This window comes from Malus sylvestris, chromosome 14, assembly GCF_916048215.2.
Source record: "Malus sylvestris chromosome 14, drMalSylv7.2, whole genome shotgun sequence".
NCBI classification, from domain to species: Eukaryota; Viridiplantae; Streptophyta; class Magnoliopsida; order Rosales; family Rosaceae; genus Malus; species Malus sylvestris.
This window is the reverse complement of record NC_062273.1, coordinates 10518578-10589948: the sequence shown is the minus strand read 5'-3', so window position 1 is coordinate 10589948 and position 71371 is coordinate 10518578. Positions and strand designations below refer to the sequence as shown.

Genomic DNA, 71371 nt, shown 5'->3' with positions numbered 1-71371 from the left:
TCAAACCGAAGCTTTTCGTGATCAAGAGATGCGTAGATGCACTTTGAAGGAGCTTGAGGAGAAGACTTATCCATTCCCCGACTCTGATGTGGTTGCCATGCTAGATGATCTGTTGGACAAGAAGGTGATCAGTTTGCCTGAGTGCAGACGGCCGGAAGAGATGAATCGTACCGACAGTCCAAGATACTGTAAATTCCACCGCTTCATCAGTCATCCGACAGAAAAATGTTTCGTGCTGAAAGATCTCATCATGAAGCTGGCTCAGAAAGGAATCATCGAGCTAGATCTTGACGAAGTGGCGAAGTCAAACTATACCACCTTCACTTCTGGCTCTTCCGACTCAAAGTTTTCACCTCAATCGCTGGGGGCATCGTCCAAGACAAGCAAAATTGAAGGATGGACTCAAGTCACTCCTAAGAAATTGCACAAGAAGCATACGTCTCCTCCACAAGGCCGCCAATCGGAAAGGGGGCAAAGCAGCTCTTGTCAACCTTCAAAGCAACGTGAACGTGTTGAAGATGATGAAATTTTGACATATAGATCGTCCATCCCCATCACGATGCGTGATTTCTTGCCCGAAGACTTCTTCAATCACTCGGTCAAGGCTCCTTGCTATGAAGATTGTGAGGAACACCTCTCCAAAATTGCTTGACAAATTCACCATGCTCCTTGTTCGCACGAGCCTAAACTGCACGAACCAAGGCTCCTCGCCTGCACGAGCCTAAACCGCATGGCACAACGCTCCTGGTCTGCACGAGCATAAAAGGCAACACCAACGCTCCTTGCCTACACGAGCTGAAACTGCAACACGGCACCAAATGCTCCTTGTCTGCACAAGTTGAAACTACAAACGACACCAACACTCCTTGCCTGCATGAGTTAAAATTGCAAACGGCACAAAAAAAAGAAAATACCAAAAAAAAAAAAAAAGTATGTATTTGAACTACGTTACGACTTGATCTCTTCTTTGGAAGGGTACGTAGGCAGCTCGAGCATTCAATTTCGAGTTCAGTCACATCAAAATAAAGAATAAGAAATTTTATTAAAAGTTTGATGTTATTACAATTTCTTTGTACAAAAAAAAAGAAAAGAAAAAAACCACTACAGCTTTTAAAAAAAATATATATATATATATGCCTCAGAAGCAGATCAAATAACATCTGCAATTCCAACAGGCCCAAGCCTTCCTTCATTTCACAGCCGTCGGATCCCATGAAAAGGCCAAGTTTCTCTCTCAACTTGACAACCCATCTCTCCAAAACCAATGAGCCCAGCCACAAATCCAGGCCCAGGCTTCGACTTGTCTTCTTCTCCCAGCTATTCTCGGCCCACGGAGCTCAAATCCAGGCCCAACTCCCCAAGTTTCTCTCTCAACTCATTTATCCTCGGCCGACGTCGCAGACACCAGCAGCTCCACCACCACCAAGTTTTTGATATCTCAGTTGATGTTCCTCCACAAGGAGGCTCTAAGTACTTTGATGAAGATGGCCGTCTCAAACGAACGGGAACTGTTTGGACTTCAAGTGCTCACATAATTACTGCTGTGATTGGTTCTGGAGTTCTGTCCTTGGCTTGGGCCACAACTCAGCTTGGATGGGTTGCTGGCCCTTCTGTGATGCTCTTGTTCTCTTTCGTTACCTACTACACTTCGACTCTCCTGTCTGCATGCTATCGTTCCGGAGATTCGGTCACTGGGAAGAAAAACTATACTTACATGGATGCTGTTAGATCTAATCTTGGTGGAGCTAAGGTTAAAATTTGTGGATATGCTCAGTACTTGAACCTTTTTGGGGTTTCCATTGGTTACACAATTGCTTCATCCATAAGTATGATGGCAATAAAGAGGTCTAATTGCTTCCACAAGAGTGGTGAAAAAAATCCATGCCATATTAACAGCAACCCTTACATGATCGCTTTCGGTGTCACAGAGATCATATTTTCTCAGATTCCGGACTTTGATCAGCTGTGGTGGCTCTCCATTGTTGCTGCAGTCATGTATTTCACTTACTCAACCATTGGAATAGGCCTTGGAATTGCTCAAGTTGCAGAAAATGGAAAAGTCATGGGAAGCATGACCGGAATAAGCATTGGGACTGTGACTGCAACCGAAAAGATGTGGAAGAGCTTCCAAGCACTCGGTGACATAGCTTTCGCCTACTCATACTCTCTCATCCTAATCGAAATTCAGGACACAATTAGATCCCCCGCAATGCAACATCAGAGGCCGCTTACCAGACTCCATCGGAAACCTCGTCTCGCTGATGAACCTCGATTTATCAACGAATTTCCTATCCGGTCCGATTCCGGCAAGCATTGGTGGATTGAGGAGTGTGACGCAGATCGAGCTGTACGAAAATCACCTATTTGGCGAATTGCCTGAGAGTATTGGAAACCTGACCTCTCTGAACTTAGATCTGTCTCTGAACGCCTTCACCGGAAAAATCCCAGAAACAATTGCAGGACTGCAATTGGAGTCTTTGAATCTCAATGACAATCTCCTTTCCGGCGAGCTTCCTCCGATCTTGGCCTCCAATCCGAAACTGCGGCGGTTCAAGATCTTCAACAACAGCTTCTCCGGTTCCCTCCCGGAAAATCTCGGCCGATATTCTGATTTGGCAGAAGTCGACGTCTCGACGAACACGTTTTCCGGCGAGCTGCCGAAGTTCCTCTGTTACCAGAAAAAGCTCTGAAATTTCATCGTAAGGGCGAACCTGTTTTGTGTCCGGTGTGTTGGTCGGAAAGATCAGAACCGAATGGACTATGACCCAAATCAATCCAGTGTGAATTGTCTGATGACTCGACCTCACCAAAGATCCCCTGCTGCCAAACCCTTTTGTCCCTCTTCGGAATCTCCCTCCGTTTCGGTCCGATGCAGATGGGTAGTCGTCGGCAGCTCTCTCCGGCGAAGATAGCGGAGTCAACGATGGAGACCGTACATTGACATCCCCAAACGGCGTCGTATAACGCGTGACTGAGGGCTCCGGCAGTTTGGGCTCTTCTGATCTTCTGTTGGGACTCAAAATCACCGGAGGCGAGAGACTGATAGAGTGTGATCGAGGCGGTGAACCCAATTCGGAAGACGAGCAAGAACACGAGGTGGTTTCGCTGCTTCTTCGGTCAAATACGCCCCCGCCACAGGTCCCTCGACCACCATCGTTCCGCCACTTGCTCGCATCGACGAGTGCAGCGTCGTCACCGACGAGACCAGAAAGGTCTTCAAAAGCTTCTACTCCAACGATGATGACAAGATCTCCGTCAAAATCCGAGTCCCGACCTCCCCAAAGCCGAGCAATTTCGATGATGCGGTCTCCACTTCTTTGCCGCAACATCCTCAACAGCACCAGGACCTCCATCGCTGTCCTTGCCCTTCAATGGAAGCTCGGGCAGCCCCTCCTCCTTTGTCATCTCTCGAGCTCGGCCTGGGTTTTCACCCACAAACCCAGGCTTGCATAGCATCGTATATAAAGAAAAAAAAAAAATTTAAAAAATAATAAAATAATAAAATAAAAAAATAAAAAAATAATATATATATATATATAGGAATTGCTTAAGGGGAGGGATCCCCATTTTTTCAAAAAAAATGGGGACACGCTCCCCACCGTTGGATTTGACTTAAATGAAATCCTGTGGTTGAGATTCTATGGCCTGTGTTTTAATCTCAACCACACAATTTCATTAAAGTCAATCTAACGGTGGGGAGCGTGTCCCCATTTTTTTTGAAAAAATGGGGATCCCTCCCCTTAAGCTCCCTGTATATATATATCATGGTGAGTATAAGGGCCATCATTTCATTAGTGATGGTGGGTGTGAGCACTACCGAAAGCAGAAAAGAAGAAATATATATATATATATATATATATATATATATATATATATATATAATATATATAAAAAAAAAAAAATTATCTCTGGTGCGTCTGGCACCATGATTAAAGAAAAAAATGTTTGATGGATGGTGCATTTGGCACCATGTGTAAAAAAAAAAAAAAAAAAAATAAAAATTGAGAAGTCCATTTTATTTATTTAAATTTGCATGATACATACGTTAAAAAAAAAAATCAAATCAAATCAAATCAAATTTACAAGAAGGGATCTTCAAGGACGATTAAGTGGCACCTCACCACTCGGCAGAGCTCTAGGAAGAAGAGGCGCCGGAGGTTGACTGTTTGAAGCCTCATCACTCGGCGGGACCTTAGGAGGAGGAGGCACGGAAGGTTGATCATTTGAGGTTTCATTACGCGGTACAGCCCCAGAAGACGAAGGCAAATGCTGCTGGAACAAACCCACAAACCTCCGATGATCAAGTAAAATCTGACCATCAGATTCCTGCATCTGGTCAATCTTCCTCTTCATGTTTGTCGCATAGCTATGTGCGAGCTTATGCAACTGTTTATTCTCCTGCTTGAGCCCTCTAATCTCCTGTTTGAGACTCGTCACTTCAGCCGCCAATGATTCAACTTGACGGGTTCGAGCAAATAGGCGTTGGGCCATATTAGACACAGAACCTGCACACTGCACACTGAGAGCCAGAGAATCCTTAACAGCCAACTCATCAGACCGTTTGGAAAGTAGTCTGTTATCTCTGGGAGTGACAAGGTTTCGGGCCACCACCGCAGCGGTCATATCATTCTTCACCACCGAATCCCCAACGGTAAGAGGACCAGTAGGGGATATGAAGGATGGGCGCCATATGTTGTCTGGAGAAGGTGGGACTACCTCTTCATCAAGGTTCAAATCAAAACGACGATCGGAGGGTCCAGACATTTTCAAAGGTGTTGAAGAAAGAAGAGGTCGGACAAATCAAGACCTTAGAAATGCAAGAAGGGAGTTTCTACAAGCGAAAATTCAAGTGTGCTTTGAAACGAACAGCGTGCCTCTATAAAAAATCAGCACTCGACGGGATTTCAGAGATCGAAGAGGCGAGCTCAGAATTCGAAAGAGGCCATTCAAAGATCGAAGAGGCAAGCTCAGAAATCGGAGAAGCATCTTGCTTTTCCAGACGCGTCGGCACCTGTCACGCGCAAACTCATCTTTGCGAAAATCACGGGCAATTTGTCGAAGCGCCGATCCCAGATATCGAAGAGGCGCCAGTCTTTTTCAGCCACGTCAGCACCCATCACACGCAAACTCGGCTTTGCGGAAATCACGGGTAATTTGTCGAAGTGCCGATCCCAGTTATCGAAGAGGCGCCAGTCTTTTTCAGCCGCGTCATCACCTGTCACATGCACACTCAGCTTGGCGGAAATTACGGACAATTTGTCGAAGATTTCTGATAAAGAAGAAAGCACGTGAAGCCATATAGATCAATCACGCATTGGTTGCCGACACGAGTGAAAGAATAGTACCTCTACAGGTATCAAAGAACTTCCTATAATGGTCTACCTTCGCCTTCCATAGCAAGGCAGACATACAGAGCATTTCTTCATCTCCAAAAAATGCTTTCCCAACGAAGCCTCTCGAGTCATTCAATGTTCCTTATTCCTTGGGGTACCTCTGCAAGCCAATGACTCCAAAGCAAAAGTATCTCATATCACCAGGGTAGAAAGCAAGAGTATCTCATATCATGCGTTCTCCCTGTCCTTTCCTTTGTCCTTGTTCTTACCTACAAAGACAAGGATAAAGAAAACAATATGCCGGAACTTCCACTCAAACTCGGGTAAGGAACCGACTGCTTGGAACCCTTCCCTGATTGCCTACCTAGCACTGCTCTCGAGTACTCGTTTCCCACTGCTGCTGTACTTCCAAAGAAGCTGCCACATCTGCCTGGAGAACAGATAAAGCAAGTGAAAACGATACCTTGCAGCATGTGGAGACAAGGTGCAGAAGGAGCAAGTAGAGAAGAATGCAGTCTGCACAGTCAACTCAGCAGAAGGAGTCCGAGCTGAAGAACTCAAAAAGCTGCCATATCTGCCTGAAGAAACAAGCAGAGAAGAATGCAACATGCTCAGTCAACTCGGCAGAAAGAGTCTGAGATGAAAAAAAAACTCGTTTTGACCCTCAAATTCTTGGGTCGACTTACTAGGCGTTGTGGGCTGCACGTGCCGATTCACCACCCTTGAATCGAATCCTTAAAGATCAAGTCACCAACTGGAAGAAAAGCCCATCAATCTTGAAGATCATACCGTTGACCAAACTGCTCAGGCGCGAATTTAGAAAGATTGAACAAAGCAACAAGTCGTCACCTTCACCTCGTGCCTGCTTGCCTTGTGTTCGAGTCAACCTTCAAGAATCAAGCCTCAACGGCCCTTGAAGAAGTTTCCAGCCAAATTCAAGATCAAGCCTCGACGGCCTTTGAGGAAATCGCAAGTCCGATTCAAGATTAAGTGTCTACCACCCTTGAATCAAAACCTAGTTCAAGAATAAGTTATGGAAAATCAACAATTGGAGGAATCCAGAAAATCCTCCAACCCAGTTCAAGATCAAAGCTGTGGAAAGTCAACAAGTGCAACAAAATACGTGCCGATTCATCCATTACCAAAGCCAATGATCATCTACCACATGAAGCTCCTTGTGGTCCAATTTCAACCTTCAAGATCAAGCCTCAACGGCCCTTGAAGAAATTTCAAACAAAAGTTCAAGAACGAGCCTCAACGGCCCTTGAAGAAATTTCAAACAAAAATTCAAGAACAAGCCTCAACGGCCCTTGAAGAAATCTCAAGCCCAATTCAAGATCAAGCCTCAACGGCCCTTGAAGAAATCTTCAGCCGAATTCAAGATCAAGCCTCGACGGCCCTTGGATCGACATCTACAGTAAGGGACTTCAAAACGCATCTCCTACACGTGACAAGCACATGTATACGACGTGCCTTGAAGTGGGGGCATTTGTAGACATCGAAATTTCGGTAAATAAATGTTGACCGATAAATCAAAGTGTCAACGCTCATGTATTACATAAATTTTACACGTAGCGTGTGACTCAACGAAAATTGAAATGAGTTGGAAAAGTCATCAAATAGGACACGTGTCAACACCTAGCAGAAACGACTTATTTCATCTGGGATATTATATTCAAAATTAGGCCTTGGAAAATTCTATAAATACAAGCCTATTTCATTCATTCAGGGAGGACCAATTCATATTACACCTTGAAGCTCTGAAGCTCTGAAACTCCGAAGCTCTCAAGCATCCAGGTTCCCGAAGAATCAAGAAAGCGTTCTTCGTTCATCGTTCATCCTAAGACCAAGTCCCAACGGCCCTTTGGATCAACAATCATCCACCAATTCAAGATCAAGCCCCGACAGCCCTTGAAGAAAGCACCATCGTTCATCATCCGTTCATCCAAGATCAAGCCCCAACGGCCCTTTGGATCAACAACGTCGACAAATCCACACATCCAACCGTTCTTCAAGATCAAGCCCAAAAGCCCTTGAATATCCGTTCATCACTGTTCTTCAAGACCAAGCCCAAAAGCCCTTGGAGATCCGTTCGTCACTGTTATTCAAAGATCAAGCCCAAAAGCCCCTTTGAAGATCCGCTCAAATCCACCTTCAAAGATCAAGCCCACGGCCCCTTGAAGAAACTTCCAACAGTTCATCCAAGATCAAGCCTCGACGGCCCTTGGATCAAGGAAACATCCACAAATCAATACCTTACGGAGATCGAATCAGAGGATCAAAATAGAGAGAGATTGTAACCCAAAATCATCAAATACAAATATTTTGTTTGTGCACGTTGTTCTTGTCTCTTTCGTTTCAGGAATTTTCCGTGTTCACAGACATGACAGGTTATAATCCTACAATTTTCTATTCAAGTTTATGACTCAAACCAATACCACATTATAAAAGCAGGGAAGAAGGGGTGGGGTTAAACCTGACAGGTGCTTCTCTCAGAGCGATAAGCATAGGTGAGGAGGGAGATTGGGAAATTAAAGAAGGGCAAACCTGTTTATGGTAACAGGCTTCACTTGGCCGATGCGATGACAATGATCTTCTGCCTGTCGATCAATTTGCAGGTTGAAATCCATATCATGAATAACTACGGTATCAGCTCTAACCAAGTTCAAACCCTGGCCTCCAACTCTTGTGGACAGCAAGCAAGCAAATATAGAAGTGTCATTATTGAATGTATCAACCATCGTCTGCTCTTGTGGCCTCTAGCTCTTGCTGACATTCGGAAGATACGGGTTAACAGACAAGAAACACAACTTACAACATATGAGGTAACAATTCAATTAACCACAATCAACAAGTGGAACTGAGCAAGCCAGATTATAAAACAGATATACCATGTGGCAGGGCACATTTTCTTATGATAAGAACAATCTGTAAATGTGATAAAAGTACACCAGTACCTTCCATCAAGTCGTTTGTATGTAACACAAAGTCCACCCCAAAATATCAAGCATTGATGTCCACTGGCTGAAAATCAGAACACGATGCCCAGCTAGCTTCAGTGAAGGAAGAAGTTCAGTCAATCACTAATATCATTAACAAGAAAACTCTCCTCAGTTTTGAGCAAAGAGTATCATATGACAACTCTCTCCAAATTTTGACTCATACAAATTGGTTAGTGAAGTTATTAAAGTAGGCATTATACCTGAGATTTTGAAGAAAGCAATGCATATTTGTCTGGAAGCAATCCTTTCTTATCAGAGACACCAATATACAGCAAAAGCTGCAGAGAGAGAGAGAGCATACACAATATCAACATACAATATGTAATCTGCTACACAAGCACAGGCACCGAACACTGTACACCCCAGATAATCAAATCTTTCCAAAACATTGATAGTAATGCATCAAAATTTGAAAGACAAATTCATTTTCAAGAAGTTGAGAAAATACCCGGATGGATAAAGAAGTCACCATAATTCTTAAGTTCCCCAATTACTTTGTCTAATGCAACTTTCTGGCAAAACGAATAACATCCTCATCACTGTAAATACGCCTTACTAGTAAAGGATGATTTGCAATCTAGAGAATGAGAAAAGAAAAAAGGAACAATAAGCAAACATATATACAATCTGAACACAAAACTGGGATATCAAAAACATGAAAGTCGAGACAGACGCACCTTACGAAATTGAACAAAATAGTTGGAGATCTGCCGAGAAGAACCTTAAGAATACTGTTCGAGTTAACCTCTGAAGTTTTTGCAATACGAGCTTGTGAAGCTGCCCGATACTCTTGAATGGCTTCTTTATAGGCGTCGTCTTGTTCCTTGTCCATTATAACATACTCAACCTGCATTACATTTCTCAGCTTTTTTTTCTAAAACATAAAAGAATAATCAAAAGAGAATGAAAAACACAAGAACATGAAAAATCAAGAACCTAATCCTAAAATGACTAGGCATAAAGTCATAACATACTCGCTGTATTTTAGGAACAAGTTGTTGCATAACATCAGATTTTAAGCGTCTCGAAATAAAGGGTCCCACTGGAATCGTCAGCCCAAGGGTAAAATCCACGATCTTCTTCATGGAAGATGTATTATCTTCCACAGAAGTGTACTGTTTCCCATTAGAATCGCCATCTAATAAAGAACTTTTCCCAACCCTATTCTCTGCCAAAGTTGGACAATCTACAGATGGGAGGTGTAGAGTTGAAAAAGGCCTGCCCAGGAGGTCATTATTCCTCGATCGGTACGTTTTCACGAGGATGTAGAGAAGTTAGATTGGTTGGTATAGGTGGGAAACGATCCTTGTCAACTTAAGGCTCAAGGCCTTGTTTCTAGCGCTGCATGAGGTCAAAGGCAGCCCAACCACCAGACTTAGCTTCATCCCTTGACATCCGCCTAATGAACATATATAGAATATAAAACTGACCAAAAACAAAAATAAAGAATATAAGCAACAGTCATCACAAACCAAGTAACAGCATGATGTACAGGTTACTTTGCTAGTAGACAAGTCCGTAACTTGCACCAAACATACAAAGAAACTGGAGATATTAGATCCAAAACTAGCATGAAAGTGATTATAGAGCTCGAAATTTAACAACCTCAAATTCATGTTCATCTCACTATACAATCAAAATTCTGGAATACGAAGTATAAAACAAGTACTTGTATGAAAAAACCGCAAATGGTTGTCTAGAATTCCAAAAGTCCTATATAGAAAATAAGAATTTCAAGCGCGAAAGAAAACTAAAAAATAAGTTAACGGAGAGATGAAACCCATGAATTGGAACATCCAAAAAGTACCTTCCTTTATATATAAATATGAAATCCGAGAACTAGGTGTTATCTGGGAAAAGCACACCAGGCGTTAATCGATCTGACGGCTGATACTTTGAAAGGATTGCAGGAGATACGACGACTTTCTTGGCTGATTCCCGCGGCCCAATTTCGCATCTCATATCCATAACCTAACTGAGATTTGCAGAAATACAATCCCACAAGGATAGAGAGATTCTTCAAGCTGAAAATGCTTTTTTAGTCATCTTCTCTCAAAGCCATCGAAGAGAGAGAGATAGCCAAGGGGGTGGAAGCAGCGGAAGAATTATGAGAGGCACAAAGGAAGTTTCTTTTCAGATTTTAGTTTCCCCCGGCCGTTCGACTACAAAATCAATAGAAATCCAAGTAACTTATCAAGAAACATATGAAATTATTAATTGATTTCAATTCTTAGTTGTTTCTAGTTTCACCAATTGGACCGCCACAATTTTAAGAACTTGCGAGATCTAGGTATACATTCTGACGTAATATGAAATTACAGGAAATTTGTGCTTGGTTTTGGCAAAATCTGCCAACCACTTTACCATATGACTAAGAAGGATGGGTTATTGTGGACCACAGCAGCTGAAGTAGCTTTCCATAAGCTCAAGGATACTATGACCTCTCCACAGGTCCTTGCTTTGCCTAATTTTACCCTATCATTTGAGTTGGAATGTGATGCCTCTGATAATGGCATTGGTGCAATTCTACAGCAACAAGGGAGACCAATTGCATTTACTAGTCGAGCCTTGGGGCCTAAGAATCAATCTCTCTCCACCTATAAGCGAGAACTCATTGCAATTGTACATGCTGTCAAGAAATGGCAATCATATCTTCAGGGTAGGCATTTTATAATCAAGACTGATCACTACAGCTTGAAATATTTTCTAAACCAAAGGGCTCATACAACATTCCAACAGAAATGGGTTTCTAAATTGATGGGATTCGATTATGAAATTCAATTTAAGAAGGGTGCTGATAACACAGTTGATGATGCCTTCTCTAGAAGACAAGTCACAGATCATGACACTCAGTGTTCTAATGGGGTAAATCATTCATCCATGAGTTGTCAAGCTATCTCTTACCCCTATTTTGGGTGGTTGGATCAATTGAGAAGATACAATGAAGAAGATGCTTGGATCAAGCAGAAAAGGGCAGAGGTTACAAACTTTGGGAGTGGAATAGTCAGTGGTTCTAAGTTAGCCCATTATCATATTGATAATGGCTTACTCAAGTACAAGTCCAGGATAGTAATCAGCCCCAACTCCACTTAGAAGCTTAAGTTGTTGGCTGAGCATCATTCAACACTTGCAGTAGGGCACCAAGGTGTATTGAAGACCTATCATAGGCTAAAAAGGGGTTTTTATTGGCCAGGTATGAAGGGAGACATAAAGACCTATATCTCAGAGTGTAATACTTGCCAACAAAACAAGTATGAAACTCTATCTCCTCCTGGTTTACTTCAAACTTTGCCAATTCCTCAAAAAATTTGGACTGATATAAGCATGGATTTCATTGTGGGATTACCATCTTGCAAAGGCAAAACTATCATTTTTGTGGTAGTAGATAGGCTTACTAAGTATGCTCACTTCTTAGCTTTAGCTCATCCCTATATTGCCATGACTGTTGCTCAGTTGTTTGTTGATAACATATTCAAGATGCATGGAATGCCATCTACAATTGTGAGTGACAATGCCATCTACAATTGTGAGTGACAGAGATCCGTTGTTCCTAAGCTTTTTTTGGAAGGAGTTTTTTAAGTTGCAAGGATCACAACTTTGCATGAGCTCGGGGTACCATCCTCAGAGTGATGGATAAACTGAGGTGGTCAATAGGTGTGTTGAAACATATCTGAGGTGCTTTGTGGGAAACAAACCTAAGAATTGGGTTAAATGGTTACCATGGGCAGAGTGGAACTATAATACTTCCTATCATACTTCTTCAAAATTTACTCCATTGGAATTGGTATATGGGTAACCTCATCCTCATGTTACTTATTATGAGTTAGGTACTGCAAAAATGGACTTTGTGGAACAAGAATTGATTGAGAGGGATAAGTTGCTTGCCATACTCAGGTCTAACTTAGCAATGGCTCATAATTGAATGGCAATTCAGGCAAACAAGAAAATGACTGAGTGAGAGTTTTCTGTTAGTGACTTAGTCTATCTCAAGTTGCTGCCATATCAGTTGCAAACATTGGCTTCACATGCTTATCACAAGCTACACCCTTGATACTACGGTCCTTATGAGGTAGTGGAGAGAATAGGACATGTTGCTTACAAGCTCAAATTACCTGAGGGAACAAAAATACATCATGTTTTTCATGTTAGCTGCTTCAAAAAGCACATGGGAAATTTGGATCTACCCGTAACAGCTCTGCCAACACTGACAGATGAAGCTTAGATGCAGGATACTCATCCATCAGATGCTCTTTTAGCAATAATTGCCAGGAGAATTTACAAGAAAGAAGACAAGGCAGGTGTTCAATTGCTAGTATAGTGGATTGGACAAGAAGAGAGCACAGCTACTTGGGAGGATTATGATGATTTTCATGCTAGGTTCCCAACATTTCAACTCTGAAACCTTGTGGACAAGGTTGATTTTAAGGAGGGAGTGATGTTAAGAAATGCATTTTATTCCTTTTGTTTGTAATTTCAGTTTATTAAATATAAGGGTTTGTCCTTTAGTGAGTTAGTTATGTAATGGAATGGTGAGTTGGCATTTTTTAGTGGAAATGCCACTTAAATGGAGCAATGGCCTCATTGCTCCCCAGACGAATATTTTGAGTTTTATTAATTAAAAATTCACACGAGCTTCTTGCTTGTCTTCTACCTTTTCCATTCCATATCTCCATTGATACACTGTTCAAGTTGAGCAGGTTCTTAAGAAAAGTGAAAATTAATTGAAGTGGGAACTGGAGATTGAGGAGGGAGAAGGTGGTCGTCGTAGTGGAAATTGGAGAATTAATTGAATTTAGGGTTGGGTGGGTGGAGATGAGAGAAAGGAGGGGGGTCGAGACTCGGGGAAGACGTAGGAGACGGCATAGAAAAAAATTAAAAAAAAATATTTATTTTTAGGGTAAATATCAGTTTACTATCCTCAAGTTTCGTAGTTTTCAACATTTGGTACATAAAGTTTTTTTCGTCCTAGAGTCATACCTAAAGTATTAATTTTGGGACAGTCTCATACATCCGTTAGTCAAACGGTTAACTTTGCCGTTAACTGATGAGGTGGCGCCTATGTGAACAATGATTGGACGCCACGTGTCATTAAGGTATCCACGTAGAAATTCAAAATTCAAAAAAATAATTATTTAAAAAAAAAGTTAAAAGTTAAAAAAAAAAAAAAAAAAGCAAAAGCAAAACCCAGATCGTCTTCCCCAAATCCCCCATCACCCGAAACCACTTCCCTCCCCATTGCACCTCCATCCCACCTTTTCCCATCCCCCATCATCCCAGGACTCCTCCAAATTCGCCCGAGAGGTCACAAAAGCCATCATTCATTGCACTTCGATCTCGGACATAGAGAGAAAACGCGGAGAGCTTTCATACCTGCGCAGACGCCATGGCTGGCTCGTGGAGAGCTCGTTGATCTCTCGTCATGCTTGGGATCGTCACATTCGGTGAGTGTTTCGATTTCTGAGTGCTCGATCTGGTTTTGTATTTTGTTTGATATTTTGTGGATATTTGTTTTTAATCGGGAAAATGCGGTGGATCTAATTGTGATTTGATGTTTTTGAGCTCGGAAACGATGAGATTTATGGATCCAGCTTGAATTTTTTTGTGGATTTTTTTATAATGGATGGTGATTTTTTGTGTTCGTCTGAACTAATGGCCGCTTTTCTCATGCTCGGCGTTCTAATTCTCCTCGGCATTTCGTCGAACATGTGGAGCACCGTCATCTACGCCGACGTCTCCCCTGGAATTTACTCGATCGAGGTCGTCAATGAGTTCCCTCACGATCCCGACGCCTTCACCCAGGTAATCGTCGATGCTTAATTTTTTTATTTTGGATTTGGAAATTGGTTTTCAATTTTTTGGAATTTTAGGGTTTTTGTTGGATTGCTTGTTCTTCAGGGGCTACTTGATGCTGGAAATGATAGCTTGTTCGAGTCGACTGGGCTTTACGGGAAGGTGAGTTTGCGCCCTGTTGGTTGCTGGTGTTAAATTTGACATGCATTTTGTTTATGTGATTCGGATTCATCTTTTCTTTCAATTGTTTCAGTCATCAGTGCGCAAGGTTGCGATTCGAATTGAGATATGTAGGTGATTAGAATGATATAGGTGGCTATGTAAATGTATCATTTGTGTATGTGTTTGCTTGAAATTTATTTACTTGATTTCGTTTTGGGATTTAGGGAAGACATTCTAGGATTTGGCGATGGCGGGATTTTTGGGAGGGATGATAGGGGATGGGAGAAGGTGGGATGGAGGTGCAATGGGGACGGAAGTGGTTGCGGGTGAGGGGGTGGGAGGGTGGGCACGCGATCCCGTAATGACACATGACGTCTAGTCATTGTCCACATATGCGTCACATGATCAGTTAACGGTAAAGTTAATAGTTCGACTAACGAATGTATGAGATTGTCCCAAAATTAACATTTTAGGTATGACTCTGGGATGAAAAAAACTTTATGTACCAAATGTTGAAAACTACGAAACTTGAGGATAGTAAACTGATATTTACCCTTATTTTTAATATACATGGGGCCTGTTATTGACACATGCCGGCCAATCATTGTCCATGTAAGTGTCACGTGACCAATTAACGACTGATTTAACAACAATCTTAACAGATGTATATATGAAAATGTCTCATAATTATGACTTTAGGTACTAGACTGGGACGAAAAAAACTTCATGTATCAAATGTTGAAAACCAAGAAATTTCAGGATAGTAAACTAAGATTAACCTTATCTTTTAACTATACTGCTTTTTCACCAAACTACCACATGGTATGCATAAGATTTCATTATTATTTTAATTTAGATCTGTGGATACAAATTTCGTACACAATTGATTTGACGAAATTTCAGCTACAAGAAAACAAATGACGGTAGCCTAATTGACGAACACCTTAAAAGGGGAAAGGTGTCCACCAAAGGTCCTCTGATGCCTAAGTCAGAAAAGCAGTAGAGAGAAAAGAAAACTTGAGAGAGTTTTGAGTAGTAAGTGGTGTTACCATTGCCTTTTATGGAAGATTAGCAATCGTATCACTGCATATATAAACAAAAGACTAACAACTCTAGTGTTTCATTAACAATAACTACAATGTTTACTGTCATAGTTGGAAAACGAAAAAAAAAACATTCAAATCATATGCCTACAAAATGTACAAGTAAACAGAAACATACACAATAGAGGAAATTGCACGGATATATCTTTCCTGCATGATTCGAAATCTGGGTTAACTACCAAGATCCCACAACCTTATTGTTGGCATTCCCTTTTCTTACTTTCTTCATCCAACCTGTACACAACAGAGATTGCCTCAAGTAAGATAATTGTGCCAACGCAAATGCCTTAAGTAAGATAATTATGCATGTCGTGTGCATGTAGTGTGCATTTCATGTACATTTCTTACATATTGTACTAAGACATGTAATTCACAAACTTGTTCAAACAAACACTGGTTCGAGATCGAATACACAAACATTGGCAAGTTCATAACAAAATTAACAAATGTTAAGCATGAATTAAAATGCAAAACTCTAGATTGCAACCCAAAAATTAAAACCCAAAAATCTAAAATAAAAAAAAACCTATAAACAAATAAAGATTTCTAGAACAAATTTCGAGCCATCTCTTCCTCATCCCTTTTTTGTTTGACTTCCCATCTCTGCAAATCCAAAAGACTTAATTGAACAAACAAGTAATTAGTTTTAGACATGGAGACAATGACTGAGTTAGAGAGAGAAAGAGATGAGAAAGAGAGACGTACCTGATGGCAGTGGAAATATGGATGTTGAAGCTTCACTGGCCAGAAAGAAAGGAACTTTCCGGTAAAACGCAAAATTTGATACAAAAATCATATCTTTGAGGATGGAGCATTGATGCAAACGAGAAACCCTCATTTCGAAGCTTCACTCTCGAGTCTCAACTTCCCTCTATTCGAAATCGAAGCTCTAAGATCTGAGCTCAGCCTAGAAACCCAGAGCTCATAGAGTTCTCTCGACATCCTCTTTTCCAAATGACAAAAATTATGAAATGAGCTGAGAGTTTTTAGTATTTATATGTGGGCATTTTAGTAATTTTAGTTTTGTGCATGGCCGGTTTGTCCTATTTCGTCCCAAGATTAAGAAATTGTCACATTTTGGGGTATTTTCCAAAAAAAAAAATTGCCCTTAGATTTGTTAAATTTCGATATTTGTGTCTTAAATCAATTAAATCAAATTAATCTAACAGTAATCAATGGGGGGTGAGCATCACCACCACCTTTTAGTGGTGTGAGCAAAGTTGTACTATAATTTTCTTTTTGATATATGGAAGACTAAATGGTCTTCAAATGGAATGAAAATTAGATGACATTAAACAGTGACCAAAAGAATAAACAAATGACATGTATTCGATTAAATGATGTCATATAAAGAAGGGGGGGGGGCTTTTAAAGATTATATCTTCAGACTTTTAAGGAATTTAATTTATTGTGATATTCCTAATTATGGATTTATTAGCAAAAGTTATCTTTTATAATGAAAGAAATTAAACTACATATATTTATAAAAAAAATTAAGTAGCTCAAAAAGGCCCAAAATGGTTACCTCACACATGCCCCATATGAAAGACACCCCTAGCATCGTTGGAAAAAAAAAATTAAAATTAATAAATATGAGCATATAGGGAGTTGAACCCGTGCATAATTAAATGGGAGTACCAACACTCGACAACTCCGCTAAGGCAACATTGTTAATTTTGTTCACACTTTGTAGTACCTTATAAAGGTTATTAAAAATTGTTTTGTGGTGTTTGTGGTGGTGGGGGGGGGGGGGCTTGTGCGGTCGCACACCTCGCACCCCTTCAGAGCCGGCCCTGTCTCTAGTCTTTGAATTATGTCATTTGTTTCACTAGTACTCCATTTCGTTAACTCTATCAACTTTCTGTTAAGTTAAAGGATAAAAGAAGAATTTCATCCAAAAAAAAAAAAGAACTTTTTAAAGAGAAAGACTCGGCTCCTCAAAGATTGAAAAGGAACTCCTCTTTAAAATACCTTGTCACCTATTTACAAAACTTTGTGCTTATGATTGGAACTCTTTAAAGATTGACTAAATCATCTTAGTTTTAATTAATATTTTGCATATATGATCTTTACATAGTGATTTATAATATGAACGATTCCAGTCACAAACACAAAATTCTGTGGATAAACCATGAAGTATTTTGAGGAGGAACTCCTCATTAACCTTAAGGAGCCTAGCTCTTCTCTTTTCAAATAAATTAGATTGTTTTCTGTATGAAAAGATCACTATACCCTTCAATTTGACGAAAATAAAATAGATCTGATGGAAGAACCATTCATGCAACACAGAGTTAAGTTGGAGAATGAGAGAAACTAATATGAAAGTTCATGGACGAAATTAAACATGGGATATAGTTCAAGGACCTTCGCTACCAAGCACCCTGCTTTTTATCATACAGGGATACACATAAGTTCTTATAGAGTTAAACTGTCCCTCAAAGACGTAGGACTTAACAAATTTTCTCTCAATATTTTTGTACATGGCTGTCGCACTTGGTGCGATGGCAAGTGCTTTCGCCCATGAGCGGTAGGTCTCGGGTTCGAGACTTGGGAGCAGCCTCTCCATAAATGGGGGTAAGGCTAGCCGACATTCACCTCTCCCAGTCCCTGCGTAAAGCGGGAGCTTTGTGTTGTGCACTGGGTACGACCTTTATTTTTGTACATGGCTATTATTCAGAAAGATTCTTTTTTTACATAGGCACTCTCTGAAGTTTACTTGAGTATGATACATGCTCTCATGGTTAAGAGTACTAGTCTTCAAAATTCTTATGGGAATGGCTCTTTCCTTTTGTCATGCATAGAAGGACATAAGCTTCTTTCTCACACTCTAATCTGTATGTTCTGTCCACCTGTATATAATACATGTAGAATAATTAATAAGTATGGCTTGTTATATAGAAATTAGATTCGAATCGAAGTAAGTAAACTCGTGGCAATACAAAGCATACCTGAAGATGTAAATTATAGAAAACCCTGCCTCCATAGGACTCAAAGAAAGAAGCATTTTCTAGTTCAAGCCCCTCTTCCTCCAGATGTTGTAAGATCTCAGATAATAGATTGTTGTGGGTCTTAAAGGTGGATATTTGAATTGCTACTTCTCTATCGTTAAGACGGTAGGTTGAAACTGCAGATTGTGAACTCCGAGCTGTGGTTTTTATTTTTTTCTCCTCATGCATTGCATCTTCTTGCTTAGAAGCTCTTGATAAGAGTTCTTCCCTCTTTCGGTTCAGTCCCTTCACTTGCTTTTGGAGTTCCGGTATGTATTTCAGTGCACGCGAAATTGTATTCGGAATGCTTAGTTTTTTCTGTAATGGATCAGATGAAGTTTTCAAAACTGTGAGTACATAGGATATCCATAATTTGTGTCGATTATTGAACTTTATTGCATATAAAAGAATATTGAACTTTACTAAAACGTTAAACTTTCTCTCTACTTGTCCAGACAGTTACACATTGTCACAAATGTTGATAACAATATATCAATTCGGACTATTATATGGTAAAAGTTAGTTTCAATCTATACATACTCCAAATTAATAGTATGACAAATAAATAACATGTTAAGTCTCTTCAGATGTAACATTACCAAACTAATATTTGAAATTATTAAGAGAATTCATTTTGGTACATACCGTTTGATCTGCAGGAAGGAGTGAACGCAATGAGGCATACAAGTTACTGATTTTCTTGCGACGATCACGCTCACTAGCATTGTGGTTGAGTTTCTTTGCCATCGGACAAACGCTGGAGTAGTCACCGGTGACAGTTGTGGATGGTGTGTAACGATCAAGGTCAACTTGTGGGTGATGACATGGAAGTAAATGAAGGAATGAGTCTGCAGTTTGATCATCATTAGTAGTAGTAATGTCGTTGCTGTAGAAGTAGTTGTGGTACTCATGGCTAATAGAATCTTGATCTAAGGGCCATCCAATGGTTGAAAACAAAGGAGGAGACGAGGCTAACATCTTGAACTGGTTAGTTTGGTGCTGCGCTGATGCCAATTAAATTTGCGTAGAAAGTGAGATGGGCATGTCAAGTATATATACAAACAGCATCATATTTTAGGATTGATCACAACATTTGTTATTAAAATGTAGGACGGTTAGTGTTCTTAATTGGTTAATTAAAGAGTAATACTGATTTGTCTTTAAAGAAAGAAATATGCATATTACAATTAGATGACTGAGAAAATGACTTGTCAACTTCCACTGCGTGTGTGGGCATGTGTTTTCTGTTTGATGAGAGATCCATGTGGCTTAATTAAACATGCATGATTAATTAGGTAAAGAATCTACCATGCCAAAATATTTGCACCACGGCGTGTGTTCGAATCCCGTCGATTTCCTAATCTATCACCTAATCTAACAAATCTATCGTTTAAGGAAACGAAAATACCAAACCATGGTGAGAATGTTAATTAGGGTTTTGGAAAAGTAATTAACATTTAAATGTTTATGAGTAATGTTATTCATACTATATTTTTGTACCACATTTTTATACCATCTTAGGTAGCATTTGATGTGGATAGTCACATCATTGAATTAATCAGAATTTTAAAATTTAGTTTATTATTTAATAAATTAATAATTAAGAAAAACTAATTAGTTAAATGATGTTTGTGGTATACGATGAGTTTTTCTCTTTCATTTCCTTGGATTTTGCAAATTTTTCAAATGAGATGCGGCTGTCCACATTAGATGTTACCTAAGGTGATATAGAAATGTGGTATAAAAACATGGTATGAATAGCATTACTCAATGTTTATTATGGTTTGGAAAAAGCGATTAGAAACATTTGGAACCCTATCCCTAAAACAAAATGTTGAAAGAAAAATACTTGAATCCACCTGAGTTGTATCACCTTTTTCACTCCTTACAGCTCCGTATTTTCATATTAAAAATTTCTTAAGTAAAACCATTTATCTCTTTAACTTCATTTAAAGATCATCTTTATAAATATCAATCAAATCGAAGGTAGTTTATTGTATTGAACACATTGAGCAGTGTTAGTACGAAATAAGATTTTCATGATGCATCGTCTTTATTTGACACATAAGTGACTAAATAATTCCGATTTGAATAAATGTTTTGTAGATATGATATTGAAATGATGATTAATATAATGAAGAGTTCCAAATATGAAATGTGTATAACAAAGTTTCGTTAATAGTAAAGGGTAGATAAGGTCCCATAGAGTGGATGCAATTATTGTTCATCATGACAAAATGTTTTTGTTTGAGAATTTTCTGAAGATTAAAATTAGAGAACTGAATAATATTAATAGAGAGAGAGAGAGAGAGAGAGAGATAATAAGACTAAACAAAATGGTTGGAAGTGCAGACAACGCGTGCCATGCATAACATACACGAGGCCAGGAGGGAGTATGTCACTTATACCACGTGCATAGGCTGCTGAGTCGCATGGAGACTCACATCTTTCTTCCTCTTTATTCATGGTTTCCACTTTCCAAGCTTATTAGTTTGCACCAAAACAATTAGCTATATATTGCAAACATGACGTTCACTTTCTTGACATTTTGGCTTCTTTTGTGTGTTTTTTATGAAAAACGTCTTCAAGTGTACATTCATACATTTATTTGTGAAAATTTTTGGCGTTCATATATTTGTTTGTGAGAAATTTTTTATTGCAATCCATTGTGTAGACTGAATTTCAATGAAATCCACATATTTCGTTGTTGTTAGAATTTAGTTTATTGACCAATTATCCATCACACATTCACCATATTATGTCGCAAGTGTAGACACCATCACGTCAATTAATGATTTTGTCTCATTAGAGGTTGATTCAGTATATTTTATAAAATATATGATAGGACTAACATTACTCGATGAAAATTCATTCAAATTAAAAATTATTTATTATCTAATAGTGTGATTCAATAAATAGACGAACACAAAGTAGCCAACAAATAATGAATTTTCACGACTATAATCGAATGGCTAAACATTTGACCCATTATTGCAAGGAATACCTTTGAACAAAGACCATAAACATTCAATTGTCTAGTGGGCCCAAACAATACATACAATAAGTATTAAGTAGTTAGTAAGTTATTACGGCACTAACCTTTCCCTTGGACCTTGTCTCCAACGTAATCTCGATCATGAAAAAAAAATCAATTTTAGATCATTTTCAAATTAAAGCGCACCTTTGCAAAAATTCATCTAGATAAAAAATGGGTTAGCCAATTGATTATTTTCGTGACCATTTCATTATTTCTCGGTAACATTGTGTTTGTCTTTATTATTTTGTTACATTTGGAGAATTGAACACTTTTTTATTGGAGTAAATTTTTGCATGAACTTTAATGAGGACCTAAAAAGTGATAGGGGTAGGTCATGAGAAATAAGTGATTAGTATTGTATTAACTTACTAATTAGTTAGTATTTTAGCGCTAAACAAGTTAGACGAAGCAAGCCACTCATTTGGCTAACTCAATAATGTAATCTCACAATCTAAGCTGTCCAGTTTTTAGATCAATATTCAAAGTCTAACACATAAAATTTAGAATCTAACCTTTGAAGGGTCATTTTTCTGTAAGTAATCAACCTTGTTAGTAATTGGATCAAGTATAAAGAAAATTGAGTATAATTAAAATGTGGTCGGCTAATTACATTTTACATCTTTTGGTTTGACGTGATTTGTAAAATGGGTTATGGGGTTCCAATTTTCTCACATTTACACTTTGAGGTTTGAAATTGTATTAATTTAGACATTTTATCTCTTTGAATCTCTAATAATTCGTTAAATTGATGATGTTAGCCTATAAAAGTCTAAAACTTACTAGTTCATCAGTTAAATAAATTATCATAGCTTCAATCTGTAAAACATATTCTGAAATCACAACAACAAGATATTAGGATCACAAATAAATCAAATCAATATAAAATAAAGATCGACTAATTATATTAAACTTATCTATATAATACATAAGATATGGTTATGAAAATGAAGCCATTGATCTTTGCGAACAAAGTGAACGAAGTAGAAGTAGTCTTCTACTTCTAGTACCTCTCAATGAACTCTACTATTGAAATAGGTTTGTAGTTTTCGTGAGTTTCAGTTGGTATGGAAGCATGGACTGCTAATTGGTTTTATAGCTAGGGTTTTCAACCAATTCCTTCCTATTATCGGAAAGGATATCAACCCAAATCATGTCAAATCAATTAGAGCCCCATCATGACTCTCATTCCTTGTATTTACTTAATAAAGGCCCTTAATTGACTGCATGTAATTAGGACTCCAATATCTTTATTTCCTCAAGGCACCGAGAGTCCTAGAAATTTCATCAACTTGTATGCCAAGTCAACTATTCTCTTAATAATTCTCGGCATAATTCATTGCCATTCACAAAATGGTTTTACATTCTCCCACTTGAATGTCAGTGAGAATACCTCAACGAAATAAATATACATGGTGATCACTTGAGTCCACTAAAGTATGCAATCATACCTTTCAAGTAACTTGTCGCTTTGAGACTAAGTGTAGAACCAAGGAAAACAAGGCACAGATTGGACAATTCCTTGCACTCCATGATTACATGCACACTTAACTCAAAACACTATGTTACTAACAAAGTCATGATATCAAGAGCTAATAGTCAAAACATTAGCTCACAATAGTCGAACTAAAAATATGAAAATATATTTCAGTACAAAAGTAGTTCATAAAAGAACTCAACAAGGTTGGTAACAATATCCAACTTTTTTGTTAATTTAGAATATAATAAGAGAACAAGTAAAATATGACATATTGTTTACAAAATCAGGACCTCTTATTAAAAATTATGAACAAAATTTAAACAAAATTTACTCTTAAAGTATTAGTCACTAACACTTCAAATTTTTAACACAAAAGGTTATCTCTTACTCCCACTGATTAACATAGACAAAATTATATAGATAAATTATTATTACTCCCACTGATTAAGAGAGCAAAAAAACTTTGTAAATGTCTACAAAATGAAACATATACCTGTCAAATACTCCCATTAGCAAAACATTAGTCATGGGATCTAGAACATAAAATTTGTGAGCTCAACATGTTTATTCTAGATATCTGTAGGGAAGTGACTCTCGTGACTGCAAAACTATACAAAATCATTTGGTCAGTTTTGTTCATCTAATATTTGATAGAAATAGAAAACCGTAACTAAATGTTTTCTTATTGCATCAAAAGCATATAATTCCAAAATCATCTTTGGACAGAAACTAATTATATTAAGTTTGCATAGCTAAAACATAAAATACAAGGGCAAACGTATATAGCTTCAACACTTTTGAGCAGATGAAGTATATACAATCTTGTCAATTCCATGCTTCACTATACATTGATTTATAGTTGTACTGAATAAGAAAACACTTTTGAGCAGATTAATTATCCATCAATAACATATAAATCACAAGTCTAATTTCTTGAACAACAAACACGAATTAATAAGCAAAACACTTTTGAGAAGAATATACACATCAACCCTGCTTGAATTTCCTACAAGATTAGTTGCATATATAACAAATAAATATAAACAAGTATAATAATGTACATTTTATCTACCAAAACTATGACAACCAAAAGCATGCAAAATTGATAAGTGTGAAGCCCATACTACATTATTTCTTCCACTTGGACAAACACTCAAAACTGCAAGTTTAAACACTAGAGAACTTGGTTTTCGTAACAAAATATAGGTTTGTGTTGATGTCAAATTAACAACCAAATGTAAGTTGAATCAATAGATCAAATACATAAACTTTTCCTAAAAGTAGGTTAGAATTAAAAAGTTCCATAAAGAATAAAACTTATGCAATGACTACAAATTTTATTTTATTTTAGTTCAATAACATCAATTTTTTTTAACAATAATTTTAATCCAATTTAGAACTCAGAGAAAATTAAGGTAAAAGATTGACAAATTTACCTACTCATTCTCGATTATGCAAGTTCATCATGGAAGTAGTCGAGGTATGGAGGATCAAACCAATTGCAATGTGCATGATTGTTACACCTTTGGGCAAAAACAAATCATGCAAAGGAAATACCTGCATAACTAGCCAAAGCATAAAATATGAAAAATATATATAGCTTCAACAGCTTTGGCCAAATGAAAATATGTTAGAAGTACTTTATGATTTGCTATAATACTAATTTATAATTGGTAAATGATTTCCTAAAATTCCCTTTAGGACAAAAGTATTTACCATATAAATTAGAATTCTGATTTTTCAAAATAATCATTTAGAACAATATTAAATAATCCGTTTTGTTGGATATTCAATGATTCTCAAAAGATTAAAGCAGACACAAGAGTATGTTGTTATTGACATTGAACAATAAAGTTCTCGAAAGAGGAAACATAGTTATTTAGTTATTCGATAGGGACCAAAATCATCAATTAGTAAATTGATGCCACTTTCCAATTTTTGGCTCAAAAGACAATGATCATCATAATCAAAATTGATGACCAAACAGAACATTGGTTTGAGCAAAATAAACCAATACATCTTTAAATCAAAACTTAATCATTGTTGCCTAATAAAAGTCATTGGTATTGAGAATTTGCATAAAATAAGGACATATTGGAACTATAAACTTGTCTAATAACGGTACCAATAGATGCGCACAAATCAATGAAACAATATCTCGGAACATAACCAGTTGTTTGAAGTCCCAAAATTCAGCAGTACTAAATTATTTTGTAAATTCACTGAAAACTCAATTATTGTTAGGTTGTCATGAAAATTTTCAAGTATGAACTAGACATATATGGCTACTATTTCGCAAAATTTCATGATTTTTAAAATTTTATAAGTGAGCCAAAAATGAATTCGAAAAGAGAGGTGCTGCAGAAACTGCAGAAAATGTTCAGTTCAGTACAGACCTAAGATTACAAATTCGCCAAATATTCATTGTTCATCCGATATGCATGAAAATTTTCAGACATAAAGTAAACATAAAAATCTGTTAATTCCCAAAATTTCATAATTTGTGAGACTTTTAAAGTGTACTAAAAGAAAATTAGAAATGAGATATGCTACAGAAATGGCAAAAATTCTGCAGTACATACCGGAGATTAAATAATTCACAAAAAATTCATTTTTTCTCCAATATGCTTGAAAATTTTCAGAAATGAAGTAGACATATAAATTTACTGTCACCCAAAGTTCCATAATTTTCCTATCTTAAAAGTGGGCTAAAAATAAAATCGAAATGAAATGTGCTGCAGAAGCTGTGTGTAAATTTTGCAGTGTAGTCCCGAGGTTAAAAATTCACCAATAAGTCATTTTCAAACCAATGCGCGTGAAAATTTTTCCATACCTGAAATGAACATCTCAATGTATATTGTACTAAAAGTTTATGAATTTATGAGTTACATAGATATATCAAAATACTATCACAAATACAGAATTCTAGCAACATAGTGTAACACTTAAATTTTTACCATAAATCAATTTCTTGTCCGAAGATGTGAAAATTTTTCCATTTGCAGAATATAACATGACATATTTCATCAAAATTGGAGTTAGGAAAATTTATCAAATTATTGTTCTGGAGTGGTGAGTGAAATTTACAAAACCTTCTAATCAGATCATAATAAAATAAGATAATTAAATATGCATTGATGAGAATTTGGCTAAACAATGACCATTCACTATATATTTGCTACACAAAATGCAAATAGGTAACGAAAAAATTTCATTCTTTTGGTGATTACAACAAGCAAGGCATCCCTTTTCACCGTAAAAGAAAAGGATTTAGTCATTTAGACAACTTTGCTTAAAGTCTATATAATCAAATTTTAAAATTTATTAACCATATCAATTTTCAATACAAGGGTCACACTACTATCCTTTTAATCTATTATTCAAAATTATGGATGGAATTGGAATCAAATGAAATTAAAAGTAGTCGAAAGATCCCAAAACCTTTATCGTGGAATTGACATTTGAAGACTTAGAAAACTTGACAAGCGAGAGCATGCATAAAACATTTGTGTCATGATGTTTACAAATGCATCTCAATTTTTGATAAAGCAAGTGTAAAATTGCAGATATTATATTGTATTCAAAACTAAATATAAACCATGAGAACATAAAACCAAAACTTGCAGCTCCTTTTATTTTCCCTCAATTATAAAAGGTTCTTTCATATAAGTTTTCTTAATCATGAGCATATGCTTATATAATTAGAAAATTGCAACATGCCTAATGCAATTCTTCCATTCAATAAAATATCATTAGAATTTTCATATTAAGAATAGGAGTGAGCGGAAGCATGAAATCCGATAAAATCCTATTTGATGGCTCACCCAGGAAAATAGTATCCATAAGGTTAATTTGATCCATCAACTCAAAATAATATGAATATAAGCAAACTCACCAATTTTAAAAAATTTAAAGGCTAGTTTATATCGGAATAAGCGGAAGCAAGAAAAACCCCAGAATTGTATCACTAGAGCACGATTAGTCGAACCAAAATATATATTTATTTTTAATTTTAGGGTTTATAGGAGACAAAGAAACCTGAGCAAACTCACTTCTTTATGCCTTATCCATAAAAGAGCCAAAAAATAATAAAATAATAAAAAATTAAATTTCATGAATACTACTTAGCGGCAGCAGTATCTATAGTCACCAGACTGACCACCGAGAGCAGTCCGTATATTATAGTCAATAGGAATCATACCAAATAGAATTATATCACGGCTCTCTTTCATCCAAATCCTAAGCTTGTTGTGTGGCTTTAATACCACATGTAAGACATATTCTGAAATCACAACAACAAGACATTAGGATCACGAATAAATCAAATCAATATAAAATAGAGATCGACTAATTATATTAAACTTATCTGTAGAATACAGAAGACATGGTTATGAAGATGAAGCCATTGATCCTTGCGAACAAAGTGAACAAAGTAGAAGTAGTCTTCTACTTCCAGTACCTCTCAATGAACTCTACTATCGAAATAGGTTTGTAGTTTTTGTGAGTTTCAATTGGTATGGAAACATGGACTGCTCCTTGGTTTTATAGCTAGGGTTTTCAACCAATTCCTTCCTATTGTCGGAAAGGATATCAACCCAAATCATGTCAAATCAATTAGATCCCCATCATGACTCTCATTCCTTGTATTTACTTATTAATGGCCCTTAATTGATTGCATGTAATTAGGACTCCAATATGTTTATTTCCTTAAGGCACCGAGAGTCCTAGTAGAGATTTCATTAATTTGTATGTCAAGTCAACTATTCTCTCAATAATTCTCGGCATAATTCATTGCCATTCATAAAATGGTTTTACACAATTAGATCGAAAAAACGCACTAAACCCTTGACACGCCCATAGTTTATCAAAAACATATATATAGATCATGCATATTAGGTCTTTGGGTTACCATGCTCTCGTTTATAAGTTTTACTAAATATGCACGTTGCAAAAAATATATGGTGATCTAGAGTATACCTTAATCACTAAACTACCACATCGTATGCATAAGATTTTATTATTATTTTAAATTAGATTTGTGAATACATATTTCAACTACAAGAAAACAAATGCCACTAGCCTAATTGACGAACACCCTGAAAAGGGGGAGGCTATCCGCCAAAGGGCCTCTAATGCCTAAATCAGAAAAGCAATATAGAGAAAAGAGAACTTGAGAGAGTTTTAAGTAGTAAGTGGCATTACCGTTTCCTTTGATTGACTTGGCTATTTATAGGGAAGAAATCCTAGCAAGCAGTTGGGAGGGGAGGCCACAGAACAGAGCATACTATAAGGAATTCTTGATGATACAAGCCAATCTCTACAATTTTTCCTGCTAGCATTCCTAAAGATTTAGTCCCTGTTGGTAAGAGTGCAAGTGATCTAAACACCTAAATGGAGACTCCAGAGTGTCAGTGCCCTACTACCATTGGACTGAGGATGGCAATAGCATGACGTATTATGGACAACCCAGAGAGCCCATAATATGTGTGATGGGCGGCCCGGACAACACATGGTACATTAGTGGGATAAAAGCCCAATTATTCATCCTGAAAAGGGGAAAGGGTGTCCACCAATGGGCCTCTAATGCCTAAATCAAAAAAGCAACACAGAGACAAAGAGAACTTGAGAGAGCTTTAAGTAGTAAGTGGCGTTACCATTTTCTCTTCTTGACTTGACTATTTATCTGGAAGAAACCCTAGCAAACAGTTGGGAAGGGAGGTTGCAGAGCATACTATACAAAATTCTTGATGATACAAACCAGTCTCTGCAATTTTTCCTGCTAGCATTCTTAAATGTCCATGTTGGTAAGAGTGCAAGTGCGCCGAACACCTAAAGGGAGACTCCATAGAGTCAGTGCCCTGCTACCACTGGACTAAGTATAGCCTGATAGCAGGACGTATTATGGACAGTCCAAAGAGCCCCTAATATGTGTCATAGGCAGCTCAGATAGCCCATGGTGTGTTAGTGGGATAAAAGCCCAATTATCATAGGACACACTACGACCTAGTTTGGGAGTGAGGTGCTTAAAAAAAAGCACCCATGAAAAAAAGCTGTGAGGGTTTTAGGTGTTTGGTAAACTGAAAAAAAATGGCTTATTTTGGAAGCTGTTGTGAGAATAAGCTGAAATCAAAGGAAAAAGCTGAAGCTGCTATTTGCAGCTTTGGAAAACTGGCTTTTTTTCAAAGCACACGGAGCTACAGTGCTTCTTTAATGAAAAGACCCACTATTAGACTGCTTTTTTTCTTTCCAAAAGCACTTTTACAAAAAAGTTTACCAAACACTCTGCAGATATATTTCACAGCCGCTTATTTTCACAGCAGTTTTTTTTCAAAGCACAGCAATACCAAACCAGCCCTACATCTTATTCCCTTAGGGTAAATTTATGATCTACTCATGACGTCAAGAGTAAAACCGTCATATCATATTGTCCATATATCCTTCTTCTATTAGACGTGGTTAACTTATGTCTCCACAAGATCATTTATCATATACTACTAATCATAGTGGTGATTTCTACCTCTTTCATATTTATATACACTTATAAAATTACCTACATTTGACCTTGGGGTTATCCCGAATGAGAGGAGGGGAAGGTCAAATTTCTTACATGTGAGAATTAATTTCAACATAATCCTATACATAGAAAATCTATATTAATTAAAAACTCCCGAAGAGTACAGTCCATGTATTCACATAATACTATCACTTCTCCTACTTTTCTACTACAATAGATTCCAATTTTTGGAGTCACATTAACCCTCAAACCACCACAGCAAAAAGAACAATCTTTTAGGCAACACTGTCACCACACCTTCCCAAACTTTGCCTTTTCAGATGGATATCTCCTTCCGCAGTAAGTTAACCCAACTGAGCCAGCCACTAATCGTTGCATCTCTACGGCAAAAAGTTCTTATGGAAATTACTCTTTTGCTTAATATTCTTGTCCATAGAAGGACATGAGCTTGTCACTTAAACTCTCACATTCTAGTCTGTAAGTTCTTTCCACCTGTGTAATTATCAAATGATACATACAAACACATAAAATATATCAGACAGAAGTCATTAATTATGTAGTATGAACATCAAAATAGTAAAAGATCCTCAATTTTACATAAATGTAAGTACCTGAAATTGTAAATTATAGAAAACCCTCCCTCCAGACGACTCGAAGGAAGAAGCATTTAGGATTTGAAGCCCCTCCTCCTCTAAATTTAGCAAGATATCAGATAATAAATTGTTTTTGGTCTTCAAGGAGGAAATTTGAATTGCTACTTCTCTGTCATTAAGCTGACATGCTGAAACAGCAGATAAGGAGCTCCGAGCTGCACTTTTTATTTGGTTCTTCTCCTCATGCAATGCACTTTCTTGCTTAGTTATTCTTGACAAAAGCTCCTCCCTCTTTCGAATTAATCCCTCCACTTGCTTTTGGAGCTCCGGGACGTATTTCACCACACGCGAAACTGTATTCGGAATGCTCAACTTTTTCTGTAACTATGACATGGAACAAAATTTTCGAACTGTGAGTAGGTTCGCTGTTTTCCAGTGTTTAAGAAGAAATTTTTTATTTTTTACAAGGAGAGAGTGATGACTTTTTAGGTGTGCGAATAGCAGCAGTCTTTTTAATAATATCGATGAAAACTAATTTACTATTATCTGCAGACGGTAAACTGTGGATTTCCCATCTGAACAATCACTTAGTTTTTTATTTCTTTTCTAAACTTTTTAAGTGGAAAATCAAGGATTTAAATTTTTTTTTTGGCCGATTTCCCCCTTATCGTTAGTTTTCCATAGATTCCAAATTAACATTAATTTTTATTATGTGCACACCACGTGACTCTCCTTTGAGGATGAAATCGTCACTTCGTTAGACCTTCAAACACCAAAGCTATAAAATCCAAGGTTCTAAAAAACTCTAGGCGACTAGACGGATTTAAGTAAATCTGTTATATTTCGTATAAGTAAGTGTGTGCTTATACTTGAATATATATATGACTTCATCATAAACTATAAAATAGAATGATATATATTATAAAGTATTGAAATATAATGAAAACATGGAGAACAAACATATAATATGTGTTCATTTAAGTATTGAACAAGTCTCTTACAATTTATTGAAAAAATAAAATAAAATGCAAAATTAAAGTTATCTATTTTCTATCAAAGTGAGTTGCGACCTAAGCAGGTGCCTAGGTGAGTCAAGGCGGGCTAGGCGGGTGACTAGGTGGTTTAGGCGGGCGCCAGCAGGTATGGGCGTCTTTCTTAATTTTCAAATGCCTAGGCATTAATCGGGGCAGTGGCCAGCCGTCTAGCGCCTAGGCGGTGCTAGGCTGGGATTTTTAGAACAGTGATAAAATCACAGATTTGCATAGGTTGACATTTTAGAAATCTAAGGTTTTCAATTATTTTAAAGAACAAAGTCACCGAACTACCCTCACATGTTGTGTACATACTTCAATTTAATGGAAATTTGGATAGAATGAATGAAAAACTAACAGCAGGGGAAATCGGCAAAAAAAAAATAATTTGAGTCCTTAATTTTCCAATTTAAAAGTTTAGGTGGAAAATCAAAAGCTAAGTGAAAGCTCAGGCTGGAAATCAACAGTTACTCTATCTGCAAATTTACTAGTTTCTCTTGTCAGACTATTGATTTGGACTATTCTTGATAAGGTAAACTAACGTTTTAATTTGAGTAACGCTAGGAAGACTAAATTTGTAAACTAAATGATATGAAAGTTGATGATTAAATTATTACTTAAATGTTGATTAACATGTTTATTTCTAACTGGTGATGTACAATTTAGTTTGTAAATTTATTCTACCTAGCATTACTCTTTTAATTTATAATTTAAGGGACAAAATTTGGTAAACTAAATCACATAGAAGTTGATGATTGGATTATCACTTAAGCGTTGATAAACATGTTCTTTCCTATTGGTGACACACCATTTAGTTTGTAAATTTTGTTTACAAATTTAGTCTCTCTAACATTATCCTTACTTAAGGGGAGTGGGATCAGTGGAATGAGAATTGCACTCATTCCAAGTTATTCAAGTGTTTACCAACACTTGGGAATAAAAATTGGGAATCAAACTCCCAATTTCCCTAGAATGAAAGGAGAATCAAACTCCCAATTTCCCCATCATTAGACTCTCAAATAATAGGTAGGATTTGAATTTCAAGAAAAAGTCTCCATCTGCAAGTGGCCCTCTACCACAGTGGTGAAGATGATTGTTGTCCTTGTACCACGGCATGGATTCGAATCATGTCGACTTCCTAATCTAAAAAATCTATCGTCTGACAGAAACAAAAACAAAAAAGTCACCATCTAGAATCATCTTTTTCATCCCAAAATACCCTTACCTCATTATCCCTTCCACCTTTTTATCTGTTTCTCTGCGTCCCTATGGGCAGCGACACGAGAAAGAAAAAAGAATTGGGGGATGGTGATGAAGGGCATCACAGAGTAAGACCTACTTCAACCCTTAGAGTAAAACTCAAATTTTAGGTTATAAACTTACCTCAACTTGCTCCAACCCTTGGGGCAAATATGAGTTAAAACTCAAAACTCATTTTTGGACCAAATTTAGCCCAGGATTCCGTCTGGGTTAGTGAGGCTGACCCACCATATATGTATATATTTTTTAGTTTTATATTTATAAATTCATTGAATCCAATGGTTAAAATCTAATTTGATGAAATCCAACAGTAAGAAAAAAGATCTAACGGTCCAAATTTAAAGGCTAAAGTAATTTAAAAAAATATTTTATGTGTTCCATATTATTTCAGAGTGTTTCACGAGTTTCATAGTGTCAGTTAGTGATTTTTCAATATTTATTGGAATCTAAATATTTTTTGGTTAAAATGTTCATAAAATTAATTTATGATAGTTTACATAATTTTTTATTTTAAAAAAGTTACTATAAGAAAAATAAAAAACTAAATTCATTCTTTAATAATCTGGGGCTAAAATTTTAACTCATAAGGGTTGGAGCAAAAAGAGTTGTTTCTGAGCTAAAAATTTTAGGTTTTAACCTCAAGAGTCGGAGATGGTCCAAGGAGGGGCTCTCTTTTGATGAGTTTTTTATTTATTTATTTTTATATTAACTACATAAAGATCTTTTCAGCATTTCCCCAAAAAAAAAAAACATTTGTATTTCTTACAAAGTTTTAAAAATAAAAAATAATTAAATTTTTACTAAAAATATTAAAAAAAAAATTACTTGGAATATGGGCATTTTAATAATTACATTGGTTTTCATTCTGATTCATGTGTTTACATAAACAACTTATATAAATAAATATGATTTCTATTCCGATTCCAAACGAAATTAGTAATCAGTTTCAACAGAAATCTGATTCTGACTGTAGCCTATTTTAATTCCTCCTCGATTCAATTCTACTCAATTTGATTACAGATTAGTAAACTAGCAATAAATTAATCCATAGTAGTTTCTCTTGTATCATATGTTAATGAACGAATTCATTTTGCTACGTACCGGTTGATCCGCAGGAAGCAATGAACGCAATGAGGAATACAAGCTGTTGATCTTCTTGCGACGATCACGCTCACTAGCATTATGGTTAAGCTTCTTAGCCACCGGGGAAACGCTGGAGCACTCGCCTCTTATGGTTGTGGATGGTGTGGAAACATCAAGCTCAGACTGTGGGCGACCAGATGGAAGTATACGAAGGGAGGATGACTCTGCAGTTTGATCATTAGTAGTGGTAATATGGTCCTTGTAGTAATCGTGGCTTGTAGGATCTTGATCTATGGGCCATCCAATGGTTGAAAACATAGGAGGAGACAAGGCTAACATCTTTTACTGATTACTTTGGGGTTGCGCTACCGGATGCCAATTTTGCTTAGAAAGTGAGATGACCATTTCTGGTATATATATACACAAACAGACGTCATATTAAAATGTAGGATCGATTATGCGAGTGCACTTAATTATGCAATTGTTTAAAGAACTGGCTCGTCTGTAAAGAATCAAATTAAACATGCATTATAATAAGATGGCTGAGGAAAATGAATAGTCAACTTCCACAGCATGGCGTGTGTGGGCATGTGTTTTCTGTGTGTAGAGAGATCTAGGTGGCTTAACCTAACTAAGTAATAATTAATCATACAATTCCCTAAGTGTATATTACAGAGTCTACTTTAATATATATATATATATATATATATATATATATATATATGCCCCTTAAGAGAAGAGATCCTCATTTTTTGAAATAAATGAGAATTAGTTGTGGGGCCCCACGTCACATCAAACCCCAATGATCTGAACTATCTGTTTGTAAGTCTCGATTCATTTAATATCTTTGCAAAAATTCAATTCAATTTGAAAACATTTGCCTATTTATCATGATGAAATTTTAATGTTTCTTAAAGAACAAAGTGTTCATCCATTTCTTTGAACTCCGTTAGCTACGTCAAATGTAACATCCCACATCGTCCAGGGGAGTGGATTCTGTAAGCCTTATATGTATATTCTCATCTTTACCTAGCATGAGGCATTTTGGGAACTCATTGGCTTCAAGTTCCATCAAAACTCCGAAGTTAAGCGAGTTCACGTGAGAGCAATCCCATGATAGGTGACCCACTAGGAAGTTCTCCTGTGAGTTCCCAGAAACAAAACCGTGAGGGCATGGTCGGGGCCCAAAGCGGACAATATCGTGTTACAGCAAAGTTGAGCCCAGGATGTGGTGGGGGCCCAGGCCAGGATGTGACAATTTGGTACAGAGCCAATCCATGGCCGGAAGTGTGCCGACGAGGACATCGGGGCCCTAAGGGGATGGATTGTAACATCCCAAATCGCGCCATGGGAGTGGATCCTATAAGCCTTATATGTATATTTTCATCTCTACTTAGCACGAAGTCTTTTGAGAACTCACTGGCTTCGGGTTCCATCGGAACTCCGAAGTTAAGCGAGTTCGCACGAGAGCAATCTCATGATGGGTGACCCACTGGGAAGTTCTCGTGTGAGTTCCCAGAAACAAAACCATGAGGGCGTGGTCGGGGCATAAAGCGGACAATATCGTTCTACGGTAAAGTCAAGCTCGGGATGTGGTGGGGGCCCGGGCCAGGATGTGACATCAAATATTTTCGATTTGGCTAATATTTTGTAAAGATGATCTATGAGGTGCAATTTAAAAAATAAACGATTCAGGTTGTTAAAGTTCAATATGGTGTGGACCCCACAACTAATCCCTATTTTAAAAAGATGGGGATCCTTCCCTTAAAGGCCTCCTATACATATCATGGTAACAAAATCAACATTACTACTAGCTGTAACAAAGTATCAGTCACTTGCTGCCACCGTACTAGTGAATTTGAGGGAAAGACATGTCTGAGAACAAGCTAATGAACGTATTCAAGTCTTAAAATCATCCACACTTAAACTCAAAAGACTTAGATGACACTCCAAAGCCAAAACCAAAAGATCTCCATTGTTGATTGAAAGTCAAACACTTGGCGATTTGGTAAATTTCTGTGCACAAAAATTGTAGTATAATGAACAAGGGGACATCTACCAAAACCGACTCTGAAGAGTAACCAACTAGTGTCCATACTACCATGAATTTTATGTTCAACTATTTAAAACAACGAAGCTACCAACTAGTGTCCGTACCATACCACCATAAATCTTGTGCTCAACACACTATTTTCGTCTACTTTATATTAATGCTTTATAAAATTAACTTCATACCTATTTTTTGAAGAAAAAACAAGTCCTTAAATTTTTAGAAACTTTCATTCTACCCTTTAAAGTGTATTACATGTAATGCAAGTTATGCAACTTAATTAACGAGAAATTGAATAGATCAATAGTTTTGCATCTAATAATAAAGGGGAGATTGCCTATTTATAATGAATTTAGACGTATTTTTTAATAATTTAGGCACTTAATTTTTATTTGAGAAGAATATTTAAGAATCAAATTGGCACATTACTCTTCATGTTTATATAAAGCAGACGACAATAATAAGAGATTGTGTACGTCAACTTTTCCTTTTCTTGATCTCTAAACTTTAGATTATAATCCCAACAATAATAAAAGTTTCCGTCCATTATCTACTGAAAATAATTGTTTCAAAACTCTTTTGAACAAATAAATTGGGCAAGCTTTTATTTAATACTCAACAACCCATATACTAAGGGTGCTTTTATTTCACCAGACTATCTCAAACTAGATTAATTTTAGAGACTAAGCTAAATTGACTTATAATAGACTCAAATTTGTAAAAAAAAAAAAAACTCATTAGATCATCTCCAAAAGAGATGTCAAATTTTAAACATAAAATTTAAATTTGAAGGCTTATGTGGCACATTAATCTTCTTATAAATTTTGTTCTCCAATCAATATGTCAAATTTTTGTTACATTATTTACTTTTTATAGTTGTTTAGTATTTTAAAACAAAAGATAAGTATAAAAATTATGAAAAACATTTATTAATTACTAAAAAGAGATTTGAAGCGGTTGTCAAATTTGACAACAACTTCATTTGCTGCCTTTTCATGTCATGCCAAATAGGAATTGACATTTCGATTGGAAAACACTAATAATGTCTTTTTTTCTTTTACCGTTATTGCTGATGTGGACTTTTTGACATTTCCTTGGAGATGCTTTTGGAGGCAGCAGATTTTGGTTTCCTTCTTCACGATCTCACCAATTATTTGTGAAACTAGGGCTTCGCCGTAGAAGGCTTTGAGCCTGAAAATTAAGCGGAACCAGGGCGGATCGGCGGCGGAGGCATCGTAAAGAGCTGTTACTTTCAGTCCCACAAGGTCTGCTTCACAGCCTTGTTCAACTTGATGAGCGACGCCTTCTCTACCTTCAGCGATTCGATGTCATTTTGCTGCTTAATCGATCTTATGCTTAGTGCAATGAGCACACCGATCAAGGCCATGTTTATCACCGTATTATTGCACACCGGGTTTTGGAAGGGGTTTGGGGAGGTGCTTTATGAGCTTTTGCCTGGGAAACGAAGTAGATTTTGGTGAAGAGAAGCAGCGATGGTCTTAGCAATCCTTTGTTTTTTTGGGGGAGGTCTCACTTAGGGATGAACAATGATTATGGTGGACGGGTAACTGCGGTTATTTATCCATAACCGTTTATTTTCATATTCGCATAACCGTTTACCCGTTGGATAATTGTCTAAACGGTTATACCCATACCCATAATCGTTTATAAACGGTTAACCATACTCATAACCGTATACCCATTTAACCGTAACAGTTTAGTACCCGTTTACCCATTTATCATTTTTAAACCCGTTTATCCTTTCTTTTTTACCATTTACTCATTTTTCACCCGTCTACGTGTTTTTTTTAACAACTTGAAAATTAAAAAAAAAAATTTGTCATAATTTTGTTTTTCTAACAATTAAACACCGTTATAGGTACATTCATCATACATTTCTGCATTTTAATTTTTTAAGTCTGTATACCATTCCAATAATTGAAATAATAGTTTACAGACGATATTTTTAATTGTTAGCAATGAAGGTAATATAGAATTTGCTAAGTATTCTTGGGTTACGAAAATTGTTAAAAGATAGTATTCTTGGGTTATTTGACTCGGAATGTAAAATATTAACATAATATATATAATGGACCATGAAATTTAAAATGGTTAAGGAAAACTATATTATATTAGCTATAGAAATCATGCACTATAGTCAATAGCATTGATCTAAGTTTTGTCCGATAGGGAACATGGTTTGTGTTAATTTTACATATATAAAATAAATGAGTAAATGGTTACCCGTTTATAACCGCGGTTAATACCCATAACCGCCCATTTAAATTTCGCGGGTAAACGGTTATACCCATAACCGTTTATTTATCTAAACGGTTACCCATAACCGTAACCGTGATATTTAAATGGGCCGGTAACCGTGGTTACCCATAACCGATAGGTATTTGCCCATCCCTAGTCTCGCTAAGACTGTCTAGCGAGTTGTTTAGTCAAGGCAAGTCTCTCCTAATGCTATTAAAGTTAGTCCACGCAAATAATAAACACGGAACTACATTAACACTTAGTCCAATCTATTAAATTAACGAGTTTTAACAAAACACTTTCGGTATTTTTATTTTTAACGAAAAACCACATTTATACATTTTCCTAGTACTATTTACTATACCTTTAAAAATAGTTTTTCATTAAAAGAGAAGTTTTTTTGGACTTTTCGTTAATTTTCCTATTAAATTAAGATTAGTTATTGCAAAGAAGCACACCCTTAAAACCCTTTGTTTATCTTAACAAACAATATAAACAAGCCCTTTTGATTACCCAGATAGATTTGGAACAATTATCCGGAGCAATTTGTATTTTTTATTTGTAGGGACACTTTCAACTGATAATTTGAAGAATTAATTAATACAGAGAGGAAAACTTAAAATAATAAAAATAGTTGGAAGTGCAGCCAGAACGTGTCAAATATAAGCATACACGAGCCTAGCAGCGAGTTTACTGCATATTCCACGTGCATATGCAGCTGTGTCGCATGGACGGAGACCTTATTTTTCTTCTTATTCATGGTTAAGGATTTGGATTATATTTGGATTTAAATTGTGGGGATTTTAAGGATCTTTATATTTTAATCATTCATCGTATATTGTATGGTAAAAAATTATTTGGATTTTTTATTTAAAATTAAACACAAATATTGTTGGAAAAAGCTTTGAAAAAAACTGATATATATTTTATTATAAACTATTAAATAATACACAATAAAATTTCTACAAATATACGAAGAACAAGGAATAGAAGAACCTTAAGAGATCAAGGCTAGAATTTAATTCTATAGCCTTAAGACAAGATTGCCCCTCACTGATGCCTCGAGGTTTGCATTGGCAAATGTCTTCCAGGATATAACGATCTTTCTTTTTGCGGAAGTAGCACTCCAATCCACAAAGAACATCAAACCAAAAGTGTTTAAACTCTCTCTTTCTCAGACACTAAAACTACTCTAATTTCTATTTGATTTATGGATGCAAAACTATATCTAAAATGCTTGACTAGGTCGTCTATTTAGACCAACTTCAATGATGGCTAAAAGCCAAATTTCCCCATTTATTCCCTCATCCAAACACCACCCAACCCATGCTAAAACATTGGGCTAAAAGCCAAATGCCAAAGCTGGGTCAAATACCACCCCCCCATGCAAGTGGACTCGCTGGCACTTTGGCCAGCCTCGGCCCACCCACGCTCCAACACGCCCCACACAGTTGGCTTGCAAGGCTTTCCCGATAGGGGTGGACCCCGCTGTCAGCTGTGTGTCAGCCAACATCATCATCCCAACGACTATAATTTTAATCTAAGGGCTGGGCTTTAATGACCGTTGGTTGATCCAACGGTCCAGATTCAAATTTAATTTTTTTAGAATATGTTATTTAAAATACATTGAATCCAACAGCTGAGATTGAATATAATCAAATCTAACGGTAAAAAAAAAAATCTAATGACCCAAATTTAAATCCACCGGCTAAAATAATTAAAAAAAATTATTTAACTCAAAATTCACCCAAAAACTCTATAAATACCTATGTTTTTGTTCAAACATCCACACAAAACTCAATTTTCTCCTATAATTCTTCCAATTTATCTTTCTACCATTTCTTTCCATTTCCAAATTGTTCAACATGGCAAGAGAGCATATTAGAGGTTGTAATTGGACCTGTGAGGAAGATGTTGCTTTATGCTTGACATGGGTTTCTGTTATCGAAGATGGTGCAGTTGGCACAAATCTAAATAAGAAGGTTTTGTGGGATAAAATCATTGCAAAGTTTCAAGAAAACTGCAATGGCAGCGGGCGGGATGGTGGTGGTGTTTATGATCGGTGGAAGACTATCAACAAAGCATGCACTTTATGGCAGGAAAGCTTGAAGAGAGCCGTGGTTGGCATGGCTAGTGGAAGGAGTGCCACAGAAATTGTGAGTTTTGTTCTTGATATTTTATTTGTCATGTACATAATATTATTTTGCAACTAATTATTTTTATGTATTTTTTGCATAGGGTGACAAAGCAATGGAAATTTACAAGACAAGAGTAACACCAAAAAATAAAGTTTTTAAGTTGCAACATGCTTGGGACGTCCTCAAGGATTGTCCGAGGTGGAGACCCGATGCGGAGCAACAATGGGGAAGATTATTTCAATGTGAATCCGCACAGACAAATGCCAGAGATGAAAGTGTCGATGAAATGACCCCATCTCATTCTTTTGCAAGGCCCCCGGGAAGAAATAAGCAAAAGGAGGCAAAGAGAAAAGGGAAGTCCCAAGATCCGATGAGTGGACACTTTGCTACCGGAATTGCAAAATTGAACGAAACCCATATCACTCGCCAAGAAGAAATGGCCCGAATGCGTTTGCAAATGAAGGAAATCTCGGATTGGGAGCAAGATAAGTTTGAAATTTATTTCATTATGGAGGACCTCAACAAATACACTCCAGAGAGGATAAAGTTCTTACGTGGTAAGCAAAAGAAAATTTTGAAAAAGTCTGCCTCAAGGAGTAAATTTCAAGATGATGAATCATTTGAACCCTATATCCCAAGTCTTGTACAAAGTCCATCACCAAGTGAAGATGGTGGATATGATTATTAAGTTTATGTAGTGTATGAATTATGTGCTTTATTAATTAAGTTTATTAATTGTCATTTGTATTAAGATTATGTGATTTATGAATTATCGGTTGTATTAAGTTTAAGTGGTTTATGTACTTTATTAAATTTATGTCTTACTAATTATTGTTTCTATTAATCTAGATGCCTTCAATAATTATTGTACTTATTATTCCACACTTTGATGTAGAATAGATGCCTTCAATAATTCAACCTCCATTCAATAATTTATTACTAGACAAAATACTTTGCACAAGGAGACACTTAAATTTATTTCTAGAAAATAACAACATAGTACACTTAAAATTATTACATAAATGCTTAACCAACATCATCAACGTTCACCTTCTCGGCGCCATACATGCTCAACCAAATCATTGCGGAGTGTGTCATGACATTGAGGAGCTTGAATTCTATTTAAACGTCTCATATACTTACTCAAGGTGACCCTATCCTGTCGGGTATCATATGTGGTTGGAGCGAGATATTCAACATCTCTTGCAATAGCTTTCGCATGTGTTGGTTGGTCATCATCCACATCTTCGTCTTAATCTTCTTCAATTTCGATGTACTCATCTTCCACAATCATGTTGTGCAAAATTATGCACGTCATCATGTGAATGGAGGTCTTCGGTCTGCCAAAATCGTGTAAGCCCTCTAACAATAGCCCATCGAGCTTGTAGGATCCCGAACGCTCTTTCCACATCCTTCCTGTAAGAGTCTTGCCTCTACGAAAATAATTTCTTCTTTACATTATCGGGATGAGAAAAACTTTTGACAAAGGTAGACCAACTAGGATAAATACCATCAGTTAGGTAGTAACCTAGCTCATACCTATTACCATTTACCTTGTACCGAAATTCAGGTGCCCATCCATTGACAACATTATCGAACAGAAGAGAAGACCAAATAACGTTGATATCGTTGTTTGATCCGGGAGTGCCGAAGAAAGCATGCCAAATCCATGTGTCGTAAGACGCCACAGCCTCGAGTATGATGGTTGGCTTGTTATGACGGCCCTTCAATTGGCCAGCCCAAGCAGTAAGACAATTCTTCCACTCCCAATACATACAATCGAGACTTCCTATCATGCCTGGGAAGCCTCTTTTGTTTGCCTTGCGTAGAAGCCTCTTCAAATCTTCACGATTTGGCTTGTGGAGGTATGTGGCTCCATATATGCCTTGAATTGCCTTATAGAAGCGCTTCAGGTTCTCAATAACAGTACTTTCTGCAAGTCGGCAATACTCATCAATTGAGTCTGTAGAGCACCTATTAGCTAGCATGCAAAAAGCAGATGTGAGCTTCTGATGAGGTGATAGACCTTGTCGGCCTGTGGCATCTATACTCCTTGCAAAATAGTGATCATGATTGACAACTGCGTTTAAGATGCTTTCAAAAAGCTCTCTCCTCATTCGAAACTGCCTCCGAAAATCATGAGCAGGAAATCTCGAACGCTCGATGAAACAATCTTTCATCATTCGATCATGACACTCTTCTCTATCACGCTGCACAAATGAACGCCCCGTGATAGAACCACGATGGTTAGATTCGCCATGGTGCTCAGATTGCATAAACGAGTTTACAAGTTCAACTTTGGCATTGAACAATTTTGCATCCTCAATCTCAATCCTTGCTTGGTTTTGTGTCATCTGCATTACCCTGCTATGCCTTATTCTATCACTCATTAATGAGATATTGAAGATTTTTAGAAAACAAAAACTCTTTGAAAGTTGAAAGGTTGTGTGATCAACTAATATTGGACATATGTTTATATAGAGGATGATTGATGAAAGTTGAACGGTTGGTGAAAGTTGAAAGTTTGGTATTGAACGGTAGGTGAATTAAAAGTTAGCCCAGGTTAAAAGATTGGTGAAAGTTGAAGGCTTGCTTTGTGGAAAATTTAGTGATTTTTCAATATTTATTGGAATTTAAATATTTTTAGATTAAAATGTTCATAAAATTAATTTACGATAGTCTACATATTTATTTTTTTTTAAAAATTAATTTAAGAAAAAAAAGCCTAAGTTCATTCTTTAATAATCTCGGGCTAAAATTTTAGGCCAGAAAAGTTGTTTCTGGGCTAAAAGCTAAATTTTCCGGGCTAAAAAATTTGGCTTTTAGCCCAACTATTGGAGTTGGTCTTATAGGTATTAACATGCCTCATTTCCAAAGGTTGCATCTTCTTCCAAAAGACAAAGGATGCAACCTTTGTTCAAAGTTGCGTCTGCTTCCAAAAGATAAAGGTTGTGTCTGCTTTTCCAAAAGATAAAGGATGCAACATTTGTTCAAAGTTGCATTTGTTTCCAAAAGACAAAGGCTACAACCTTTGTTCAAACATACATAACCTTGTGAAAAACTGCAGGTCAAACTCATCCCATGACTACTTTCATAACAAAATAAAATTAAAAGGAACAATTGCAAACTGCAATATATAGGCAGTTACAGACTAACCCACTTTTCCACTTTAATTTTCATTCACTTGAATATTTAATATTTAAATATTAATAATACTAATATTCAAATTATTAAATTTCTAACAATCCCCACATGAATGAAAATTACTAAAAATTAATGCAAATGAAGGTGCAAACACTAAGAGAGAGTTTAATGGGACAAAAACCGTATGGGGATAGGTAGCTTTTGGCTTTGAAGTTTCCTTAGTGAAATATTATCGGATTTACTAGCTAATCAGTGAACGCGATGTCTTGAATTGCTCAGCTGTTAATGTAAACCAAGACAATAATACTCACATGGTATTCCTCCGAACACATATGATTCTACAGTTGTATTCATTTTAACCTTGAACAGTTCCCGGTAATCCTGAATGCTTTAGAGAATTCAGCCTTATAATTCTCATAGAAATGGCCACTTTTCACACTTTTGTAGGTGATATCCCATGAAGAGTATCCTGCACAATACCCCACTTGTTATTTCCAAGTATATGAATCCTTAAAAGCAAAGCTTATCCTAAACACGTTGCAGATAACACTGTTTTCATCATAAGACATGGGTAGGAGATTATCTCCGCAATGCTCCCATTGAATCATCCACAATTCGGTTGTCCCTTTGAAACTAGATCTTAGGATCTCCAGTTAGCTAGGTTGGGTTGTCATTATGAAGATTCTTAAGACAAAGGCTTTAAACCCATTTCCCTCGATGATTTATAAACTTGCTCTTTAGTCAAACCTTTAGTAAACGGATCCGTTATATATATTTTTTTTTGACCTTATGTAATCTATGGTAATTATACCACTTGAGAGAAGTTACCTAACGGTATTATGTCTACAACGTATGTGTGGGGACTTACCGTTATACATATGATTTTGTGCCCTTCCAATTGCTGATTGGCTATCACAATGTATACATATGGCGGGCACTTGCTTCGGCCAATTGGGAATATCCTCTAAGAAATTACGAAGCCCATCAGCTTTTTCCCCTGCTTTGTCTAAAGCGAAGAACTCAGATTCCATAGTGGATATAGCTATACATGTTTGTTTAGAAGATTTCCATGAAATGGCTCCGCCTCCTAGCGTAAAAACATATCCACTCATGTGCTTTGAGTCCACTGTATCAGATATCCAGTTAGCATCACAATAGTCTTCAAGTACTGTTGGATATCTTGTGAAGTGCAATCCATAGTTCTGCCTAAGTTTTAAATAACCAAGAACCCTTATAATTGCCTTCCAATGATCCTTTCCAGGATTACTTGTATATCTACTAAATCTATTAACTGAATATGCAATGTCCGGATGTGTACAATTTGTAATGTACATAAAGCTACCAATTATTCATGCATATTCACTTTGAGATATACATTGACCAATATTCTTTGATAAATTCAAATTGACATCATATAGTGTTTTTGTAGGACTACTTACATAATTACTAAATTTTTAAGTACTTTCTCAATATAATGTGATTGAGATAGAATTAGTCCTTCAGATGTTTTAGAAATCTTGATTCCTAGTATAACATCTACAACTCCCATATCTTTCATATCAAACTTACTAGCCAACATTCTTTTGGTATATTAAATAATCTCATGATTACTACCAATAATTAGCATATCATCTACATATAGACACCTAATGACATATCCCTCTTGTGTGGTTTAGTGTAAATACATTTGTCACACTTATTTATTTTTTATCCATATGACAACATTGCAGTGTCAAACTTATGGTGTCATTGCTTAGGTGCTTGCTTTAAACCATAAAGTGATTTAACAAGTCTACATACCTTTCTTTATTGGACATGCACTATGAAACCTTCAGGTTGTTCCATATAAATCTCCTCGTCCAACTCACCATTTAGAAAGGCAGTCTTGACATCCATTTGATGAATCTCAAGATTATGAATTGCTGCAATAGCAATCAACATATGGATCGATGTTATCCTCGTGACTGGCGAATATGTATCAAAATAGTCTAAGCCTTCTCTTTGCTTATAACCTTTGGCGACAAGTCTTGCCTTGTACTTGTTAATAGATCCATCTGCTTTCATCTTCCTTTTGAAAATCCATTTAAAACCTAAAGGTTTGTTTCCAGGAGGAAGATCCACCAATTCCCATGTATGATTTTTCATGATGGATTCAATTTCAGCATTAATAGCCTTTTTCCAAAATGGAGCTTCTAGAGATGATATAGCTTCCTTATACGTGTGAGGCTCATTTTCTAATAAGTAAGAAAATCAGGGCTAAAAGATGTTGATATCTTAGCCCTCTTACTACGTCTTGGTTCAATTTCTTGCACATGTTCTTGGTGTACGGAATTATCATTACTTTCTTTTGACTACTATTAAAGTCATCATAAGTTCTTTTCAAAGAACTTTGTTCTTGTGCAATTTTCCATGGAAATACGTTTTCAAAAAGTGTGGCAGTCCTTGATTCAATTATTGTATTAACATGTACTTCGGGATTATCCGATTTATGTACAAGAAATCGATATGGACACGCCCCCATCCCGATGTCCCCAAAACATTGGGAATGGAGCCCCGATCCTGATGTCCGGGGGACATTAGGATAAGGGTGTCTCATGCACTACTATTTATGGCATAACCAATTAAAACACAATCAATGGTTTTAGGTCTTATTTTAACTTCTTAGGATCAAGGATTGTTGCCTTAGCTAGACACCTAACTTTGTGAAATTTATAAGAAGGCTTTCTGCCTTTCCATAATTCATAAGGTGTCTTATCTAACTTCTTGTGAAGTAAATTATTGAGAATGTGGTTTGCTGAAAGCAATGCTTCTCCCCAAAAATTATGGGCCTCCCCAGAACTTATCAACATAGCATTCATCATTTCTTTTAATGTAGGATTTTTATGTTTAGCAACTCCATTTTGTTAGGGTAAGTAAGGATCAGTAGTTTGGTGAATAATCCCATGCTGAGTACAAAATTTAGAAAAGGGTGCAACATATTCACCTCCGCTATCGCTTCTTCTAACCTTTATCTTTTTGCTAAGTTGATTCTCAACTTCATTCTTATAACTTGTGAACGCTTCTAAGGCTTCATCTTTGCTTTTTAGCAAATACACATAATAGTACCTTGTGCAATCGTCTATGAAAGTAATAAAATATTTCTTGCCTCCTCTAGTTTGCACAAACTTTAAATCACATATATCACTATGAATTAATTCTAGAGGTTCTGTACTTCTTTCAACAGAGTGAAAAGGTGCTTTAGTTTACTTTGCTTCCACACAAGTTTCACATTTATGACTTATATCAATATGAAACTTAGGTAATAGGTCCATGTTAATTAGGCTACGTATAGTATCATAATTCACATGTCCTAACCTCTCATACCATATATTTGGCAATTCCACAATATAAGCAAAAGAATTAACATTATTGATAATTTTGGGTACAACAATCATTACATTCATTTTGAAAAGGCCATCACTGAGATATCATTTTCCAACATATATTATACTCTTTGTTAGTACAAATTTATCAGACTAAAAAACCAAACGGAAACCATTATTGCTCAACAATGGTCCAGAGACTAAGTTCTTTCTGATGGCAGGCACATGAAGCACATCGTTAAGAGTGAGTTCCTTTCCCGAAGTCATCTTTAGAATTACCTTTCCTAGGCCTTGAACCTTGGATGTAGAATAATTCCCCATGAACAGTTGCTCTCCATGAGTAACTTCTTGATAGGTGGTAAACAATTTTCTATCTGAGCAGATGTGGCGAGTAGCCCCAGTGTCAACCCATCATTCCTTAGTGTTTCTTACCATGTTAACTTCAAATACTACGGCCGCGAGATTTATGTCAGAGATCTCATTGGACAACCTCTCTTCCTCGGTTATGTGTACTTCATTACTCTTCTTTTCGGAATTGTCTTGGTCTTTGCGGTTTCAACATTCGCTAGCACGGTGTCTTGTCTTGTTGCAAACAAAGCACTTGCCTTTGAACTTCTTAGAATTCCCCCTTGGCTTGACCTTTCACCAATGTGCTTCCTCTTTTTGTTATTCTTTGACCCACCATCCACAATGTGTGCCTTGGCTTGCATAAGTTGACTGTTAAACTTCTTTTCAGAGCCATGATTTTCCTTCTCAATCCTTTAATCTTACTATTAAATCGTCAAGTCCCATCTCTTTGCGCTTATGCTTGAGATAGTTTTTGAAATCTTTCCAAGCAAGAGTAATTTTTCAATTACTGCAGCTACTTGAAAGGTCTCACTTAGCGATATCCCTTCAACATTTATTTCATGAAGAATAAGTTGTAGCTTTTGGACTTGATTGATAACCTTCTTGGAGTCTGTCATCTTGTAGTCAAGAAATCGACCGACCACAAATTTCTTCATGCCGGCATCTTCAGTCTTATATTTCTTGTCAAGAGAGTTCCATAAGGCTTTTGCACTTTTAATTGGACTATACACATTGTATAGTGCATTATCTAATGCATTGAGGATGTAATTCTTGCAAAGAAAATTAGAATGATTTCATGCATCTACTGCAACCACTTCTTCTAGGGTAGTTCCAGACACAGGTACATCTTCAATCAGAAACTTAGCCAAGTTCAGAGTGGTGAGGTAAAATAACATTTTATGTTGCCACCTCTTGAAGTTTGTCCCATTGAACTTTTCAGGCTTCTCACCATGATTGGTAGAAGTTGGGATCACCACGGGCACAACATTCGCAACTGACATGCTGCCCAGTTTACTAGAAGAATTACTAGTATCATCCACTTTCCCTTAAGAAATTAAGATCACACAATTTAAATATATTGTAATTAAAGTGAAAAACAACAAAATATTATGAAACAAACAGACTTTAGTTTCTTAACACCTTAACCCACAAGATTATTTAATTAAACTAGGCTAATAAAATATAACAATTTAACAAAACCAAATCTTGTCCTAAGTTGTTGGAAAAAGCTTTGAAAAAACTGCTATATATTTTATTATAAACTATTAAATAATACACAATAAAATTTCTACAAATGTAAGAAGAACAAGGAATAGAATAACCTTAAGAGATTGAGCCTAGAATTTGATTCTATAGCCTTAAGACAAAATTGCCCCTCATTGGTGCCTCAAGGTTTGTGTTGGCAAATGTCTCCTAGGATACAACGATCTTTCTCTTTGTGGAAGTAGCACTCCAATTCACAAAGAACAGCGAACCAAAATTGTTTAAACTTTCTCTTTCTCAGACACTAAAACTACTCTAATTTCTATTTGATTTCTGGATGCAAAACTATATCTAAAATGCTTGACTAGGTAGTCTATTTATAGGTATTGACATGCCTCTTTTCCAAAGGTTGTCTGCTTTTCCAAAACACAAATGATGCAACATTTGTTCAAAGTTGCATCTGTTTCCAAAAGACAAAGGCTGCAACCTTTGTTCAAACATATATAACCTTGTGAAAAGCTATCGATCAAACCCATCCCATGACTACTTTCATAACAAAATAAAATTAAAAGGAACAATTGCAAACTGCAATATATAGGCAATTCAAGACTAACCCACTTCTCCACATTAATTTTCATTCACTTGAATATTTAATATTTAAATATTAATAATACTAATATTCAAATTATTAAAGTTCTATCAAATAGTGTCTAATTAAACTTGACCGTACGATATACGATGAACGGCTAAGATGTGAGAATCCCTAGACTCCCCACAAAGAGAATTCGGAAAGAATCTTAACATTTTGGCTTCTACTGTGTTTTTTTAACTAAAAAAAAAGTCTTCAACACTTTTACGGATTTTCTTTTCATACTCTATATCATTAAATCATACGAGTAGTTGACGGCCTGGATTGGAAAATCTGATTAGAGAACTTTAATCTAACAGCATTAAAAGTCGTATCATTTAATGATATGGTGTATGGAAAAAAAATCCCACTTTCATTAGAAAAGTATTAATATGCTTGACGTTCATGTGGCACTCCACGACTGGAAAAAAAAGGTAGACCTTCGTCCTCAGAAAAGATGTATTTTTCATTAAATTTTAGCGTTATTCTATAGAGATTTTTCAATATGCCCAGAACACAGGTTGGTACACAATATGTCATTATTCAAGGGGAGGAAATTATTATTATTTTGGATAAACTACCTCAACTATGGGCAGTGAAGGATCTAGGATTTTAGACTCGAGGGATCCCAATAATAAAGATAAAAAAAATTTATAGTGAAAAATGTCCTCTCCACAGAACTATTGATCTCTCATTTTGTTGCGGAGTAGACCCTCAATAATATTCATAGCGAAAAATGTCTTCTCCACTGTTGCTTGCACATCCACGGAGGCAACAAGCCTCTCCATTGCACCAAATGGCAGATGCAGAATTTTAAGATTGGATGGTCTTAATATAAAAGTTCAAAAAAATATTAGACGAAAATATAAATTACAAAAACTAAATTTGTCCATGATGAAGTTTCATACTAAAAAATGTGTCATTATAGATTTATTGTAAACTAGAGCGAAAATATCCAAAATATAATTGAAATTATCTAAAATTGGAATTGAACTACTTAGTTTGTGAAGACGGGGGAGGAGATTGGGGTTGTGCCGGTGGGTGGGGAGGTGATTGGATAATGGGATTAGCCAATTAGGAGTTAGAAATGGAATTGGAAAAGTTCTAACTCTGTTTGAAAGTTGAACCATTTTGTTTAATAAAAAATTGCAAAAACTATATATTAAAGAACGTTGTATCGACGCACCGTTTTACTTAGAAGGTTTTTTCAAATCATACATCAAACGCACCGTTTTCCTAAGTCATTTGAATAAAAAGCCGTGTTCTTTCTTCTTTCTGGTTTGCAGAATACCAGAACACTCTGTAGCTCCACTCCTATTCTCCTCCACCGTTTGCCCAAACTTGGGTGATCCTCGGAGGTCCTCACAGAAATCTACCCCGACTTTTGGTGGTGCTAGGACAACCTAGGCCCCTTAACAGATGCGTCCCTCTGCACCTGCCCAAATTGTTGGAGGGTCCCGAAGGTCGATCACAAGTGTTTCTTTAGACTTTCGAAGGGTCCCGGGACCTCCCAGGTCCCTATATGGATCCGCCACTGACTATGAGTCAAACTACAATCTCATACCTTATGTTTTAAAATGACAATATCATACCTCATCTTACGAATTTTTTGTAATGTTTGACCTCCGTTAAATAATCTATTAATTTGTCTACTAATTGCTGACGTGGCAGTCAGAGGACACTCTCATCCACCGTTTGCCCAGACTTGGGTGATCTTCGGAGGTCCTCACAGAAATCTACCCCGGCTTTTGGTGGTGCTAGGACAACCCAGGCCCCTTAACAGATGCGTCCCTCTGCACCTGCCCAAATTGTTGGAGGGTCCCGAAGGTCGATCACAAGTGTTTCTTCAGACTTTCGAAGGGTCTCGGGACCTCCCAGGTCCCTATATGGATCCGCCACTGACTACAAGTCAAACTACAATCTCATACCTTATGTTTTAAAATGACAATATCATACCTCATCTTACGAATTTTTTGTAATGTTTGACCTCCGTTAAATAATCTATTAATTTGTCTGCTAATTACTGACATGGCAGTCAGAGGACACTCTCTCTTGCCCAATTGAATTAAAAAAAATATTAAAAAATAAAAAATATTAAATATTAGAAAATTAAAATATAAATTAAATATTAAAAAATCTATTCCAATTCTCTTTCTTATCTCTCTCCCCCCTCCTCCTCCCTCCTATCGACTGCGAACTCGAAGAACAAACTGAAACCTCACCGGCGGTAACTATTTGACAGTTTTCCGTTGTGTAGAAGGGTAAGCCCAACACCCCCCCCCCCCGCCCGCGAACTTAGACGACGGTGTGATGCAGATCCTGGCGGTGGCGTTATTCAATGCAACCAACGCTAGTCGATAACAAACACAATCTAAATCTAACAAATCAAGGAAATAAAAATGGAATTGGGATTTCAATGGAGAAATGGGATCGATCAATCAATCGATGTACAACGTCGGATCTTGAGATTGATCATTAAAGTGCCTTAGATTCAACGGAGAAGACACATCGTGTTTGTCTTTCAAATAGGGGGTATAGATTGCAGACAACAAGTGGTCAGGCAGGCGCGGGTTTGCAATGGATCAAGCAGCAGTAGGTGTGGGCCATGGTTGTTTGAGATTGACTGCGTTCTGGCGAAGGTGCAGGTTGTGGGCATCACAGATCAAGTGCGGCGGCAGTGGGTCATGCAAGTGATGGGGGGATGCAAATGGTTCGATAATGAGTAGGTGCGAGTCTGCGACAATTTGCAGTGGCGAGTTAGCAGGTTCTAGGGGTCAGGTTTCACTGGTGGCTCGAGAGAATAACGGATTGGGAGAAACAAGAGCTGGAGGGAGGAGAGAGACAAATTTTTGTTTTTTTTTTGTTTTTGGTCAAAAGAGAGAAAATTGAAAGAGAATTTTTAATTTTTTTAATATTTAATTAATTTTTTAGTTCAATTGGGCAAGAGAGTGGGACCTCTGTCTGCCACGTCAACAGTTAATAGACAAATTAACAGAATTTTTAACGAAGGTCTAACATTGCAACAAATTCGTAAGATGAGGTATGACATTGTAATTTTTAAAACATGAGGTATGAGATTGTTGTTCGACCTATAGTTGAGGTAGTTTTGTGTAATTTACCTTTTTGTTTTTTTTTTTCAAGTGTCTCTCTACTTGTATAATGACATATAATATATGTATATGTGTTTCAAACATACTGAAAAATTTCTCGTTAAAGTGAATTTAGATTTTTTTTTATGATAATGATATATTTACACTAACAAGTGAGACAATAAAATGAGTCAAATAGTGAATTGTGTCTGTCTGATGGAATATGAAAGTGACGTGCAATAGGAGGGCGGGGAGATGGAGGAAGAGAAGACGACAAAGACCATGAAAAAGAATGGGGTCAGTGAGTGAGGGATGGAGGGAGGAAGAGAGAGTGTTTCGAATAGGGAGTTGAAAATGAAGTGGCTCTTAATAGCAAAAATTGAAGAAGAAAAGAATCTAGAGTGAGAGACAATCGTAAACCGTAGAGAGAGAAATGAACTTCTATTTGAAGAGTGCCTTTTTTAAAGTCGTATTGGATATGTATCAACAATCAATGAAAAATATATAGAAATAAATTTAAATATGTTAATAAACAAATAAATAGCAACGCTATATATTGAATAAATAAGACTAATATTCAAACAAACGAAGTGAAGATTAATGCATAGAAATTCGTTTCTACTCTGTGTTTTGTAGTTCGATGGACATTTGCTTCACTAGGATTCAACAATCTAAGTTAAGATTTCAGCACCAGAAAACTTGCCTTATGACGAATTTCCTTGTGGTTCTATCAGTAAGAAGGTTTTGGAATTTAGTAGAGATGTGTCTTTTTCCTGAGTGATGAATGCAATACAAATCCATCCATGTATATATAATATGCATATGCCTGTTCACAACAACTATAAGATTGAGAGGTGACTGTTCGTTCAATAGGGATGTACGACTTCATCTTTTTCTCAGTGTTTTACAACATTCTTAGACTTTATCCGAAAAGATGAGTCTTTTGAGAGTAAAAAGGTTAATTAAATTCGAAACAAAATTTAATAAATTAATTATTGAATTTCATTATTAGAGCAGAGCCCCAAGGCCCATATTTTGATAATTAAATAAATATTAAAAGCAAAAGCCCAAACTCAAGACTCAAGCCCAATTTTCTTCCTAATAGTCTATCTTTCAAATCACTTGATGGACTTGATTTTATAAGGTGTGTGAAACTTCTCAACTTGACCAATGTGGGACAAATGAGATGAAAGGAAATTTTCACTAAAAAACTCCAACAGTACCGCAGATTTGAGTTAAAATTCCATTCAAACACTAACAAGTTGTTCTCACAGAACATAGTGCAATATATATACCTATGTCCTTCATATCAAACTTGTTGGAAAGAAATGACTTTGCAAAACATAAAACTCTTATTATTTTAAGGATTAAGTATCAAAAACCTCCAAATTTTTTATTATTATCTAAATTGGTCTCAAACTTTTGAAACATTCCAAACAAATATTCAACCTATTGAAAATGTCACATCCGTTATGCCCTGGTTAAATTTTTGTTAGATTAACTTGAGCTTACTTTGTCTCCAAAATCATTAGAAGGTCATGGTAACATAATAGCTTCCATCAACTAATAGTCACCACCAATCCCATCAAGCCATCACCTCCAAACGCAACACACTACCATCAACTATACACTACAACTCAAGCCGCTAACATTGAAAAGAAAGTCATGGAGATTACTGAAATGGCACGGACTGCCATGATGCTGCCACCACCATCTTCACTACCCACAAAGAAGAACTGGAAACTTTAAGAGCCAAGAATTGCCAAATGAGGAACTTACATGAACATAAGCAAGCTGCTTGAAACCCTATCTGAATTCTTAACCCTCTTCTTTATTAGGAGATTACCCTCGTTGTATAATCTATGTTTGAAATTTAAATTAATTTTGAGGCAATTAATATTAATGTTGAGCATGACATACCCAGTTGGTGGATTTTGAATATAAAAATTGGGATGGGGTTTCAGTGGTCGTAAATTGAGTTTGGACATGGCGGGGGCTTGATATTTCCCGATTTCATTTCATTTTTGTTTTCTATTTTATATGTGAATTTGTGTATTTATTCTTATTTTTTATCTTCATGTTTTTTTTTTTGAAGCTAATTTAGTGTTCAACTAAGCTAAAAAGTGGGACCCATTGTTGTCACATGTATATTTATGAAAAAAATTAATGGGAAATTGCCAAAAATGGCTTATTTTCTTAATCTTAGGACTAAAATAGGACAAACCGGGCATGTACAACATGCACAAAGCCATGCACACCATCAAAAGGTGAAATGACAAAAATACCCACATATAAAATGTACAAACTCACAGGTGATGACGCCATTTTTCTTATTTTGAAGAGATAACCATGAGCTCTGGATTTTTGGGTTGGCTCAAATCTGTGAGAATATCATGTTGAATATTTCTATATATATATATATATGTATGTATGTATGTATGCGTGCATTTTGCATTGGCAGATAATAGAGTTGGGTTATTGCCCAACAATCATAACTCTTCAAATTTAAACATTGCATCTTTTTCATGGTTCCTGAAAAGACATAATTTATGGTCAACAACTGTATTCCTTCTCCTAGCAAATATGACCATTAGGTAATTGGTGCTATCCATTAAGTATACCCATTGAAATGCCTTATGGATAATGCTTTGTATATATTCAAGTAGACCTGACCTATTTGAACCAATATGATTTCAAAAGTTATGTACTTTCAATTAACTTGAACAAGTGCAATTCTCTCTATATATTGATAACATTGGAAGAAGAGAAGATTCATTCAGAAATTTGTTGTCTACATAATTTCCTTGCTCTCTTTACTCTCCATACATTCATACAATTTCTTTCTAGTTATTTCTAAGAGAATATAATTCAGTTTTGTTAATCGAATATTTCATACTTTGTTGTATCCTGGAAGTGATTTGCCAAGAACGCTTTAGCAAACTCATTCGAGTGGGAGCAAGTAACACTTTTAAGGAAACGATTCAAGTCATACCTCAAAGTCATCCTTCAATTTATTCTCTATATTTCTACATTTACTCCAACATATCATGTGCATGTCACTGGAAATAGATGATTTTTAATGGGATTTCCATAATCTAGGTTCATGTAAAAGATTTGTAAACTACAAATCTTTAAGGGATTTCCAGCATCTAGGCCCCTGCATATCCCCCAACGCCGTTAATTGCACGATACACATCCACAACAAAATCGATATACGTTCCAAATATTGCATCAAGAACCCTAATTTCTCATAGTAGAAATAAAAATCCCAAATTAAGAAATTGAAAGCTTCGATCTTTACCGCGACATCAGAAAATGATCCATTGTAACAATAAGACAAGGGCTAAGAAAAATAATAGACTAGAGGGAGGGAGGGAGACAAGGGCTAAGAAAAATAATAGAATAGAGGGAGGGAGGGATGGAGGGAGGGAGAGAGAGGGAGAGAGAAAATGTGAAGGTGAAGAAGAAGGAGATCAAAGTAGAATGTTAATATGTTGTTTTACCTATCAAATAAGCAAGTAATTGACTGCACTTATTATACAAGCAAAGGAAAAAGAAGAGCAGTTATTAGAGAGAGAGAGATTCATCAATCAATTCCTTTGACTCTGTCTTATCAATTGCAATCCTCATACTTGCTTATATCTTTCAAGATCATAATCTCAAGAGTAAATTGTAGCAATGATTCTTCAACTTTAATCAAATGGGAGTAATGGTCCATCAACTAAAAATTCATTACCATGGGTCTCTCTCAACTCATGAAAATGTGTAGTTATGGTCATTTTCGTCAACTTCGTTAGAATTTTGTCAAAATAAGTTATGTTGGAAGGACCATTGCTACATTTGAGGTCTCTTAACTCATCACAACGTGTAGCTATGGTCCTTTTCGTCAACTTCGTTAGTTTTGTCAAAATGAGTTATGTTGGAAAGATTATTGCTAAAATTGGGTTAAAGTTGAGGGACCATTGCCCCAATTGGGTTAAAGTTAAGGGACTATTTCTTCAGTTGGATTAAAGTTGAGGGACCATAGCTGCACATTTTGATGAGTTGAGAGGCTGATGGTAATAAATTTTTAGTTGAGGAAACATTGCTCCAATTGAGTTAAAGTTAAAGGACCATTGCTACAATTTACTATAATCTCAACTAGGTCTCCATTATTTCAAGTTTCGGATTGGAGGTGAAGAAACCATAGAGAACCCATGAATCTTCTTCTATTTGAGCTCAGTTTGATGCCATTTCTGAAACTGGGTTCTTTATCTCATTGAAGATTAGCAACTAGGTTGGTGTGTTTTTGTTAGTGATGTTTCTCTCTCTCTCTCTCTCTCTCTCTCTCTCTCTCTCTCTCTCTTTCCCCTCTATGTTTCTCTTTCTACAAAATGAGAAATGAGGGTTGGAATTTCTGGTAACCATTTATATAAAAGGGCAATTTGGTAATTATAAGTTTTAGAAAAAATCCTATTTTTGTCCTATTGTTGCACATGGCGTGTGCATGGCCGGTTTGTCCTATTTCAGTCCTAAGATTAAGAAAATAGATCATTTTTGGCAATTTTCCAAAATTAATTGGGGCTTAATGGATGTGACATTTTCAATAAGTTGGGTACTTGTTTGGAATGTTTAAGAAAGGTTGAGACCATTTTTGAATGCACTAAGGTTGGGGATTTTTTAGGTACTTAATCCTTATTTTAATTAAGACTTAAATGTCAAAACTGTCCCTGTGTATGGCATTTGGCCAATTTAGTCCTCCTGTTTTCAATTTGACCAATTTAGTTCTTGTGTTTGTCTTTGTTAACCAATTAAGAACATTTCATCCGACCTTAGTTAAAATTTATAAAAATTTTGGTAACCTATTACAAAAAAATATTTTCAATTAAAATATAGAGAAACATAATTTCAAAATGAAAAAAAAAAAAATAAACCAACCCATCTTGGCTTCCGTTTTGTCCTTGAAATTGAGAAATAGACTGCGATTGAGAGTCATACATTTCCCTTTCTCTTTATTTAAATTCAAATTTATAGAAAAATACAAATTAATGAGAAAGAACACATGTAAGAGATAAAACTTTCAATCTGAAAAATTATTAAGGTGTGATAAGGAAAGAAAGGAGGGGAGGGGTGCAAGAAAATTAGGAGATGATAAAACGTTAGGGAGGAGAGTAATTTATCTTTTAATTTTTAATTTTATTTCATTTTTAAATCAAATAGATAAAATTCTACATAAGTTTATAATAATTTATGATTTTTTTAATAAAAATTGGATGAAATGTCCTTAATTGGCCGACAAAGATAGATACAAGGATCAAATAGTCCAAATTAAAAATAAGAGGACCGAGTAAACCCAACGATTAAAACACAGGGACCATTGTGACATATGGGTCCGTTTGTTTGGCTTCGCTAAACATCCTTGGACTAGACTGGACTGTAATCCGGTGTTTGTTTCACACGGGGACAACGTTTAATGAGACTCGCTCCGACTGAGTCCGACTAACAGCTTCGCTAGAGGGTCTTAGCGAGACCCCCGAAATTGGGCGGACTGCTAAGACCACACTACTACGCTTCACTCCTACCTGTTTCGTCCTCCCATCTGCCTCTTCCTCGCGTTCCACAACCCATTTCCAACCCAGATCTTGCAAAATCTGCCTCTTCCGCTTCGTCCTCCCATCTGCCTCTTCCTCTCATCCTCCCATCTGCCTCTTCCTCACCTCTGCCTCTTCCTCTGCAACACCCTTTAATCACCGCTCATATCTGAAACAAAGCTCCACCTACTGCCCAAACCTCAAAATCCAACCACAAAAATTTTATAAAAAAAAAGGCGAAAAAATAACTACAAAGTCCAACCCAAAATTCAAAATCCACCCATTGCCAGAAAATTATGAGATGACTTTGTTGGCGGAGAAGGCAACACATGTATCAGAGGAAGGAGAGAGATCCGAAATTTTTTGGCAAAAAAAGGATAAAGAAGGTGGAAATTCTTAACAGTGGCAAGAGGGTGAAGAGGATGAGCTTGTTTTGAAGGATTTGGGATGAACTTTACACATGCGTTTCGCAGAAAAAGATGGAGGAAAGAAGAAATGGGGCTGAGCCAGAGGTAGAAGAAAAAAGAAGATGGTTCTGGAGGGGCGTCTGTTTGGAGTAAAGTAAAAGAGGAATAAATATGCATTAAAAAACATAAAATATTATTATATAAACATTAAATAATATAAAATATTACTATTTATGCATTAATTAATATAATATTATAGTTTATTAATTGTTCTGCTTTTTAGTCCGACACTGCACCAAACGTTTCACTAAGTTAGTCCAGCTTAGTCTAGTCTAAGCCAATCCAGCTTAGTCCCTAAAGCTAATCCAGTCCGAGATAATCCGATGCAACAAACGCACCCTATAAGTCTTTAATTAGTTATTGGACCAGTTGGTTTGGGCTGGGTCTCTCTCTTTGTGGGCTCGGTTCAAAACTCTGCATCCATTCGTTGTGGCCCGGCAAATCGAAAGGTCATGGTTCCCGCTCGTTCAAAAATTTCAAGTTTTACATTTCAAATCTGTACGGGGAGAAAAGGAAATAGTAAGAAAGCAGACAACCTCTCTCTCTCTTTCTCTCTCTCTCTCTCTCTCTCTCTCTCTCTCTCTCTCTCTGTGTGAATCTGTGAACCAGTGAATGTGGTGAAATGGCTCCCGTCTTTGTGTTCCCCCCGAGCCTGAGAGCCTTGGAAGAAGAACAGGAAGACAACCGTATCCGCGCCCAGAACCCGATAGACATCGCCGCTCTTCGTCCCTCCGAACTCGAAGAGTTCGTCAAAGGTACCTCCCTTCCTCCCCCTCCCTCACGAAATTCAACTAAATCCATAGCATTTTCCAATTCCAACGCTCTGTTTGGTTCCCGAGAAAATTCACTAAATCTACAGTAAAGGAAAAATTCCGAGTTCCAAAGTATACTATTTCACTGTTGAATACATCTACGTATTGTAGCCAAATCCTAAATTGAAATGCACAAGAAGGTGATTCCTCCCCTACACTTCTCTGGTTCAGTTAAGTTCGAATATTTAGCATTTGTTTGCCTCAATTGGGGTAGAGGTGGACTTTACTGTTATGGAAACCCTATATCAACTAAAAATTTAGCTTTGGTGGCGATTGGGATTAGTGAAATGGCAGAAATTGTAAAAATCTAAACTGTGTTTAAGAACGTTGAGCCAACGGTAATGGGTTTTAGCATCTAAACTAACAAAATTTACGGTTTGACAAAAAAAAAAAAGGGCAATGGATTTTAGCTGAATTCTGTGTTCATTAGCTGATTTATTTTTCGAGCACATATATTTTGTCTTGATTTTTAAGAAAAAAAACATTCTGTGTATTGTCTTACGGGATTTGAATTTTGTTTCTATTAGCTTTTCTTTTTTTCTTTCTTTTATTTATTGTTCTAAAATTTAAGTGCAACAGGGAAGTAGGACTGAAAATGTGCATATTTTGATCCCAACAAATAATTTCATCTTAATTGAAATGAATACTGTAATTACAAGAACAATTGAATACAAAAATATTAAACTTCTGGCATCCTCGGCTTTTGAAATTCATCTGTTAATTGTAAATTTTTAATCTGTCTTTTGTTTTTGGTACCAACAGGCACATCCTTTGAACTCTCCGATAAAGAGCTATTTTGTATTGAAGAGCAAGATGTGTTCGACCGTGTGTACTCACTGATTCGGGGTTACAATATTCTACCCCCATCTTGTAAAGTCAATCTTCTAGAGAGTCTTCGGTCCAATCTCAGCGTTCTCCTCCCAAATGTTGATTCACTCTCCCGGGTTTCTCAAGGCCAGGATGATGTCACTCAAATGCCAGATCGGGTTGCATCACATCGCAACGCTTTTAAAATCTACACATTCTTTCTCCTCACTGTTGTTCTCAGTGAGGAGTCCAACATCACTTCCAACAACAATGTGAAGGTGTTACATTTCTCTATATGTTATTCATACATAAAATTAAAATGTTACAGATATGTGTCTTTGTAATTACAGTGGGTGTGATAGTACCAGTTTTTCGCCCAACAATATTCTGAAACCTTGTGCTCGGATTTAGGTGACAGCTAGTACCAGGAAGAAGCATCCTAAAAACACATGGAATTGGGAGCCACAAAGAGGTCGCATACTTAATTTGATTGCTAATTCATTAGAGATCAAGCTTTCCTTGCTCTTTGGCTCATCAGGCCTGGAAGAAAATTATATTTCTTTCATTGCCAAGTAAGTTGGATTACTACTACAATTCAATCAGCTCCGGTTTATCTCTTTTCTTTAGTGTTAACTATAAACTGATCTTTTCTGATTTGTGGTCTTGTAGAAATGCATTTTCGCTGTTTGAGAACGGCACACTTTTAAAAGACTCTGACACAAAAGATGCTCTGTGCCGTATAATTGGGGCTTGTGCCACGAAATACCAGTACATGGCACAATCTTGTGCATCGATCATGCATCTACTTCACAAATATGATTTTGCTGCTACCCACATTGCCGATGCAGTGGCTAGGGCTGAGAAGAAGTATGCTGACGGAAGTCTAGCCAGCTCTCTTATCAGAGAGATAGGGAGGACAAATCCAAAAGACTACATCAAGGATACTGTTGGGGCTGAAAATGTTGGTCGGTTTTTGGTGGAACTTTCTGATCGGCTGCCTAAACTGATGTCTACCAACATTGGCCTTCTTGTCCCACATTTTGGTGGGGAATCTTATAAGATAAGGAATGCTCTTGCCGGTGTCTTGGGAAAGCTGGTTGCAAAGGCTTTTAAGGATGTTGAAGGTGAAGTGAGTTCTAAATGTGTTCGTCTTAGAACCAAGCAAGCCATGTTGGATATTTTGCTTGAGCGGTGTCGAGATGTTTCAGCATATACAAGGAGTCGTGTTCTTCAGGTTTGGGCTGAACTATGCGAGGAACATTCTGTTTCAATTGGCTTGTGGAATGAGCTTGCAGAAGTTGCTGCAGGGAGGTTGGAGGATAAGAGTGCAATGGTTAGAAAATCTGCTCTAAATCTACTTATCATGATGTTGCAACACAACCCATTCGGCCCACAACTTCGAATAGCTTCCTTTGAAGCAACCTTACATCAGTACAAGAAAAAGCTGAAAGAGCTCGATCCAGATACCTCTTCAGAAAGTGATAAGAACAGGGTGCCATCTGATGATAATACCTCTGCAGATAGTGAGGTTGATGATGCAAATGCAGGTGTGAATAAGGAGCAGCAGGAGAGTTTATCTGATAGTTGCTTGCCTCATATGGAAGAAAATATAGTTCAAAAGGATGGCTCTGTGCCGGATGTAGGTAACTTAGAGCAGACCAGGGCCTTGGTAGCATCACTTGAGGCTGGGTTAAGGTTTTCAAAGGGTATATCTGCCACAATCCCAACACTTGTTCAATTGATGGCATCATCTTCTGTCACTGATGTTGAGAATACGATACATTTGCTGATGAGGTGCAAACAGTTTCAAATTGATGCCTCAGAGGCATGTCTTCATAAGATGTTGCCACTGGTATGTTTTTATTTTCCTTCATGCTCTAAAACTAACGATGCAATGTTTCATTTGGGTCAAAACTTTTCCTATCTGTTCAATCTTGAGTAACAACTCTGGATTTCATTGTTGACTAGTACATGAGCTAAATGTGTCTCGGCTCTTGTAGGTATTTTCTCAGGAAAAATCCATCTATGAAGCTGTCGAAAATGCCTTCATCACAATTTACATAAAGAAAAACCCAGTAGAAACAGCCAAGAATCTTATGAATCTTGCGGTAGAATCAAATATTGGAGATCTAGCTGCTCTTGAGTTTATAGTTGCTGCCTTGGTGTCCAAAGGTGATATATCCACTGGTGTGGTACGTCCATCTTTCGACTCTCACTGTAGTCTTTTGTTTAAGTTTGTTGAAAGCTTCTAATTTTGTGAGAGTCAATGGAAAGTATTTCATATTTTGCATGCAAAGATCAGGTTGCCAAAATGGACTCTACTATGGATCTTAATTTATCAGTTTAAAGTTGAGAGTTGAGAGTTGAGAGATGAGGTTTCCGTTCCCCCTCACCATGTGGGTTTCTATAAACAGTTTGTAGTATGTTTGATATCACGTATAAGTCTAAAAAAGCAAGTATATAAAGTTGAATCTGATTGTGATTACCACAGTTAGTACAGGAAAGGTGAAAAAGATTCATACCAAGAAGCAATCAGAATGTTGGCGTTAGGACATGGGTCTATGTTTCCTTTCATATGTTCCAGTGGTGCTTTTTAGTCACCTCAGTGTTTCCTTTCATAAATGTTCCAGTTACAAGGTGTTTGTTTTTGCAGATATCAGCCTTATGGGATTTCTTTTGCTTCAACATAAGTGGAACTACTGCAGAGCAAAGCCGTGGTGCGTTGTCCGTCGTTTGCATGGCTGCAAAATCATCCACCGCAGTTCTTGGCTCTCATTTACAGGATATTATTGATATTGGGTTTGGTCGTTGGGCTAAAATGGAACCTCTGCTTGCTAGGACAGCATGCATTGCTCTTCAGAGATTGTCCGTGGAAGATAGGAAAAAATTGTTGTCTAATAATGGACGGCGGGTTTTTGGTATTTTAGAGAGTTTGGTTACTGGGTTTGGGCTTCCAGCAAACATATGGTATGCTGCTGCTGATAAAGCCATAGCTGCTATATATGCAATTCATCCAACCCCGGAAACTTCAGCTTCCAATCTAGTGAAAAAATCCCTGAGTTCTGTTTTTGATTTTAGTGGAGGTGAGGAGTTGCAGGATCAAATCACTAGTGTTAGTGCTGGCATGCTTACCACTGTTCAGGTCGGAAAACTTAGTAGATATCTCTTTGTCGTAAGCCATGTTGCCATGAACCAACTGGTATATATTGAATCCTGCCTTAAGAAGGTCCAGAAACAAAAAATTTGGAAAGAGAAGATGGATTCTGACCAGAATGCTAACAATACCCCAAAGGTGAGATTGGATATTGGATAAGTAACCATCAATGACATCGGGTAGTTTATTATAAATCTTTCCGTATGTATACTAATTGATCTGTGTTTAAAACTTTAAATATATTGTAACATTTTTCTTCTGTGATGCTATGATGCAGGAAAATGGTATCAATGCTGAGCTTGGCCTTGCAGCCTCTGAAGATGCAGTACTTGATACACTCTCTGAAAAGGCAGAAAAAGAAATAGTTGGTGGCGGTTCCACCGAAAAGAACTTGATTGGACACTGTGCACCATTCTTGTCAAAACTTTGTAGAAATTTTAGTTTGATGCAGAAGGTAATTCCCCTAATTTGAGTGATGGAATTCTTTATAATTCGGTCAACACCCTTCCCACCCAAAAAGAGAGAAAAAAAAGTGGAATTAGCTTCTAGACCTTTCTTGAGGTGATTGAAAATATTACATCATATATACATATACATACATAAATATATTATGTTATATTTGAATTCCAAAAACTTAGGAGTGATGTCATGCATGAAGTTACAATAGTAATGTATGTGTGTACCCTGATATATCAACAGAAAAATTATGAAAAACTAATTCAATAGATTGACTGACTACCATATCCTTTCAGTACCCGGAGCTACAAGTGTCTGCAATGCTTGCTTTATGTCGGTTTATGATTATTGATGCAAGTTTCTGGTGAGATCTGTCTCTCTGTCTCTATTTCTCTGTATGTGTGCAAGCATGTATTTATAACATTTGAACACTGACTTTCTGTGTAACTTGCAGTGATGCCAATCTCCAGCTTCTCTTTACAGTTGTGGAGAGTGCACCATCAGAAATCGTTCGTTCTAATTGTACTATTAGTCTTGGAGACTTGGCAGTTCGGTTCCCCAATCTGCTAGAACCATGGACAGAGAATATGTATTCCAGGTTAAAGGACGCTTCAGCTTCGGTTAGGAAGAATGCTGTTCTGGTGCTCTCACACCTTATACTAAATGACATGATGAAGGTTTGAGAGGCTGGGAAATACTGCTTGTTCCCTTTTATTTTGTTATGATACGGGGCCTCTAATTATGTTTATTGCGTGTTCAGGTTAAAGGTTACATAAATGAAATGGCTATAAGACTAGAAGATGAGGATGAGAGGATTTCAAATCTGGCTAAACTTTTTTTTAATGAGTTATCTAAGAAAGGTAAACTTTGGTATCCATCCGGTTACTTTGTTTTGGTACTATCATTTTTCTTCTAGTCTTCCTTCTTAATGAAATTAAAACTTTTTTCTTCCCAAATATGCCTACAGGGAGCAATCCGATATATAATCTGCTTCCAGATATACTTGGAAAGTTATCCAACCAGAATTTGAAGAGAGAGTCTTTTTGCAACATCATGCAGTTTTTAATTGGTTCCATCAAGAAGGTACAATATATTTCAATTCGGTTCCTTTAGCAATTATTCATTTCCTAGTAAGCTCTTATGTTATTTGCATACTCAGGACAAACAAATGGAAGCCCTTGTTGAAAAGCTTTGCAATAGGTTTAGTGGAGATACAGGTAACAATTCCTTTAATTTTCTCCTGTTGTCTCTGAAAAATATTATGGTTTGATAGATGTTTTATTTTGTCAATTCTGAATTTATGGCAGTCATGCAATTCATAGAGTCCCAATGACGTTTATTTGGGTTAAGCATTTACCAGAGTAAAGTATTACCTGATCATTACAAGTTTTCAGTTTGACCTCATTGAGTGTTTTTGGTGAGACAGTTGTTTTCTGTTTATTGCTATAGTGATTTGTGAACCTGCTTTTGGTGTTTCTCCTATGAGTAGCTTGCTTTGTTTCACAGAGCCATTGTTACTTACATATTGGTTCATCATCTATCGTGAGTTAATGGGAGAACACTGTTATAAGTTCATGTCTATTTGAGTCTTATTTCCACATGTTAAAAGTGATCCACGAAGGCTATTATCATTTATTTCCTAGTTTAGCTGATGCAGTTTGTTAAATGCAACATCATGCCTGGGATACGGAAGCTTTTTATCTGCCTCAAATCATGTTTGTGAATTTTCAGAGTCAATTTGTTCCTAATGTTGTCTTAAGAAAATAAGATTGGTTAATGCTGATGTCTTCCATCTCTTATAATTCAAGTTGGAATCGGTCTTGAGCTAGTCTATTTCCGCAGATATCAGACAATGGGAATATATTTCTTATTGCCTCTCTCAGCTGGCATTCACTGAAAAGGGAATGAAAAAGCTTATAGAGTCATTCAAGACGTATAAACAAGTCCTCTCGGAGGATTCTGTGATGGACCACTTTAGAAACATAATAAACAAGGTATCGGTTTATCTCCTCTTGTAGAATTTTTCAAATTTATATAAGCCAAAATGTGTATTCTGTTTTCTTACAGTTACTCTGAAACAGGCAAAGAAGTTTGCAAAACCAGAACTTAAATCGTGCATTGAGGAATTTGAGGATAAGCTGAATAAGTTACACTTGGAAAAGAAGGAACAAGAAGTGACAGCAAGAAATGCCGAAATTCATAAGCAGAAGATCAGCAGCATGGAAGGTTTTGGGGATACCGGGAAAGCTAGTGACGCTAGTTCAGAATCTGATATTACCGAAGGTTAGTGTAATCAACTTATGCTGAAGCCAGTTGTTATAACCAATCAAATGTGGAAAACATTACATGAGCTTGTGTTTACTAAAGAATTTTGTTTCACGCATGTGTTATGCTTCTGAGTTACTGTTAACCTTTTGGGTATTAGGTGTAGAAACCGACAGCGAAGTCATTGATTCATCTGTCGAAGGGATGACTGAGCATGTGAATGACGTCTCAAAATCTGTATCGTCTGAGTCAGAAGAACGTTCTGGTGCTTTGAGTGAGTTGACAGAATCAGAACCAGGTGACGTTGAAGTTCAATCGGCAAAAACTAACATAAGAGGTAGTTTAAGGCTTTAAGCACCATAGCTTTTTGTAACGTTAATTGTGTACTGTGCATTTGCGCTAAACTACTGATATGTGACAGGAGCGTCGAAATCGAAAGCCAAGAAAAGCAACATGAAAGAGAAAGATGAACAAAGTAAGATTTCTGCATCCACAAGAAAAAGAATCAGGTCAAAGCAAAGGTAAGAGTTGTAAAGAGTGGGTTGGGGTTAATCACTTTTACCGAGTAGAAGCAAGAATCTCTTTTGCGGCTGAGTTGCTTCAAGTGTTTGTAATGTTTAAGGGTAATATTTTGACTGCTTTTTATCACAACCATGAAGAAAAACTGAAACCAAATATTGTATTGGTTTAAGGAGAAGAGTTATCCAAGTGGAGACTTGATTTCTGTTACGACCCAAGCTTACATTTGTTTTGCTTGTAAAATTTTTGTTTAATTATATAGTCCTGTCTCAATTAACACTGCTAGTTCTACTCTTATTTAGATGATTTAATTGTAATGTGGCATTTGAGAATGGGAGGTGATTTTCACGCTTTGTTTTAACTTATCTAGTAGCGGTCGGCACGGTGCGGTTCCATCCCTAAACTAGAACCGAAACCGGAATATATCAACGGTTTGGTTTGGTGCGGTTCCGTTTAAATTTATTACTAGAACCTTACGGTTCGGTCTACACCGGTTCCGACTCGGTTCTTGTCGGTTTACGGTTCTGAATACTAAATTATTTGAACATCAAACCATCATGCATTCAAATACATCTTCTAAAATTGATTATATAAAGTTGCATACAACACATCTTTTTTAATGCAAATGTCTTTGGTAGTGGCACCAAGTCAACAAAAAGAGACAACTAAAATACGTATGCATTGGTCAAACAGTTATTAGTTAACAAACAAAAAGATGATGAAGCAAATTGTAGGTTTTCAGACTTTAGAGAGCAAGCAAGAAGCAGCAGCTCCCCTCTTCTACACAATCAATTAATCAAACAACATATAATCAAATAAAAAAACTTATTCCAGAGAGTGAGCAGAATCAAACAACTTATTTCAGAGAGGAAGCATGGGCTTCCCCAGTTTTAAAGTTTGAAGAAGCATCAAGAAAAAAACCTCAAGAAAAATAAAAACCATCTCATGCTCATCTCATTCTTGCCGAAACTTCAATATAAAAGGTGTACATTCTTACAAGCTCCAAATACATCCAGAAATTAGAGTCATAATCCACCTTTTCTACACATCTTATGCATTTGCAGTGTTCCTTTCTAGTCATACCTACAGATGTTATACTTACTCAATCCCAAATTTTCAAGCATTTAAACACATTTTGACTGCCATTATGCTCCAAATTTCAACTTGCTGCCACAGATTTAAACAGAATCTGTTGACAAATTTCAACTTGCTGCCACACATAGATTTAAATAGAATCTTATGCATTTTGACCATCTGCAGGTTTAAAGTATGCATTTTGACTGCCACTGATTGAAAGGGTAAATTATAAATTCCACTAAGTAACAAAAGGGAACATATTAAAGTGAAAGATTAAGGAGAAAAGGTGATAAGGAAGGTGCTAAAAAATTAAAGTTACATACATACCATCACTAGTAAAAGGTGATAAGTTAGGACTGAATAGTTAATGAATCCCCAATGCTAGATGTGCCACCATTCCTTTTTTCTAGAACATATAAAAATTAAGAACTCATTAGAAAATAAGAAAGTAAGCATGCAATAAAACAAGAGAAAAAACAAAAACAAAGTAATGAAAAATAAATATTCATACATGTTTCAAGTGCTTCATAAAACTCTATATCTTCCAAGATTGTCTTATCATCTAAAATTGAGATGTTATCTGACATCAACCAATTTTGAGTACAAATTAACCTCTCTACCATTAGAGGAGTCAATGAAGAACGATATGGGTTCACAATCCTTCCTCCCGTGCTAAAGGTAGATTCTGAAGCTACCGTTGAGACCGGAATTGCAAGAACTTCCTTTGCAATTAGTGCCAACATTGGGTATTTAACACCATTCAATTTCCACCAATTTAAAATATCAAAATCTTGACCCACTTCCACTTTTTCATTGCGATCTAACAAGTACCTATCAAACTCATGGTCCGAGAGCACGGCATTACTTGCTTCAACTTCTTTTATCCAACTTTTGTCCATTTCCGCTTGTTTTCCCCTCCTTCCATGTTGATTTGGATTAGCCCCACCAATAGTAGTTGTAGTACTAGTAGTATTAGAACAACTATTAGCACTATGACCACTTGGTTGGTTGGAAGAAGGAACATATTCATCGTATAGTTTGAAGATTAGGCTTTTTATCTCATCCTTCTTAGCCATGGCTTCATCAATACTACACCCGCGACGCTTCAAAATATGTGGCACATAGCCCAGTTTATATCTTAGATCACGCACAAGTCCCACAAATAGAAAAGAATTCACTTTAACAAGATCACCTCAATACTTATCAAATTTTACCTTCATGCTTCGTGCCATTTCATGCAATATCAAGCTTGTGTAGGTTTGAGTTAATAACATATCTTCTTCGACGAACAAATCAACTATATCTTCATCAATTGCAAGCAAATCAGAAAAAGTACTATGACAAGCCGGATGCCAAATAACACTCATCTTCAATGTCATCTGATAAAACACTTTCAAAAAATTGACAAAGATAGCAACATTGCTCCAATCTTCCATATTTGGCGACCCATAACTCTTTTTACCATTGGAAGGTCTACCCACCCGTTCTTCTTCTCCTAGCAAATCTTCACCAAACCATGACAAGTATGCAATCTCATCATCTCCCATTCTCACAAAAGCTTTTTCAAATTTCAAAGCATTCGTTAACATCAAATAGGTGGAATTCCACCTAGTTGGCACATCTAAAAAACAAGACCCTTGCATTCAATTTTTTCCTTCTTAACACAACTCCTAAAAGCTTCCACCCTTTGTGGAGAAGATGTTACATACACCAACGCATTCCTAATAGCTAAGATGGATTTATCTAACGTCCTCAAACCATCTTGAACTATCAAGTTAACAATATGAGCACAACACCTAACATGCATGTGCGTTCCCTCAAGTATCATTCGTGAATTTTGCCAATGACACATCTTTGTCTTCAAATACTCTACTGCCACCTTGTTTGAAGAAGCATCCTCAACCGTGATGGTTAGAACATTCTCCAAACCCTATTCTAGCAAACAAACCTCAAGAGGTTTTCCAATGGAGTTCCCCTTGTGATTAGCTATGACACAAAAGTTTAGTATTCTTTTGTGCAACTTCCAATTACTATCTATGAAATGTGCCGTTATCACCATGTAGTTTACCTTTTGAAGACTTGTCCAGGTGTCGGTTGTGAGGCTAACTCTGTTTTCAATTTTACTTTCATTTCATCAGACATGAGGACAAAATGTCTCGCAAGTGTCCTACGAGATGGTGGATAAAAATGGGGGCAAACAACACTACAGAAAAACCTAAAGCCTCTCCCTTCAACATGTGTAAACGGCAACTCATCTAAGACAACCATTTGTACCAACGCCTTTATGCAATCCTTTTTCGTATTCCCCCTAGCCATAAGAGTACCAACACCATCATCAAAAGACAAAGTCTTTTGCCTTTTATCCTGATTTTTTCTTGGGTAACTCTTACATCTTCCTCCCTCAATATGTTTTGTAACGGTTGAAGTACCATTTCTAGAAGGGTTAGCAGAAAAGGTAGTAGAACAATACTTACACCTAGCTCTCCTTCTAATTATTTTTTCTTTGGTCCCATCCGGCTTCACAATGTTTTCTATGTCATCGTATTCAACAAAATGCTCCCACACTTTTGCCCTACGCTTACTGTTCCCAAGAGGAGGCAATGGAGGAATACCACTCGGTTGAGTTGGTGATTGTGCTTGGGGTGGGATTGGTGGTTTGGGTTGTGGTGGAGTTGGTGTTTGGAATTGGGTTTGAGTTGGTGGTGATGGTGTTGGACTTGGTAATGACGAAGGCGATGATGAAGAAACAGATGCAACAAAAGAACAAAAACCATGTGATGTTGATTGGTTCGTCATCCCTAAAATAGACAAAAATAAAAATGCTACTGTGAAGCATCAACAAAAACATACATGTATGTCTAAGCGAAAAATACATGTTTAAGCAGTTTGAATGTTCATGCAATGCAATCAGAATCTATTACTGCTGGACTTTCAAATCTATTACCTTGTCTTTAATAATTAATTGCAAGCATTTGTCTGAAAGGTTATGTGATTTCCACATCAAAATAAACAATTGAAATAAATTCTTAACAAATAATTATTAAAACTTAAAGGTTGACTAGCCGATATAACATATCAGTCAGTCACCTATGGTACCTAATTAAATAAGGGATACATCTGAAGCATACCATAACCTACTTCAGGACAATAAAAACCAATTTTTTGCAGAGATAAGGTTGAATAGAAACTATACAGATTATGCATATATGTTTCAAAGTGTATAGTTTGCAACTCACAAAGCACTAAAATAGGATGAGACCAAGTGACAAGTACCTTACAGCCACTTACATTCAGATAAACTATATGTTTGCAATTCTTCACCAGGTGCGCTATACCTATATTTGTTACCCTGAAATTCAATGCATGTTCACAAATTCAGTGAATGCAGTTCTTCACAAAACCTCCTATTTAGCGGCAGAGACATCTAGAAGCAATTTGAAAGAATATACGAGCCCATGCCATTGATAAGTTGCACATACAAAGTCAATTATCTGTCAGCAAGCTCAAGTAGAAGTAGGTCTAACATTGTCCTTAATTTTGTCTTCTACACTTGGTTAGTTGGTTCATGTTTGTCAAATGCATCAAATTCCTTTTTGGCTTGTCAAGATATTACTAATTTTCAACATAAAAGACATCAACTAAGGGAACAATAGCTAACAAGTTTGAGATAGAGGGGAAGATGAGCAATTACCACTCTACAAAAGCGTCATATTCCAATTCATTTGACGAAAAAAGATTACACATTACAAGCAGAGAGCATCAACAGTTCACAACCAGAATACTAGAAATGTAGAATCTTGGCCTAAACAGTCACATAGAAAGCTAGCAAAAGAAACTATTATTACTATAGACAAAGAATCCACATCTCAAATAGCAGTAACAAAAATGGCATCACAACACTCTCTTGTCTTCCAAATGCAAATGCCCTAACATCGTCAACAGACATTAGCTTATAGGATACGACATGTTACACATTCGCATGTAGGCATGTAATGTAAGAGAAAAAATCTCTATATTGGGCTGCAAATCGCAAACTCGATTAACCATAAACCAGCATATGCACAGATGACCCAAAAACGCACATGATCTTTTCAATTTCACCAAGTATTTTAAGCATGTACAGTTAAATATAGATAGAGAAAATACCAAGGAGGGAGGAAGGAGGACGAAGTGTCGTGAGCTGTCGCGGACGAGGGATGAGATGAGGGCCGTCGCAGTTGAGGATGAGAGGTCGTGAGTAGGGGTCGGCGGGGTCGACTGTGTTTGTGTGAAATGGGAGAATCATGATTCAGGAATGGGGTGTGTGTGTGTGAAGCCGTATGTGTGACAGTGTGATGGAATGTGAACCCTAATTGGGATAGGATCCTTTACTTTGCAATTTAGTGAAACCAAATTTTCAACCTATTATACCATGACATGTGTGTATATATAAAATTTATTTATTTATTATTAATAAAATTGTTCGGTTCGGTTTAGCCGGTTCTTGATCATTTGAAACCGGAATCGGAACCGGTTTGAACAGTTCGGTTTGGTTCGGCTTTTCACTCAAAGTTGACTTTTCCGGTCAACACGGTTTTTTCGGTTTTTTTTCATACGGTTCGATGCGGTTTTGCAGTTTGACGGTTTTTAGGCCCCCCAGAATCTCTAGAGC

General features: G+C 36.7%; 6 protein-coding genes, 1 long non-coding RNA gene and 1 pseudogene across 13 annotated transcripts; 3 read left to right on the top strand and 5 right to left on the bottom strand.

Moving 5' to 3' along the window:
* Positions 1 to 1264: 1264 nt before the first annotated feature.
* On the top strand, positions 1265 to 2380 carry LOC126599019 (amino acid permease 3-like). The gene has a single exon (XM_050265407.1). The coding sequence runs from the start codon at positions 1265 to 1267 to the stop codon at positions 2378 to 2380; it is 1116 nt and encodes a 371-aa protein (XP_050121364.1).
* Positions 2381 to 4763: 2383 nt separating this feature from the next.
* On the bottom strand, positions 4764 to 5780 carry LOC126599475 (uncharacterized). Its single transcript, XM_050265863.1, has 2 exons — positions 5383 to 5780; positions 4764 to 5269 (listed from the first exon to the last, which is right to left on the bottom strand). The coding sequence occupies exons 1-2, from the start codon at positions 5393 to 5395 to the stop codon at positions 4968 to 4970; spliced, it is 315 nt and encodes a 104-aa protein (XP_050121820.1). The 5' UTR covers positions 5396 to 5780; the 3' UTR covers positions 4764 to 4967.
* Positions 5781 to 7729: 1949 nt separating this feature from the next.
* Positions 7730 to 10939, bottom strand: LOC126599478 (uncharacterized). Of its 5 annotated transcripts, none has more exons than XR_007615159.1 (7): positions 10143 to 10939; positions 9310 to 9760; positions 9013 to 9209; positions 8784 to 8912; positions 8499 to 8613; positions 8291 to 8416; positions 7730 to 8102 (listed from the first exon to the last, which is right to left on the bottom strand). It is a non-coding gene; the product is annotated as an uncharacterized LOC126599478 (long non-coding RNA). The 5 variants fall into 5 exon arrangements; XR_007615157.1 differs by having other exon boundaries at positions 8536 to 8613; XR_007615160.1 differs by having other exon boundaries at positions 8536 to 8613; positions 8805 to 8912.
* Positions 10940 to 13508: 2569 nt separating this feature from the next.
* On the top strand, positions 13509 to 19182 carry LOC126599476 (glutaminyl-peptide cyclotransferase-like). Of its 2 annotated transcripts, none has more exons than XM_050265865.1 (3): positions 13509 to 14134; positions 14231 to 14287; positions 19037 to 19182. In XM_050265865.1, exons 1-3 carry the CDS (start codon positions 13952 to 13954, stop codon positions 19070 to 19072), a joined length of 276 nt encoding a protein of 91 aa, XP_050121822.1. In that variant the 5' UTR covers positions 13509 to 13951; the 3' UTR covers positions 19073 to 19182. The 2 variants fall into 2 exon arrangements, with proteins under 2 accessions (XP_050121822.1, XP_050121821.1); XM_050265864.1 differs by lacking the exon at positions 19037 to 19182 and adding an exon at positions 14379 to 14845 and having other exon boundaries at positions 13515 to 14134.
* On the bottom strand, positions 17427 to 19375 carry LOC126599473 (transcription factor ORG2-like; annotated as a pseudogene).
* Positions 19376 to 29511: 10136 nt separating this feature from the next.
* On the bottom strand, positions 29512 to 33833 carry LOC126599472 (transcription factor ORG2-like). 2 transcript variants are annotated; one of them, XM_050265861.1, is made up of 3 exons: positions 33391 to 33833; positions 30017 to 30382; positions 29512 to 29897 (listed from the first exon to the last, which is right to left on the bottom strand). In XM_050265861.1, the coding sequence occupies exons 1-3, from the start codon at positions 33709 to 33711 to the stop codon at positions 29823 to 29825; spliced, it is 762 nt and encodes a 253-aa protein (XP_050121818.1). In that variant the 5' UTR covers positions 33712 to 33833; the 3' UTR covers positions 29512 to 29822. The 2 variants fall into 2 exon arrangements, with proteins under 2 accessions (XP_050121818.1, XP_050121819.1); XM_050265862.1 differs by having other exon boundaries at positions 30017 to 30376.
* Positions 33834 to 41252: 7419 nt separating this feature from the next.
* Positions 41253 to 42179, bottom strand: LOC126599018 (uncharacterized). Its single transcript, XM_050265406.1, has one exon. It carries the CDS (start codon positions 42177 to 42179, stop codon positions 41253 to 41255), a length of 927 nt encoding a protein of 308 aa, XP_050121363.1.
* Positions 42180 to 58130: 15951 nt separating this feature from the next.
* On the top strand, positions 58131 to 65928 carry LOC126599470 (condensin-1 complex subunit CAP-D2). The gene is made up of 16 exons (XM_050265858.1): positions 58131 to 58385; positions 59205 to 59527; positions 59661 to 59821; positions 59919 to 61101; positions 61250 to 61441; positions 61903 to 62541; positions 62681 to 62857; positions 63156 to 63223; positions 63314 to 63536; positions 63620 to 63719; positions 63827 to 63942; positions 64019 to 64076; positions 64702 to 64853; positions 64941 to 65142; positions 65285 to 65461; positions 65546 to 65928. Exons 1-16 carry the CDS (start codon positions 58253 to 58255, stop codon positions 65647 to 65649), a joined length of 4008 nt encoding a protein of 1335 aa, XP_050121815.1. The 5' UTR covers positions 58131 to 58252; the 3' UTR covers positions 65650 to 65928.
* Positions 65929 to 71371: the final 5443 nt, after the last annotated feature.

Bases quoted from the DNA above. Each gene is read 5' to 3' on its own strand.
- LOC126599470 (XM_050265858.1), top strand. From the start codon at position 58,253: ATGGCTCCCGTCTTTGTGTTCCCCCCGAGCCTGAGAGCCTTGGAAGAA. The intron at 59,822-59,918 runs GTAAGTTGGATT...GTGGTCTTGTAG, and splicing joins TATATTTCTTTCATTGCCAA to AAATGCATTTTCGCTGTTTG. The intron at 64,077-64,701 runs GTAACAATTCCT...CTATTTCCGCAG, and splicing joins TAGGTTTAGTGGAGATACAG to ATATCAGACAATGGGAATAT.
- LOC126599019 (XM_050265407.1), top strand. From the start codon at position 1,265: ATGAGCCCAGCCACAAATCCAGGCCCAGGCTTCGACTTGTCTTCTTCT.
- LOC126599476 (XM_050265864.1), top strand. From the start codon at position 13,952: ATGGATGGTGATTTTTTGTGTTCGTCTGAACTAATGGCCGCTTTTCTC. The intron at 14,135-14,230 runs GTAATCGTCGAT...CTTGTTCTTCAG, and splicing joins ATCCCGACGCCTTCACCCAG to GGGCTACTTGATGCTGGAAA. The intron at 14,288-14,378 runs GTGAGTTTGCGC...CAATTGTTTCAG, and splicing joins CGACTGGGCTTTACGGGAAG to TCATCAGTGCGCAAGGTTGC.
- LOC126599018 (XM_050265406.1), bottom strand. From the start codon at position 42,179: ATGCAGATGACACAAAACCAAGCAAGGATTGAGATTGAGGATGCAAAA.
- LOC126599472 (XM_050265861.1), bottom strand. From the start codon at position 33,711: ATGTTAGCCTTGTCTCCTCCTATGTTTTCAACCATTGGATGGCCCATA. The intron at 30,383-33,390 runs GTACGTAGCAAA...TCCATGTCATAG, and splicing joins TGCTTCCTGCGGATCAACCG to TTACAGAAAAAGTTGAGCAT. The intron at 29,898-30,016 runs GTACTTACATTT...ATAATTACACAG, and splicing joins TCTATAATTTACAATTTCAG to GTGGAAAGAACTTACAGACT.